The following is a 65,036-nucleotide window of genomic DNA, read 5'->3' as shown; positions in this document are numbered from 1 at the left end:
GTAGATAGCTGGGGACATAGTCCTGCAAGATGAAATTCGCTCATGCCTGATTATAGAGATGGTAGATAGGTTGTTATCTTAAATGTTGACTCCAAGTCTTGTATAAGGGGGCTCCACATTCTCATTGGCCTGAAAGGGATTTGATTTGGTGGTTGGACCACAAACCAATTGTTCATTAGAGGATCAGTGGGATTTAAGGAACAAGATGTAATTACAGGGGTTGAACGATAATTTTGATCCAACTATAACTACAAACAACCTGTGAATGATAGACTTACTAATCATGGTTATATCGAGTGAACATAAATATATCTACAGTGAGGAAAGTGTAGCTACTGGGTTATAGTGGAGTGTCTCGATAGGTAACGAATGTTGGTTAATTAGGTTAAAGAGTTTAGCCGGTTAATCTCATATCGTCAAAGCTCATGATCTGTAGGTCCATTAGGTCCCCTTACTAGCTCATATTGAACTAAACCTTAGAAAAGTGTGATGAGAAAATTTGAAACGTTTAAATTTTATCTAGGAAGCGTTAATTATATTTGATATACTTAATGACTTATCGTTTAATTATGAATTAAACAATATGGAGAATTGAAAATATTTAAATATGATTTATGTATTGTACACATGAATGGATTCATGATCGGGATTGATGTTAATTATTAATTTAATATTTGATATTAAATTAATAGTATTAATTACATTATTTTAAACTAATTTTATTTAAAATTAATTATTATACTTGATTTTATTTAAAATTGGTTGTAAAATTGATTTTATTTAAATATTTGATTTTTGTATTTCAGAAATTCAAAAATGGAGTTAGTGGATTTTTCCCACTTTTCTCCTTACAACACCTCAATCCCCACTATAATTAAGCTTGAATTTTCTGTCACTTAAGGGTTATTTTATTATGCATTATTTTTTCTTTAAATAGAGGAAGGAATTGCTGTGATTAAGGTTGAAAAATATTGGCTTTTGAAGCTGATTTTTATCTCTCAAAGCCATAGCTCCAAGTTCTCTCCAACTTCTTTTTTTCCTTGAAATTCATCATGTTTTTGGATCCCACAATCCGTTCTAAGACTGGAAAATAGCGGGGAAGATTCTAGCGGTAGTCTACGAAATGTTTGTGATAAAAAAAAACATCTAGATGATTGCTTCAATTTTGAGCTATATCAAAGTTTTATTTACAAACTTTATTTTTCGGTTTTGAACAAGTATGTTTAATCCTTAAAATTAGTGTAATTAGAGTGTTTTAGATCCAAATTACTTTCGCTTGCATATTTTTTTACTCTTACACTAATGTCTAATTTAGAATAGTTAATTACTTTTCTACCCTTCCCAACTTATTATATCTCACCAACCTTCAGTTACTTTTCTACTTCCCAACTTATTACATCCAACCACCACCAACCACCAATATAATGTTTTAACAAAACAAAAAACATACTCCCAACACCTAAAATTCTCTCCAACTCATAAAATTCTCTCTAAAACTTAAAGTTCTCTTTACAAAACTTGTGCTCTACAAAGCTTTGATTTTTCAAAAAGTATGTATTCCATTCATTTAACATGTTTTTATATCAATAATTTCTTATCATATTTGAATTCATTCGCTCGTTTTCTTTTCAGATTAGTTATGCTTGCTTGTTTAAATCCTCACTGATAATTAGCTTTTGAAATGTTTCTAGTGAATCTTTTTTCGTGAAAGATGTGCTTTGTAATAATTGCAATTAATATATATATATATATATATATATATATATATATATATATATAAGTTAGAATAATATACAATTGCCACAAAAAGTAGTTTTTAAAATACCAAAAAAAAAAAAAAAGAAATGCAAATTCTGAAGAAACCCAACCAAGCTTCATAACAAGGAACCAAGTTTGGACCAGCCCAGCGTGATTCGTGGTTGAAATTGGGCCACGTATATTGTCACACCTCCTCCCAGACTATCTTTTTAACCTGAAAAGAAAAGTGAAGACAGTAGATGCCAACACTCTTATGACACCCACTATCTAACCTACTTCTGATACCTGCCTTCTTTGGGCTTGTTGTGCCTAATAAATAGTTAATATACTAATATAACTTATGTTTTACCTATATTCATCCAGATTCACAAGCATACAAACTCTGTTAAAACACAGATGCGCACACCACTTATATACAAGCCATAATAACTTTGCATATGTTTATTGGTTTGTGGATTAATGCTACTAAATGTCGAATAAAACATATCATATTTTATTAAATAAATAAATTTGTTTATACATTACAATTACAAACTACAGGACCCACGAGATTTAGGGCATTGGTCTCAACAATCTCCCACTTGTCTTAAAGTTAGTGGGGTGTACATCATAAAAGTCACACTAATACAAAAGTACACAAAACAGTAAACTAGGGCAAAATGTGCACCCAGTACAAAATCTCCCACTTCCCCTAGATTAGATGTGGTCTGTCCTATAGACCCATACTCTGCAGGTGACCCTCAAACACCTTAACCATGAAGGCCTTTGTAAATGTATCAGCAATGTTGTGCTCAGAAGCTATTTATGTGACGATCACGTCCCTTCGATGTATAATATCTCGGATGAGATGATACTTCCGCTCTATGTGTTTCCCGCGCTTGTGACTCCTAGGCTCTCGGGAATTAATCACAACACCACTATTATCACAATAAAGGGTGATGGGGCTTTGACATGTCTGGAACCACTTCTAGATCAGCTAGAAATTTCTTGAGCCACACGGCTTTCTTAGCAGTTTCACAAGCCGCTACGTACTCAGCCTTCATAGTAGAGTCAGCAATGCACCCTTGTTTGCTACTCCTTCAGACTATTGCCCTTCCATTAAGAGTGAACATTTATCCTGATGTGGATGTCCTAGAATTCTTATCAGTTTGGAAATCAGAGTCTGTATATCTTGTAAGGATCAAATCCTTAGAACCATACACGAGCATGTAGTCCCTCGTTCTCCATAGATACTTGAGGATGTTCTTAACGACAGTCCAGTAATCAAATCCTAAATTAGATTGACATCGACTGACTTCCCCAATGCATAGTAGATGTTAGGTCTAGTACATAACATCGCATACATCAAGTTACCAACAATCGATGCATAGTGGATCCATCTCATTTCCTCAACTTCTTGAGGTGTCTTAGAACATTGTTCCTTAGACAAAATAACTCCATGCTTGAATGGGAGTAACCCTCTCTTAGAGTTCTGCATCGAAAATTTGATGAGCATATTGCAAATGTACGATGCCTGAGACAGGGCTAGCGTTTTGTTTTTTCGATCTCTAAAGATCTGAATGCCCAGAACAAATTGTGCCTCTCCCAAATCTTTTATTTGGAATTGGGTCACTAACCAATTCTTAATTTCAGTCAGCATGCCTACATCATTCTCGATGAGTATGATATTGTCTATATACAACACTAGAAAAGTTACTGAACTATTGATGATTTTCTTGTAAACACGAGGCTCATCAACAATCTGATCAAATTCATAAGATTTGATTGCATTATCAAATCTTATATTCCAAGATCGAGAAGCCTGCTTCAACCCATAAATGGATTGATTAAGCTTGCAAACCTTTTGCTCTTAGCCTTGGATTATGAACCCTTCAGGCTGCTCCATATAAATTGTCTCCTCAAGATTGCCATTCAAAAAAGTATTGGGATTGGTATCCTAATTCTCCCAGAGTCTCGTTGTTTGTACTGATACACGTTTTTTGATGAATAAAATATTTGTTATTTCATTATGGCATTTACTCATATCCAATAAACAAAAATCCTTGGTTATCTTATGTGAACTTAAGCATGTATATGTGAAATACAAGTGGATCATGCCTTAAGTGATAACCTAAATAGGTATGTAGTGTAAGGATTAAGGTGAGATACCTGATCTTGGTGACACTACGGATACGGCTCGCTTTGTAGAGGTTTGCAAGTGTTGTAAACTACTACAGATAGTAGATCCTGACCATTCATGTGGAGACGTGCAAGCGGGGGTGTCCTATACAAAGAGTTTATATAAGACCAGACCACGAGATGACTAGACTCTGTATATAACGTCGTTGATACTAGAGACTTACATCTCATCTAAACGACCATAGGTGACACGACCTCAATCTTGGGTGTTTTGGGAACTTATGCTTTTAAGGGCGGTCCTTTGATTAGTAAGGGTGAGAGTGGCTATATTGCCAACTCAACATGCCTATCTTTTTGGAGACTTGTCTGATCTGGGAGTTGGGAACTCAATCCACAAGATGAAATTCACTCTTTTCCCAAAGCAGGGATAAGTAGAGAGATTGCTCCCTTAAGGGCTGATTTCGGGGCTTGAACATAGTAGCCACAACTTCTCTTTGGGAGAGAGGACTCGGTCATAGTAAGACTATGACTTATGTTCATTAGAAGGATCAGTGGTACTTAAGAAATTAGATGTAACTACAGGGGCATAACAGTTATTGGTCGAACTGTACTTACGAGTGATCTGTGAAGTGTTGTCGTACTATTGATTGGTTAAGATGGACACACAATATATCTATAGTAAGGAGAGTTTAGTTGTCGGTCTTTAGTGGAGTGCCTGGCAGTTAATGGATGGTGGATCCCATGACTAAAGAATTTAGTCAGTTATTCACGTACCGTTGGAGCTTCGAGCTACAGGTCCATAAATTCCTCTTGGTAGCTCAATGGATTCAGTTGAGGATCAGTTCTTGGTGTTGATTTGAAATGTTCAAATTGACAAGAGGTAATTCGATTATATATGATATGATCGGTATGATGTATGAGATACATCTAGTGGAGGATTAATGTAAATGAGATTTACATCAAGTACCATGGAATAGAAAAAGAACTATGGTTTATATGTTTCATGAGATGAAATATTAAAACTATAGGTTATAAATATAGTATGATAAGTTGGTTATCATTTATGTTTATAATGATATTAACTATTGGATAATTAAATATTTTTCTCTAATAACCAATTGAGTGGGAAGTTATTAGTGGATTCATGGTAACCGTGAGATAAAAGAAAATTTGTTTTCCTAATTTTATTAAGTTTTGTAAGCTTGAGATATTGTGAATTCTCTCTCAGAAAATTAATCTCACGAAAGTTGTCAAGTAAATAGAATTTACTAAGCGACAACTTAGAGCGAGCTAAACGATCGTGTAGTGTTTGTAGGCGATAGACACGTAGCTAAGTGATGAGCTAAATGATCGCTGAGCTTTTGCTAAACGATTGGGCATCGACCTATACGATAGGTTTCAGCCATCTCCCACTTGCTCAATCGTTTACACGATTGTTGTTTCCTCCGTCTTCTACCTCAAACCAAGTCTACACAGAGCCCACCCTCTGAATTCTCACACCGAGGATACCAAGGTAGCCTTCTTGGTGGTGTCATACTCAACTCGACACCGTCGAGGTTCTATGGAGGCCGTTCGTGCTGTTGGGGTGTTCGTGATTAAGGCAATCGTTGAGTTCGAGTGCGATGTTCGTGTTGTGTAGTGGTCGTGTTGGACGAGCGTTCGAGGTTGTTGTATTCGAGCGGTCGTGTTGGACGAGCGTTCGAGGTTGTTGTGTTCGTGCGCTCGTGATCAAGGAGCTTGGCGATGAGTCTACAAATGTGTGTAGAGTTTCTTATTGATCATTTGTAGTTTCATACTATAATTTCTGTATTGATTGCATAACCATATGTTTGTGTTTATGACTGTAATTGTAAAGTTCATACATGATTGTAATTTGGAATGACCTTTCCACTGCTCATGGAAATCCTCGTGCACGATTTCCTTCAAAAAGCAGTCTTGACGTCCATTTGCAAAATCTCATAGTCGTAATATGACGCAATGGACAGGAGGATCTGAATAGAATTTAACATGGCAACAAAAGAGAAAGTCTCCTCACAGTCAATTCCTTCACTTTGGGTATAACCCTTTGCCACAAGTCTAGCCTTCCCATTAGCACCCTATTCTCTCTTGTAGATCCATTTTCAACCTATAAGTTTAACCCCATCGAGTTGATGTGCAAGATTCCAAACAGAATTGAAGTGCATACACTCCATTTTTAGATCCATAGCTTTGATCCATTCATCTTTGTCAACATCCTCCATTGCCTTCTTGTAAAACAATGGATCCTTAACATCTCCGTTAGCTACGATAGTTAGGGTTTCTGTTAAACCCATATAACGAACAGGCAGATTCGCAACCCTCCCACTATGTCGAGGCTCCCTCAACATTTAAGGTGGATGTGACCTACTAGATGAACCAACTTCAACAACTCTTGTTGAGGTATTAGGTTCTTCAACAACTCTTGTTGAAGACTCAATATTTTGATAATAAAATTCATTCAACAAATTCTTATTATGGGGCTTATGCTCCTTCATGTGACCGTCTTCTAAAAAGGTAGCGTTTTTTATACAAACACTTTATTTTATTTTGGATCGTAGAAGTAACCACCTCTTGTTCTTTTAGGATAACCTATAAATAGGCACAATTTTGAACGAGGTTCCAATTTCTTAGGATTTTTCTCAAGCACAAGTGTTGGGCAATCTCAGATTTGAAATGGTGTAAACTACCTTTACGACCATTTCATAATTTCAAAGGTACTCTAGTAACACTTTTGGATGGAACATAGTTCAAAATGTAAGTTGCAGTCTATACTGCATAACCCCAAAATGAGTAAAGTAAAGAAGCATAACTCATCATAGACCGAACCATGTCCAACAGGGTTCAATTTCTCCTTTCTGTTACACTACGTTGCTTAGGTGTACCAGGTGTTGAGAGTTGGGATACTATTCCATGTTCTACAAATAGTTTTGGAATATAAGATCCAATACTCTCCACCTCGATCAGATCGCAATGTTTTATTTGTTTTAACTGATGCATTTTCAATTTCAATCTTAAACTCTTTTAACTTTTCAAAAGCTTCAAACTTATGTTGCATTAACAAACATACCCATATCTAGAATAATCATCAATAAAAGTGATGAAATATTCAAACCCTCATTTTTCCTTAACATTCGTCGGACCACAAAGGTCGAAATGTACAAGTTCCATGGGTTTTTTGGCTCTTTGACCTTTTCTAGTAAAAGATCTTTTAGTCATTTTGCCTTCAAGGCATGACTCACACACAGGTAAAGAATTGGCACCTAAGTGTGTGAGTCATGCCTTGAAGGCAAAATGATCCATGTGTCTTAAACTTAATTCTACTAAGATCCATGTGTCTTAAACTTAGGTGCCAAATATGGGCATTTTCCTTAGGAGAAATTTAATTCTTTTATTATGAGTTATCACAGTTTTAAACAGTTCAGTGTTTATGAGGGCTTTAGTTGCTAACGGTCTTAGTACTTCGAGATCAGCACAACATGTACTCCATTCTTATAAATAAACACTTTATTTACATGAAAATTTAAAGAGTAATGTTGTTCTAGAAGACATTTTACAGAAATCAGGTTCCTTTTCAAGCCTGCAACCACATATACATTATCTAATAAAATATAATATTTCTGTAAGTAGAGTCAAAGCCCTCCCACTACCATAGTTGAGACAATATATCCAGTTCCAACATGCATCGTCATCTCCTCAGCCTCTACTTGTCGTCAGGAACTAATTCCCTAAAATGAAGAACAAACATGGTTAGTGGCGCCTGAATCTATTATCCAAGTTGAATCATTATTTTCCACTAAACAAGTCTCCAAAACAAGTAAATCACATTTACCTTGCTTGGCCTTATTCTTTTCTACCAAGTATTAGGACAATTCCTCTTCCAGTGTCCCTCATAGTTGCAATGGAAACAGATTCCCTTTGCAGCATTGGCTTTCTTGCTATTCCAGACAGCAGCTGGTGAGTTAGCTTTCCCTTTCCACCTTTCTTCTTCTTCCACTTTTTGGTGCCAGAAGAAGAAGGTACAGACTTAGTTCCAGAGGACGATCCTTTGTAGAACTTCTTAGAGGTCGATGCAACATTTGGCTCACCCTTCTGTTCCTTGGATTTCTTCAAGGATTGGAAAGTCTATAGCTCGTTGAGTAAGGTGGTTAATCCTGTTTATAACAGCATTGCTACGGAACTGCAGGAAACTTTTAGGTAAAGATTCCAGGATGACCTAACCTGAATAGCCTCATCGATGATAGACCCATTCATCTTTGCCACGTTGAAGTGGATCATCATGTTGAGAACGTGTTCTCTAACAGCTGCCCTCTCTTGCATACGGACATTGAAGATGTTTTTCAAAGCATCATGTCTGAGTTGTTCAGACGGTTGTCCGAACATCCCCGCAGGGACTCCATAATCTCACGGGCAGTGATCATAGGCTCATGCTTCTTGACCAAGACTTCAGAAAGGCTTGCCAAGATATACGCTTGAGCCTTTTCATTTGCTCGTATCCAACGCTCATATTCATCCCGAATGTTTTGAAGAGCATTTTGAGCAGGAATAGGAGGACAATCCTCCATTAGGACAAATCTCAGGTCAAGTCATCAATGATTAATATTGTGTTGATTGTGTTTATCCATGTAGCGTAATTTTTGCCGGTGAGTTTGTTGACGACAAGTAAATTTAGTGTTGCGAAAATCATAACGAAATTTGTTGAAACATACAATTTATTTATATTAGTATTCGAGCATTACCCTTTTGGAAAAACCAATCAAATTTAGCAAAATAATTTAATGCAGCCTATGTGACATCTATTTTACAATTACGTTTCAGTGAGACAGTGTAAAAGCCACCGTAGGGTGATCAGGTACCCCTTCATTGAAATGAGACCTTATCAACCAATATACAGAACAACTCCTTATTACTGTAAATATCAGTCACCATTTTTCCGTCCGAAAACTATTAACTAACTTTACATTTTCTTGTAAGTGTAAGTCCCCATTTTAGATTATAGAGTTCCACCTCAATGAGTCAATCATAGGGGAAAATTGATTGGGGCAAAAATTAAAGCAATCATATCTATTTCTGGGGTTTGAGTAAAAAGTCATGCAAATGCCATCCGTTGGGGGGACACTAGCAAAGGTGCCTCGAGGCCGAGTATAGATCTAACGGTGTGAACTTTTGAAGGAGAAACGTGAAAAGGAAAAATGAAGCATCATATACCCTATTTTCTTCCCACTTAGTGTTTACTTATGGTTATTTAACATAGAAAAATAGGGCTAATTATTTTACCAAGTGATTGTTTAAATTTGCTCAAAAGTAACACTTACTTTGGATAGTGAAACAACTTTGATTGATGTTCATTAAACACTTCAATAAACTTTAATAAATGATTGCATGCTTGTAGCAAATTTATCTAATTCACCTTTCTAGGTCAGTTACTAGATATGGTTGTTTTTTTTCGTCAACTTAAATACCCCAACCTAGACAAAACTAGCCTTAGACAAAAGGTCCCTAATAGATACATTTGCTACAAATTTAATCTTTTAATTAAAACCAATTTAATCATATTAAACTGATTAAAAAGATTAAACTTATTTCTAATCTCATTAGAAATGTGATCTTAGGTCCATGTGAATCATGTTTTTAAATTATTTTTAAAAAATAATTTTAACCTAAGGTTTGCATGTAATTTTGAATTATTGATTTTAATTTCTAATTTCATTTAATTATAACTTTTATAAAAAAATGAAATAAACTAAAACCAATTATTGCATATGAAAACGTACTTAGGTAAATTATAACAATTATAAAATAACCTAAAGTAGTGTCATTTTTCATGCAATTCTATTTCATTAGTAAACATACATAACACTTTTAAAATTGGGCTAAAATCATGATCATGTTTTCCTAACATTCCTTCATGAAAATTTCATTACAGGTAGTGTGAGTCATAAACTATCATGATAACAACAGAGCAAATGAGCTAACAAGGCAATCAAATCACCCAAGCATTGTCCAAGCACAACGCTCAAGGACCCCAAGCTAAAATTAATAAAAATAAAAAAAAAAACCTACCCAAGGGTACCCCACCCCCAACTTAAAATAATATATTGTCCCCAATGTATCTCAAATAAAGCTCAAAAAAAGAAAAAGTTAAAGGGAACAGAAAATCTCCCCTTCAAATATTGCCGCGCACGGGATGGTGGTGGTCAGGCTCGCCTTTAAAAAAGATGCTCATCTCCTCTAGGTCATACCTACAAAACAAAAACAAAAAGAAAGCTAATCTAGAAAACAAATAAAGAAAGCAGTAAACTTTTCACCTGGCTCCCCCCAGGAAGGAAAATTTTTTGACGTTGATTGCTCACGTGACCTGTCCCCTGTCAATGCACAAAGAAATTCTTGTATTTCTCTGGTCCCTTCTTGGATGAGTCGATATAGTCTGATAAGGCTATAAGGCTCTTCCTCTTTTGAAGAGAACCAGACAGGTCGAATTTGGTATTTTTAATTTTGTTTAAAAAAAGGAAAAAGAAAAATAAAAAGACTCAAGGATTGACTCAACTAAAAATAAAGACTCTGACTCAATTGACTCTCAAGAATAAGAAGAACAAAACTAAAAAATATACGATATACCGGACGACAGAACAGGGCAAAGTTTTTCAACCTCTAACTTTATCACCTAGAAATCGATGGGTTTAGGATTAGATTCTCCATAGTCCTCACAAACTGGTTCTAAACATGACATGAAATCCTCCAACTTATCCTCAATATCGACATAGATTACCTCATCGGCACACACCTCGGTGATTCATAAGATGTGTGTAACAGGGGTTCTCATCTTCTCTTAACTGAATCAGAAGATCGAGTGTCTGAGTCTCTTAAACTCTGAAGATCAGCTCCAACCTCAGTTTGAAACCTAAAGCTCTCTTGGAGGTCGCAGATCTCCTACTTAAAAACAATATTGTTAATAGCAAGTTATCTAATCACATCTTCTAATGACATACCTGAGTCGACGGGTAGAGCATGCATCGTCATGTCGGATGAGGCAGGGTGTGAATCATAGTGGAACTGGTCCCATCCTAGGTTTTCATAGCCATAAGACTCCTCTCATTTTGGCCGATGAAAATCATCACTTATATAACTAAGATACCCTCCCATGGAGTAGTCTCGTGGCGTAGGACTCCACTGCAAACTTGGGCATGCTTGCTCAGGGTGATCAGTCTTATACGCTTGCACCTGCTACGAGTTACTTGCAACCAACTAACTAACCAAAGAAGTTAACTTAGCAAGTTGACCTCAAAGGTCACAAACCTCATCACTAAGTCGAGATGCTCCACTCGATTGTCCCCATCTTTGTTGACGATATCTGTCCATGCTTAAAATACTGACACAAAAAGGAAAACAAATAAAAAACAAAAGAATACTCTAACTAGAAATTTAACTATCGAAACGTCAATGGCTTCCCCGGCAACGACGCCATTTTCTACAGAGCCTAAAAATTACGTCGTTAATAAGCTTCAAACTTGATCAAAAGAAAATTTGTAAATACCGAACTACTCCTATCACTACAAAGACGTAGCAACAGTGGTAAGTCTGAGTCGATCCGCATGGAAGCACGATTTGTTTCGTTAAATTAATTTTCTAACTAGAGCGATAAATGAGGGGTTTTGTGTGGAAGAGATATATGCGTGAAATTAAAATAAAGAGGTAACATAATCTATAATAGGAGTCTATCTAATTTCTAGAGCAAAAGAGAGTTTCCTATGCAATTTCTTTCATTAGTCATCAATTAATTACACTGAATCTGTCAACCTCTCAACTTATTAGAAAGTCTAATAGCCCAATTAGCCAAATTCGACATTAAACCAAATTAGTCCTAATTCAATTTACAACTCTTCCTTCTTAGTAACATACAAGTTAAAATTGAATTGCATTATGAAAGGGTTCAATTGTTGAGACATACTACAAGCCAGAAAAGCCATATCTTATACCATGATTTATTTGGAAAAGATTATATTAGGGCATACATACATTTGGTCAGAAAAAGTCTAGACCCTAAACATGTGATCCTAATACATGCAACTAAATCAATCAATATTGCATAGGCTATGACGATATTGCAAACAAGAATTTTGATAAATTAATTTGTCAGATCAATTTATAAAATTTCCATTAAAATTCAATCAAATCATCCCAAAGAGTTCACAACAATTCAGTTAAATTAATTAGAAAACATTCAAGAAAATAAACATAGGATTCCTGCTCAAAACAAATTAGATAGGAGTTACCTCTTAATTCATAGACAAATCCGAGATACACATCCAATCCATCAATTACAACCCAAAATAAAAAGAAAAACCAACCTAAAGATACTAAAATCTGAAGGGAAAGAAAGAAGATTGAAGTTATACTTCGGCCTCCATCAGTTCATCCTCCAAAAGTTAGCCTGTTTTGACCTAAAACTGAAGAGGAATATTTATAGAAAATTAGGATAGCATCGTAACGCTAGAACTAACGTTGTAATGCTGAAACGGCTGAAAGGGAGCGTCGAGGCAGAAGTCCAATGCTAGGGGTAACGCTATCTCGTGCGCACGCTCCGAACTCCGTTCGTCAAAGTTTGTAGCGTTGCAACACTGAGCATTCTGTCGCATAGCATTGGGTTGGAGCATTACATGGCATTGTAATGGTGGCGATGTTCTAACTTCAGAGTGTTGCGACACTCGGGGCAGCGTTGCAACACTCCCCTACATCACGATCTACTACCTCCAAGCATTGCACGAGCATTAGACCTAGGCAAATTATGAGCGTTGTGACGCTCTGATAGGGGTATTTTGGTGTTTTCAACTCCTTTGAAGCCTGAGTGCTCAAATCAACTCCAAATTGTTTCAAATTAACCCCGTTCTTCACCAAATGATTAATTCTACCTCTTGATTGCTCAGTACTTACAAAATAGGAAAATAAACACATAAAATATGATAATGAGCCCAAATTAAGCTAGAAATAATAACTCTTATTTAGAGCTATCAGAATCGCACGCAAAATGGAAAAAAAATCCGTCTCGGAGTGTTGCAACGCTACAAAAAAAATTTCCATTCGTCGCTCACAGCGTTGTAACGCTAGGGCACAACGTTGCAACACTACTCTACAATAGCCACTATACACTTACGAATTCATCGAACCTTCTTCAATTTGGGCCTCATTTTCTTCAGAAACTCATCGGAATGACCACGAACGACTCAAAACTTTCAAATTACAGACTCTATTGCAATTAAATGGCCAAAACATCGGGCCCTTACAAACTAATTTGTAAAGAAAAAGCAATAAATCTAAAATCCAATCCCGCAGACATCCAAAAAATTGCAAACCATAATATTTTCCATAAAATTCATCAATATGAACAATATTACAGAATGCAACCCACCAAATCTGTAAGAGCATTATGGAAAATTAAAAATTGGGACAAAAGATCCTAGCTTTGATTCCAACTGAAGGAACCGTGAAGTTCGATTATGGAAGCGGGGATCATTCCCAATTCTCGATGTTACACATAATTGAAATTCACAGAACAAAAAAAATGCAAATAACCATAATTTTATAGCATACTTTGAAGAATTAAAGGAAGAATAAGGGTTAGAGAAGACTTACCCTTGAAGAATCGATGCCTTCGCGAATTTCCTCCTCTCGTCAACCAAACTTCCAAAAACTTATAGTAATCTAAGAAGGGCACCACCACAAGTGAGACCTTCGTATTCTCGGTAGGGGCTGAGAATCACGGGAGATGTGGGCTCTATGATCTTTCAGGAAGAGGTAGAAAGATTTAGAAAGGAGATTTTTGTTTTGTAGGGAGTTTTGTAAAATTATAAAAAAAAAAAAAAAAAAAAAAAAAAAAAAAAAAAAAAAAAAAAACTCAACACCCAGACCTTCTCTGTGAAGAAGAAGAAGAAGAATAGCTCATCTCCCGTAACCACTAACCACACGTCTGAAAAATAGAGAGAAAAAGGGGAGAGAAGTTATTTTTAATAATTTAAATTAAAATAAAAACAAAATTTAATTTAAATAAGAATATAATAACTAACTTATTATATAACTATATGTTATATCAAAATATAATACATAAGTTATAGTTTTTATATTGTATCAAATAAAATATTACGGATCAAGTTAAAAAATATTGTGGATTTTCAAACTATTGACAAAAATGGGGTACATGGGAAAGTATTTTTAAAAATTGGTGGGAATGGAAAGTATTGACAAAAATAGGGTAGTTTTGGTATGAAGGGAAATCGTGTACGGGGTACACGATTAGCATTTAATCCAGTCAGCACCACATCGGCTCAGTTGGTTAACCGGTTGAAGAGAGACTCGTGGATCAGGTCCACGACTTTTTTTTAAAAAAAATCGATTGTCTAACTTTTTTTTAAATCGGAGATGTACAACAATATTAAGACTCGTGGACCAGGTCCACAAATTTCTTCATTATTAAACTTAATTATATATTTAATCTACAATGAAAACATAATTATTATGCACTCATATTTTAAAAAAAAAAATCATGATTCTAAAGAAGATTTACAATTAGTTTTTTAATTTGAAAATAGAAGTTTACATGAAATTTAAAGACGACCCCCCTGACCCTTACCCCACATGGGGGTTGTCTTCATGTGCATCTAAATTAGCTTTACCATGTTGTCGTTTTCGTCTACGAGGAATATGTCTTCGATCAATGTTAGCAATATTAATACTTTCTATGTTGACCAATGTTTTGGTGACACATTGAATCCAATTTTGGTAAATTGTGTTGTACTGAATATTGTTGTACATTTTCGATAAAATTATTCTGTACGATGAAAAAATAAATATTAAACAATATTCATATCATATATTTGGAAAATTTCTGATTTTAAATCTCTTACCATGCAGTAATAGTAAGCGTCGTCAGGTGTGATAAATTGCCTCATGATTGAATCATACCAGGAAACGTAGTCATCTGATACAGCTGGCTCATTTATTATTTCTCCCTATGCACAACGTTCATGTCGTCCATGCCAGTAGGATATATATTCCACATGAATTCAACGCCGGACTTGGTTGTGCTTACCTCTCAAATCAATCTGGTGTAGTGTTGGGAGTGTATAGCACAACAAAGGTATCGTTTATCGCAGACCGAACTATCTCAACACACGATCTGGATGATGCCACTCTACTATATGGAATCATATAAGAGGGCTAACGGTCAACCAAATGTCTTCACCATCATAACAGTAATCAGGTAGTGATAACCCGAAAAAGTTGGAACCACATTTAAAAGTTTGCCTCTTTGTAGGCTACCCCAAGGAAACGAGGGGTGGATACTTTTATGATCCGAGTGAGAACAAAGTGTTTGTTTCTATAAATGCTATCTTCTTGGAAGAAGACCACATCCGGGATCATAAGCCACGAAGTAAGCTCGTTTTACATGACATTTCTAGTGAGACTGAGACTACTAAGGGTTCAACAAGAGTTATTGAACAGACTGACAGATCAATAAGAGTTATTGAGTTCGGTACATCTAGTCAACCAGCTCAAGAGTTGAGACTGCCTCGATGCAGTAGAAGGGTTTTGAACCCTCCAGATCACTACATGGGTTTGACTGAAGTCCATAACGTCATTTCTAATGATGGGGTCGAGGATCCATTGTCTTTTAAGAAAGCAATGAAGTATGTTGACAAGGATTAATGGATTAAAGCCATGAACTAGGAAATGAAGTCTATGTACTTCAATAACGTCTAAAAGCTTGTGGATCCATCTAATGGGGTAAGATCTATAGGGTGTAAGTGGATCTATAAGCGAAGGAGAGGTGTAGATGGAAAGGTGCAAACCTTTAAGGCTAAACTCGTGGCAAACGATTATACGTAGGTTGAGGAAGTGGACTATGAGGAAACTTTCTCACATGTTGTCATGCTCAAGTCTATCAGGATACTCCTGTCCACAGCCACATTTTATGATTATGAGATATGACAAATGGACGTCAAGATTGCCTTTCTTAATAGAATCTTGAGGAGACCATCTACATGGCTCAACCAGAAGGGTTCATATTTCCAGATCAAGAGCAAAGAGTTTGCAAGCTTAATAGGTCCATTTATGGGCTGAAACAAATGTCTAGATCATGGAACATTAGATTTGACAGTGTGGTCAAATCATTTGGCTTTTATTAGAACATTGATGAGCCTTGTGTTTACAAGAAGATCATCAACAGCTCAGTAGCTTTCCTGGTACTTTATATGGATGATATCCTACTCATTGGGAATGATGTAGGGTTTCTGACTAACATTAAGAAATGGCTAGCTGCCCAGTTCCAAATGAAAGATCTGGGTGAGGCACAATACGCTCTCTAAATTATTCGGGATCGTAAGAACAAGAGGGTAGCCCTGTCTCAGGCATCATACATCGATCAAATGTTGATCAGGTACAGGATGCATGATTCCAATAGGGGTTTATTACCCTTCAAGCATGGAATCGTATTGTATAAGGATCAATGTCCTAAGACACCTCAAGAGGTTGAGGAGATGAGACGGATTCCCTATGCTTCAACTATTGGAAGCTTAATATGTGCAATGTTGTGTACCAGACCCGACATTTGCTATGCAGTAGGGATTGTCAGTTATTATCAGTCCAATCCAAGATTTGATCACTGGACGGCAGTCAAGACGATCCTCAAGTATCTTCGGAGAATGAGGAACTACATGCTCGTGTATGAAGATAAGGATTTGATCATTACAAGATACACAAACTTTGACTTTCAAACCGATGGAGATTCTCGTAAATCGACATTGGGGTCAATGTTCACTCTGAATGGAGGGGTTGTAGTGTGGCGAAGCATCAAGCAAGGATGTGTCGCAGACTCCACTATGGAAGTCGAATATGTAGCCACTTGTGAAGCAGCTAAGGAGGTTGTTTGGCTGAGGAAATTTCTTACGGATTTGGAAGTTGTTCCAAATATGAATTTGTTTATCATTCTTTATTGTGATAATAATGGGGCTTTAACAAATTTGAAGGAACCTCAAAGTCATTGTTGAGGCAAGCATATAGAGCGGAAATACCACTTGATCAGGGATATTGTGCATCGCGGTGATGTGATAATCAAAAAGATCGCGTCAGAGCACAACGTTGCTGATCCATTTACAAAGGCTCTCACGGCTAAAGTGTTCAAGGGGTCACCTAGATAGTCTGGGTCTACGGGACATGCGACATCTTGTCTAGGGCAAGTGGGAGATGATATTGAGGTATGCTCTAGTTTATTGTATATTGTACATGTATTTATCTTGTATTGTACATTAGTCTCCCGAGGCATTAGGACAAATGGGAGATTGTTGGGATTGGTGTCCTAATTCTCCCAGAGTCTCATAGTTTGTAATATGTATACATTGTTATGAATAAAATAAGAGTTATTTTATCTGACATTTACTCATATCTAATAAACAAAGCTCCATGGTTATTGTATATAGACTTAAGCATGTATATGAGATATACAAGTGGATCATGCCTTAAGTGATAACCTAAATAGGTCTGTAGTATAAGGATTAAGGAAGGATACCTGATCCTAGTGACACTACAGGTACGGCTCACTTTGTAGAGGTTTGCAAGTATTGTGAACTACTACAGATGGTAGATCCTAACCATTCATGTGGAGACATGCGAGCGTGGGTGTCCTATACAAAGAGTTTGTACAAGACCAGACCATGAGATGATTCGTCTCTGTATATAACGTCGTTGATACTGGAGACTTACATCTCACCTAAACGACCATAGCTGACATGACCTCAGTTCTGAGTGTTTTGGGAACTCCTGCCTTTGAGGGTGGTTCTTTGATTAGTATGGGTGAGAGTGGCCAGATTGCCAACTCAACATATCTACCTTTTTGAGGATTTATCTGATTTGAGAGCTGGAAACTCAGTTACACAAGATGGAATTCAATCGTTCCCCGAAGCAGGGGTAAATAGATAGATTGCTCCCTTAAGGGTTGATTTTGAGCCTTGAACATAGTGGCCACAACTTCTCTTCAGAAGAGAGGACTCAGTCATAGTAGGACTATGACTTATGTTCAGAGGAATCAGTGGTACTTAAGGAGTTAGATGTAACTACAGGGGCATAACGGTTATTGGCCCAACTATACTTACGAGTGATCCGTGAAGGGTTATCGCACTATTGATTGGTTGATATGGACACATAATATATCTGTAATAAGGAGAGTTCAACTGTCGGTCTTTAGTGGAGTGCTTGGTAGTTAACGAATTGTGGATCCTGTGACTAAAGAGTTTAGTCAGTTATTCACGTACGGTTGGAGCTTCGAGCTACAGGTTCATAAGGTCCCCTTGGGAGCTCAATGGATTCAAGTTGAGAATCAGTTCTTGGTGTTGATTTGAAATGTTCAAATTGACAAGAGGAGAATTCGATTATATGATCGGTGTGATGTATGAGATACATCAAGTGGAGGATTAATGTAAATGAGATTTACATTAAGGACCATGAAATAGAAAAAAAAAACTATGGTTTTTATATTTTATGAGATAAAATATTAAAACTATAGGTTATAAATATAGTATGGTAAGTTGGTTATCATATATATTTATAATAATATTAATTATTGGATAATTATCTCTTTTCTCTAATAACAAATTGAGTGGGAGGTTATTGGTGGTTTCATGGTAACCGTGAGGTAAAAGAATTCCCCCCCCCCCCAAATTTAGAAGATTTGCTAAAGTTGTTGAATTGAGATTTTCCATTCTTGGAATTACTCACAGTTGGCTGTCAAATGGATTAGATTCACTAAACGATAGCTGAAGAGATATTGTACTATCATAGAGTGACACTACACGATAGTTCACTTGTTGGCCTTAGTAAACGATCGCGGAACTTTTGCTAAACGATCTCATAACATTTGTAAAACGATTAGGCATGGTCTATACGATAGACCTTTGTCATCTCCCACTTGCTCAATCGTTTACATGATTGTTATTCCTCCAGTCTCTTCCTCTAACCAAGTCCACAAAGAGCCCACACTTCTGGATTCTCACACTGAGAATACCAAGGTAGCCATTGTGGTGGTGTCGCACTCAACTCGACATAGTTCGAGGTATTTGGAGGTCGTTTACTGTGTTAGTGATCTTGGAGATCGCTATGATCGTGCTGTGTTGCGGTCATGGTGGACGAGCATTCGTGTGTTACAGTCTTAGAGATTGATCGAGCATTCGTGATCGAAGGAGTTTGAATATGAGTCTTCAAAGGTATGTACAATTCTATCCCTTGATTTTATGTAAAGCATGCTGTAATTTCGTTTTGTGCATAACCAATATGTTTCTGTTTCTTGATTGTAATTGTGTATGTTCAAATACGAATGGAATTTGGAACGATCATTCCGCTGCTCATGAAAATTCTCATGTCTGATTTCCTTTAGTATCCACAAGAAAATCATCAACGATAAAGTAGCCTTCTTAGTACTTTATGTGGACAATATCCTACTCATTAGATGACCTAGGCAACTTAGTCTTAATCCTGAGTGTATTATGAACTCTTGTTCACAAGGATTTGTCCTTTTATTTGTAAGAGTGAGAGCGGCTAGTTGTCCGACTTGATAAGCCTACCATTTTGGGGACAATACCGAGTGAGGAGTTGGGAACATAATAATACAAGATGGAATTCACTCATTCCCGACTTCAAGGTAAGTAAATGAGTGTTCCCTTAAGTGGTGTCTCCGAGAGTTGAACAAATGGACTCTCTCATTTGTCCAAGAGGGGTTTATATTTATTGGTTGGACCATAAACATGTTGTTCATTAGAGAAGCACTAGTACTTAAGGAGTCAAAGGTAACCCAAAGGATAAAACGGTAATTTGATCCAGTTGGCATTATGAACACCTGTGAAGGACTAACTTGCTGTTATTGGTCTATATCCGTGGACATAGAAATATGTCTACAGTGAGAAGAGTGCAGTCGTGGGTCTTTAGTGGAGTGTACCCACACTAATGAATATTGATTAATTTGGTTAATGAGTTTAGCCAATTAATCTCATATCGTTGGAGCTTCTGATCTGCAGGTCCACCAGGTTCCTTTGTGAGCTCACTAAAAGATATTAAAGAATAATGATTTGAATTATTCAAATCAATTTGAGGAAATCGTATATTAGTATGATTAGTATGTAAATGATTATGGATGTGATCCATAATTTATATTAAGTTGGAAATAAACATTTAAATGAGATTCAAATATTTAATTTAAGTGAATTAGACTCACAAAGAATTAATTGATTAGTAGAGAGGTGTTGCTCATACATATATGATGTTTATATTAATTAAATGTATACGTTAAATTGGATTTAATGTATAAATGGTTATTTAATTAATATTCTAATTAATTAAATAAGTCTAATTTAATGTATAAATGGTTATTTAATTAATATTCTAATTAATTAAATAAGTGATATTTAATTACTTGTGCACAATGATAGATTGGGGAAAGACTTGGAGAATGGGCTAATCCTTCTCTATATAAAATATTCCTTATAGCCCTTTTAGGCCAATATTTGATTTTGCAATTTTTACCCTTGCCACTAAAGAAATCATCTATATTATTTCTAAGGAATTATCCCTTCTTCACCCTCTTCCAATAGTTGGATATCACCTATCCTTCTATCGAAATCCTAAAGAATAACACGTTTATTCTCGTGGTCGTGTTCAATATCATTCGAGGAGACGTTCGTGTTCGTTGGAAAAGTGAGAGGATCGTTCTAGGAGCTCGGGAATATTCAAAGGTAAGAATGGTTCTTCCTTCTTATTTCCCTCCATCTAAAACATGACTATAATGTGTTTATCCTTCTACATTCTGTTTTAGAACACTGTTTTTGTTTCTTAAAAATCGGTTAACGATATGCAATGCTTTCACACGCTTCCACTCGAGATTTCATCCCAATAGTCAATAATATTGATTAAATTGGAATGAATTGGTATCAACAATTTTAATGGATGATTTTCAAAAATAGAAAAATAAGGGAAACTATTGACACAAAATAACAAAATTTAATCTTCCCTCTTCTTCGTGTTCTTCTTCTTCTCATTATTCGATCTGATCTCGGTCTCTCCCTATAACCTACACACTTTTCTTCTTCTTTTTCTTCTACTTTTTCTTCTTCTTCTTTGGTCTAATCTCGGTCTCTCTCTCTAACCCATGTACTTTGACATCTACCAATCACCGCACTCATGTCTAACTGTCGATCCACTGCAGTTTGAGTCTTGATAACTTGTAGAAATATAAGTTATTTATATCATCTTGCTTAGAATATGCGGCAATAGGAAGGAAAAGTTGCGTCAAATATATTAAAATTGGCTTAGAAACGCAAAAATTGTAAATATATCATAAACACACCCGCTGACCGCATTGCGATGGCAAAAAGGATGTCAAAATCTTTGTTTTGCAGGTAACAGGTATCACCGCATGCGATGATTGCTCGTGGACAAAAAGAGCAATGCATTCTCAGGGATTTCTGAAATTGTACAGCTTTTCTGATGTATGACCTGATAAACAGAATGTGGAGCAAAGCAGACATTCCCACCAAGCCTCGACAGGAAAAAGTAACTTTTTAGAGCGGGACCACTGACGTAGGAGGTGCTAAGGTCTATAAATAGCAACATCAATACTCAGCAAGAAAAAGGAGGAGAAGACATAGAGAAGAAAATCACACGGAAAAATACACTCTTCCCTCAAGAACTCTCCTGAGAAGGAAGTTCTCCACCTCATTCCTCCATCACACCGGCAAGCAAAATAGCTCCGATCGGGATTCATGCCAAGACATTGACACACTGCTCTCATTTATTCTTACTTTCTGTTCATCGATTGTTGTTCATTTCTTGTCTTTCATTCATATCTCTGTAACAAATGCTTTATCTTTACCAGTTAATATCATTATCATGTTCATCTTCAACTCTCTATTCACCATAACACATTCATCTTCCATTTCTCTCACCATGAGTAACTAAACCTCCAAGGTGCGGGAAAATGATTGAGCGAGTAAGTCAATCCATGTTGAAGAAGTCAACTAAGTTTAGTTAACGCATGCTCAATGGCATCTTCACCTGTTAGAGCAGAAGTGAAGATGTTATTCCACCTCAGGTTGATAGAATGCGTTAATTAAAGCAAGAAGTATTTCCAGAGATGGAAACAACCTTGCATTTGTTCATCCCTGATCATTATAGAGATATGGTGATGCAAGCAATCACTGAGACGTGTAAGCCGAGGGAAGGCGGAACCTTAGTTGCGTCCTTAACAAGATCGACAAACTTGCAATGTTCTTTCCCCAAACCCGTTCTCACTCTGATTCGATTCACAAGACTTGCCATCGCATTCCTTCACACACACTTTGCACAACTTCAAATTCATTTACCTGCTTATTCATTTATCATCGCATTTTATTCTTTACCTGTTTATTCATTTATCATCGCATCTTACTCTTTACCTATTTATTCGTTTATCATCGTAATTTACTTTTCAGCACGTCACAACATTAATTTGATTATGGTCGCATATATCATATCATCGTCGCATTAATATAGCAATCCCCGTGTTCGACCTTGAAGTACTCTGAGAAACTTACGGTGGAATTATACTTGGTTTCAACGCAAGAAAACTTGTGACATACATAAACTACATGAACGCATTCTACAGTGAATTTTGTAGTATCGCATATATTATTTGGAATCGTGATTAAGATAACGCATCGCATAACATATAACACATATCATCATTATCATCAATCTTTGCGGTGGCATTACATCTGTCGCAAAGCAACAAGTTTTTTGCGCTGTTGCTGGGGATTGACAACTTTAGTGCTGATTATTTTGTGATATTTTGTAGGATAGATTTCTGGAGTACAGTGTGCTTAAGCGAAGAGCAACTGAAGGTGCATGAGTACTGGAACGGATCCAGAATTCAACGCCGACCCAGAAATCGAAAGAACTTTTCGTAGGAGAGCACGCCAAAATCGTAATAGGCGACGCAGGGATATGGCGAACAACAACAATGAAAGGCCTGAAGTAAATCAATGAATGAATTGGGCGCCGCAAAACCCAGTCTTCTTGGCTACTGATCGCAATATTCCTATGAGGAATTATGCGGCACCCAATTTATATGATTTTTCACCGGGTATCGCCAAACCTACGGTGGAAGAAAAGGCTAGGTTCGAAATTAAACCTGTTATGCTCCAGATGATACAAAACGCAGGTCAATTTGGAGGTTTGCAATGAGAAGACTCACATGCACATCTCACCAGTTTTGTCGAGATGTGCAACACATTCTCCATTCCTGGCGTGACATCAGAAGGCATCAGACTCTACCTATTTATTTACACATTCAGAGATGAAGCCAAGAAGTGGGCCCATTCTTTAGAGCCAAACGAGATTAACTCCTGGGATCAGTTGGTAGAAAGATTCATGAAGAAGTTCTTCACTCTCGCCGTTAACGCGAGAATACGACGGGAAGCACTAAATTTCGAACAAGCAGAAAATGAAACTCTGAGCACCGCATGGGTGCGCTTTCAACGTTTAGTGAAGAACTATTCGCATATTGAGATTCCAGATTGCGTCCTTGTGGAAACTTTCTATAATGGCCTGGATAGAGCAACGCAAGCAATTGCAGATGCTTCAGCGACAGGAGGGTTTATGGATAAAACTTATACTGAAGCAAAAGGTATCCTAGATTACATATCGCAAAATACAAATGACTGGATTGATGACGGATACGGAGGCAGAGGTACGGAACGAAGAAAAACAAACAGAGCCATTGTACTAGTGGATACAATGACCACGCTGGCCACAGTCACCTCACTCGTACAAACCATGGCCATAAATCAAGGAGCTCTTTCTCAGAATGTAGCGCAAGCCAGTGCATTGACGCAAGTGGCAGCAGTAAGCTGTATTCAATGTGGAGAGGCTCATTCAGTGGAAGCCTGCCCGTCCAACAAACAGTCCATATACTCGATCCAAAATAACCCCTTCAGCAACACATACAACCCCGGTTGGAGGAATCATCCCAACCTCAGTTAGGGAGGAAACACTGACCAGGGAGGCCAGAGGAATATGCAGACCAATCATTCAGGGAATAGAGGAAATCTCCCAGGTTTTCATAACCAAGGTCAAGGTCAAAATAATTATCAGAACAGATAACCTCACAACCAACCTTCTTCATCCAACACTACACCAAATTCATCGTACTTAGAATCACTACTTAAGGAATACATACAGAAGAATGATATGCTCATGCAATCGCAAGCATCTTCCATTAGGAATTTGGAGGTATAAGTGGGCCAGCTTGCGACCGAATTGAAAAATAGAACACCTGGTACACTGTCCAACAACTCAGAAGCACCTAGACCTAGTGGAAAAGAACAATGTCAAGCGATGACATTGGGCAGACAAGTCTGATCGCCTGCGGGGATGCGCTTGCGGTAACATTGAAAATCTCTTTCTAAGCAGCATCCATATAAACTATCTTTACTGCTCTGTTAAATTAGTTTCCCTTTCAGTCTCTAGTTGCATTGATTATATTAAGTTGAATGAATGATTTGTGTAAACATCGCAATAACTTATCATTATGGTTTTGGGATAAGCATTGAGATGCCGGTTATACAATGCGATGACGGGTATGCATTACGTTGGCGGGTAGACTGTAATGACCCGACCCCCTAGGACTTAAGTTAGGCCGTTACTAAATATATGCATGCATGGAACTCAAAACGACGCTTGGTTAGGGCGAAATAAATGCTAATTAAATAAGGTAACTTCAAAGGACTTTCATTAAATTCAAATACTAAATCAATAGTAGGAAACCCATAAATCATAAAGGATAATAAATAAATTTGAAAAACGATTCTTAAAAGTAATTTTTAAACATCAAAACTAAAAAATAAGAGAAACATGAAAAGAACTTTAAATCTCATGAGCGGAAGCGTAAAAACTAGTCCTAGTGGCTCGATCACGAATTCTACTGTGTCATCGCCGGTGCATCTCTACCCTTACCTGAAACAACAACATGAAAAAGAATAAGTATAAAATACTCAGTAAGTAACCCCACTACTTGGGTCAGGCTAGGCATCTATGTCCTCTAGATACCCACCTCTGGTGAAACATATACATTGCTCTAGTCCTCATGGGACACATATACACATGAAATAAAAAGGGGACTAAGTCCTATCCTACTGTAGTTAAGTATTCCCACTACCTCTGGTGAATCCCAAAGGAGACACAAACTAGTGAATCTCGAAGGAAACACAAACTGGTGGCTTCCGAAGGAAACACAAACTAGTGAGTCCCAAAGGAAACACAAACTGGTGAATTCTGAAGGAAACACAAACTGGTGAATCCCGAAGGAAACACAAAATTTAATGGGCATCTAACTAATCAGTAAGGACATTTGCACAGTCTCAACATCATAATCATCACTGTACGAATCTATGACATACATATAAACCTTAACATCATAGCTCTACAATATACATATATACCTCAACATCATGGTTCTACAACATACATGTATACCTCAACATCATCAGATCAAATACAACCATGGAAGCACATACCATCTCATACTAGCATTCAAGTGTCTATATGCATAAATAAATAATTCGGATCTCGTAACAGAACATACTTTAATTATGTTATACTATCAATCTTTCATGTTGTCATTCTGCCATAACCTTCATTTAACATGCTAGCATACATCTAATGCTTGGCCCGTGTGCAGTTCCAGTAGTAAGATTACTTACCTTGATATTAAGTCGAAACAAAAAGCAATTGAATCTTTGTGAAATTCTTGAATCCTTAATCAAGCCTAAACATAAACCAAGCTTTAAAATTAATAGTTAAGGCCAAATTCCAAACACTCAAATATTACAAAATATTTCCAGATAACCTTACCTAAGGTGTGATCCAATTCGATTCACCTTCCAAACCTCCAATTTTAAGCCCAAATAATTAGCAAACCAAACTCTTCTTCATCTTGAATGAAATTTTTGAATCAACCCCATAATCATAATTTGAAATTAGGCTTACATGATTAAAGCTTGAATCAAATACATACTTCACTACCAATGTCTCAAATAAATTATCCATATGTAGCTTCGTCAAAAAAATCACTTCCAAATGACTTTACCAAAATTTCTCAACCACCAAAATTAATCCACAAGAGGGTCATCAAAGCATAAAACTTACCAAAACTCGCTAAAACAAACTCCAACTTCACTGGACAACACCTCAATACCTTCACAAACTTAAATCCAAAGTTGAAACACAATGGGTATCAACCAATTTGTGTCAAAAGTAAATAAGTATTCAAGAATCAACCGAAAACAAACCCAAACGGCAGAAATCTTACCCAAATCGATAGATCTGCCATTAATTTTCAAATTGAATGATTTTAAGCCAACAATTAAATTCCCGCACTTATACTTGAAGTCCAAAATTCCAAAAATGCCCTCCAACTAATAATAATTACTAAAATTCCAAATAATAAAGTTATTGAAATTACATTATTACTAAAAAATGTGTGGGGTGTTACATAGGCGTTGCGATGATGGGTACACATTGCGCCCATCTTCCATTTAATAAAATAATAATAATAATAATAATGAAATTTGTGGAGAAGATAAACGTATAAGCGTTTAAACTTCTGAGGTCCATTATTGCATAGTAGACGAAATGACATCTTTGTCTGTTAGGTCATAATGGAAAGGGACTCGACAGGCTTTTTGGATTACCAAGGCCTGCCGAGCGCACTATCGATATACATTGGGCCTTTCCAAGTCCAACCTATAAAATCCCCCCTTCAGCCTCATCAACGAGAGTTCTTCTGCATTTTTCACGCAAACCTCCCCAAAACCCTCTGCATACTCAAACCCTGCTGTTCGTTCTTCCTTACCCAAAAAAAAGCACCACTCTCTCTTTCTCCCTTCACCTAAACCCATGACCGAACAATCATCACATTCTTCTTCCCAACCATCATCCCCATCTAAAGCCCTAGTCTCCATGCGGAAGGCGGCCTTTCTCGTCGTCTAACCCAAACCAGTCCCCAAAATCACCGGAAAACCCAGGCGAAAACCTTCAGCGTCAGTATCTCCGTCTACCCTCTGAGAGGGGCCGAGCACGGAGAGTGCCCCTGCCACTAGTCCTGAGGTGGCACTTCCACTACCTCCAACAGAAAGTGAACAATGGAAAACAGACGATAAGAAGGTATAGGGAAGCATCTTAAGTTATTAGAGAAGGATGGGGGGTTGCCGGAAGCAAGAGTGGTGAACCAGCCCCTACCGTCAGAGGAGAAGATGGTTTCGACATCGCGGATGATGGCCCTCACAATCTTGGATCCCAAGGAGAATGCCCCAGCAGACTCCAATGAGGAACCCATTAGGACTGTTTTGGAGGTCATGGAGGCGCGGAGGCAGGCAGAGCAGCCCGAGAAGGAGGCAGAGAAGGGAGGCAATGATCAATGGGTAGAGAAAGATGAAGTTGCCCGGGAGGAAAAAGAAAGGAATGAGAAGAGGAGAAGCGAGAGAAGGCGGGAACAGAAGCGCCTGAGAAAAGAAGAACGGAGGCAAAGGGCAGAAAGCCCGGATTTCGAAGGAGAATCCACCACCGTAAGGGTGGAAGGGGGGATGTCGGTGCAACTTGAACCATCATCGCAGCAACAAACCTCATGGCCGCATCCAAGATTAGTTGCGACAGAGGCTCAACTCCGCGGTTCGAATGACAAAGAAGATCCTCACATCTCCCCACTTATACGGCGTCGCAAGGGGAATGCGCTGCAAGGGTCCATAGAAGACCCAACAATAAATGAGCGCATAGAGAATGAGAGAGAGGAACGAAGGAGGAAATTAAAGGAGAAGGAAGAAAAGATGGCAAGGGCACGCCAAATCATCGCATCAACCGATTTGGCTAGACGGCTTCATGACGAGGAGGTTCCCCTTGCCAACGCAAGGTCGGAAGAGGAAGAGAAGAGAAGGCTTGAGGATGAGCAGCGCATTGCGCTTGCCTCTAAACAGTTTGAAAAAGAAATGCAAGAAGAGGAGGAAGCAAGGAGGAAGGAGAAGGAGAAAAAAGGAGTTACGTCGCAAAGCCAAAGTTCAACGCAACATTGAGCTAAAAAGAAAAGAGAAAGAAGAATGGGAAAATGAAGAACAAGAGCAGGGCAAGGAACGGGAACGCATTCAACGACAAAAATCCCATCTTGCGTCCGCTCAAGAAAAAAGAAAAGAGAAGGTGGAAGGCATCGAGTCTTCGCCAGCTAGGAGGCGTCCAAAGGTCCAGAAAGAAATTGATGATTTATTGATGGAAATGGGTTTCTTCCCTGCGCCTGCCCCACTATCAGACCTTGTCATTGGTATCATAGTGGAGCATGGATGGGAAACTTTCTACCAATGCCCATCCATAGTCATCCCCACGGCAGTGCAGGCCTTTTACCACGGTCGGCTCCATGATACCGAAGATGTAGTGGTCGTTAACAGGAGGGTAGTGCCTTTTAGCGCCGAGGACATTAATTAGCTCTATTAGTTGAAGAATTTCTTAGAAACACCGGGCAACAAAATGATTGATGATTCTGCTAAGGAACACATGGAAGACGTATTGAGAATATTGGCACAACCGGGTACCAATTGGACAGTGTCCTTGACTGGCATTATGACTCTCGCTTCCAACCGTCTGCTACCAGAAGCACGACTTTGGGTCTATTTGGTGAAGAGATGGCTCATCCCAACCTCTCATGATCAGACAATTTCAAGGGATAGAGTCATAGTCGCATATTGCATTGCGCGCAGTATTCCGATCGACGTAGGCAGACTTCTTGCAGGCAAATTAGAGTTATGTAGGTTGCATCAGGGGCCAATACTTCTTTCCATGGACTGTCTCCAGCCTATGCCTATCTGTAGGTGCTGGTATTGAAGAAGAGTCGATGACAAAAGTCCATGGCCTCATCAGCATAAAAATCCTGAGAGTCCTTCTCAAGGATTCGCCGCATTGCCCTGAGCCTCCACCAAAGCGGCCTCTTATCGATCTGAATGCGCCGCAACCGCCCAGACCCAAAAGACGGCGACACAATGACAAAGAAAAGGAAATAATCTAAGGCAGTGCATCGCATCAGCCAACCAATTTACCCTTGGAGGATCCCTTACCCTTAGTCATCCGACCACCAAGCCCCACCACGGCGATGCAATTTACCCTTGGTGAAACATCGACGACACCACCCCCCACCGCATCCATAGTTGCTGCCCTTAAGGATCTGCGGGGCTTCTTATCCCACGAACTCTCCTCATTACGCCAAACTCTGATGGAGTTGTGAGAAAGCAATGCAGAGCTGCACCAGACGATGATCAACATTCAACGCAATATCTTTACTCTTTGCCTGAATCAGAGGCAGTTAGCAGAATGCAACCACGAGTACTTCAACTTCTCGATCGCATACTTACATGGTCTCGTGGTTCCTCAACATCTGCAATACCTTTTTCTTTCAAGAAGCGCCGACTGGAGCTCCTTCGCAATGTCATCCCCATAATGAGCCCCTGCCGCAAGTTTAAATTTGGGGGTGTACCACCTTCTTCCCTACCTTTGTATTTTCTTTCTTCAATTATTTTTAATATTTTTATGTTTGTAGTCATTACAATTTTTTGTGTACTTAGTCAATTTGTATATATTGAATGACTTATCTTTCCTTATTTTTTGGCCTTTTTATTTATGTCATCCTTTGTCAATTCGATGCGATATTTCCTTTTTTTTCTTTTGCATCGTTTATTTGCGCTGCTATGATGAGTATTATGCGTAGCCTTAACGCAATTTCTTTATATATCACATTATCTGCCTTAGACTTAGACAATTCATCACAATAGTTTCAACTTTACCTTCTCTAGCACAAGACTCTGCTCAAACCTTCTTTTTAAACTTTTGACTAAGTGTTTTGTTTTTTCTGTCCAAAACGACACAATGAGGACCTTGCAACCCTCTAGGTTTAAGGGTGGAAAGGGTCTGAGCAGATGCGATCATCTTCAAACAAATGCATTCATACAAAAAAAAAACTCCATTGTCGGCGCAAGGGAAAAATCCCAACCTGGTAAGAGTTAAGTCGTGAAAGGAACCTGCTCGTAGTTGGATGTTCACATGACACCCATGGGAGCAAGCCAAAACGAAGGTAGGTTACCAGGATCGATGCAATACAAAAGAAAAAAAAAAGAAAGAAAGAAATAGACAACTCCACTGACCAGCTAAAGTAAAAAACTTGGTTAACGGACAAGAGTTGAAGTTGAGCTTGGTACACAACCAAAGTTGGATGTTTGCATGACACCTGTGGGAGCAAACCAAAATAAAGAGTGTAACCATGATCAACGATCTCTATGGTAAAACGTAAACCAGGCTATAACATGAAAGGTGCATTTCGTTTTTTTTTAGAAAAAGAAAAAATATCTTTTCAAAACAAGAAGGGAACTTTGAGCAGAAGTTTGTCTAAGGTAAGACTAAAGTAGAGCATGCTGAAGAAATGTTCAAAGGATAGAAGGAACTAGTGATTTTGATAAATTATGTAGAGGAATAGCATTTTGAGTAGCCAATCGGTGCAAAGCAAGGACAGGACTTGAGCTGAATTGCCTTAGTAAAAGATATGCTTGAGAACAAGCATATATCTAAAATTAGGGGTGTGATAACTTGTAGAAATACTAGTTATTTATATCATCTTACTTAGAATATGCGGCAATAGGAAGGAAAAGTTGCATAAAACATATTAAAATTGGCTTAGAAACGCAAAAATTGTAAATGTATCGGAAACACACCCGCTGACCGCATTGCGATGGCAAAAAGGATGTCCAAATCTTTGTTTTGCAGGTAACAGGTATCACCGCATGTGATGATTGCTTGTGGACAAAAAGAGCAACGCGTCTCGGGGATTTTGTAACACTGCATGCGACAATTGCTCGTGGACAAGAAGAGCAACGCATTCTCAGGGATTTCTGAGATTGTATGGCTTTTCTGATGTACGACTTAACAAACGGAACGTGGAGCAGAGCGGACATTCTCATCAAACCTCAACAAGAAAAAGTAACTTTTGAGAGCGGGACCACTGATGTATGAGGTGCTAAGGTCTATAAATAGCAACATCAATACTCAGCAAGAAAAAGGAGGAGAATACATAGAGAAGAAAATCACACGGAAAAAGAGACACTCTTCCCTCGAGAACTCTCCTGAGAAGGAATTATCCACCTCATCCCTCCATCACGCCGACAAGCAAAATAGCTCTGATCAGGATCCATGCCAAAACATTGACACCCTACTCTCATTTATTCTTACTTTCCGTTCATTGATTGTTGTTCATTTTTTGTATTTCATTCATATCTCTGTAACAAACGCTTTATCTTTACCAGTTAATATCATTATCATGTTCATCTTCATCTCTCTGTTCACTATAACACATTCATCTTCCATTTCTATCACCATGAGTAACTAAACCTCCAGGGTGCGGGGAAAAGATTGAACGAGTAAGTCAATCCATGTTGAAGAAATCAGTTAAGTTTAGTTAACAGATGTTCAATGGCATCTTCACCTGTGAGAACAGAAGTGAATATGCTAATCCACCTCTCGAAAGAAGGTTGATAGGATGCATTAACTAAAGCAAGAAGTATTTCCAGAGATGGAAACAACCTTGCATTCACAAATGTTCATCCATGATCATCATAGAGATATGGTGATGCAGGCGATCACCGAGAGGTGTAAGCCGAGGGAAGGCGGAACCTTAGTTGCGTCCTCAACAAGATTGACAAACTTGCGATGTTCTTTCTCCAAACCCGTTCTCACTCTGATTCAATTCACAAGACTTGCCATCACATTCCCTCACACACACTTTGCACAAACTTCATATTTATTTACCTGCTTATTCATTTACCATCGCATTTTACTCTTTACCCGTTTATTCATTTATCATCGCATCTTACTCTTTACCTATTTATTCATTTATCATCACAATTTACTTTTCAGCACCTCACAACATTAATTTGATTACAGTCGCATATATCACATCATCGTTGCATTAACATCGCAATCCCCATGTTCGACCTCGGATTACTCTGAGAAATTTGCCCTCGGATTACTCTGAGAAATTTGCGGTGGAATTATACTTGGTTTCAACGCAAGAAAACTTATGACACGCATAAATTACGTGCACGCATTCCACAGTGAATTTTGTAGTATCGTATATATTATCTGGAAGCGTGATTAAGATAATACATCACATAACGCATATCATCATTATCATCAATCTTTACAGTGGCATTACATCCGCCGCAAAGCAACAAGTTTTTGATAGACAACAGGTCTACATCGCAGATCTGATTGTACGTCGTCGTCAGTAAGCCAAGTTTTCTCTCTCCACCCGATTCATTCTCTCTCTTTCTCTAACTCTTAGATCCATGCAGCCTAATCCTCGTTGTCGTTGTCTTGTTGCTTCCAACACGAGTTCGCCAAATTTTTTTGCCATTAGGGGTAAGATTTTTGGTATTTTGGGTTAATTCTGTTTGGCTCTTGAACAACCATTAAGTTTTGGTGTTAAAATTGATTTACCCATGAAGTTGGATGCTAGATTTGAGTTTCATTGCTTTTAAATGTCTATCACAGATAAATGCTAATAGAAGTCTATCAGTGGTAGAGACTGATATAAGTCTATCACTAATAGACTTTAATAGAAGTCTATCAGTGTCTATCGGTGATAAAAACTGATAAATTTCTATCAGTCTATATCAATGATAGACTTGTACTTTTGAAATCATTGATGAAAGTCTATCATTGATAGAGACTGATAGAAATTTATGAATGTCTATTAGTAATGAAACTAATAGAAGTCTATCAATATATATATATATATATATATTTTTATTATTTCTATAAATAGTTTGACATTGTTTCTAGGGGTCTTTTTAAAATAAAAAAATATTTACATTTTATACCAAGAAATTCTAAAAGTACATCGACATGAATTTTCTCTTTAGAAGTAAAAGGTTTGATCCCTTTATCCCATAGTTTTTATACCAAAAAAGATGAAATAAGTGTTGCATAAAAAATTTTAAAACGTGCTAAACTATTTTTTTTCTCAAGGTCGTGTTAAACTAATTAACCACGGTCTGGTTGACATTATAATCTATATTTTGACTAACAAATAAATAATATATAGGGAAATTGCATTATATGATAAATACATTTTAAGATGTGACTTCAACTTTTTTGTAATTGCAGTTGTGGCAATCACATAACAATCATATAACAATCACATATGAATAATATAGTAATCACATAAAAATCAGATAGTAATCAGATTTTCAGACGAAAGTCATTTTCCATTTTTGTAAAAAGTAAAACCTAGAGACACGCGTCAAATTTTCAAACGAAAATCATTTGCCATGTTTGTAAAAAAGTAAAACCTGGAGACACGCGTCAAATTTTCAATTTATTTATTTTTATTAAAGTTACACTTGCCCCTGATATATACATATACATATATATATATATATATATATATATATATATATGTTTCCTCTCAACTATTCCAAGGTCCAACAGTCAAATCCTATATTCGACTGTATTTTTATCTCATTACTTTTTAACCTAAAAACTTCGAGGATGTTTGTCATTCAGCCACAACAAAAAGAAGGTGGGAAAAAATTGTACGGATGACCCAATTTTAGGGTCCAAAATGTCAAATGACCCATTTTTAAAAAATAATGTCAATTGACCCTCTACTTATGTCATCACGGGATGAGATTACAAAAATTTCCCCTGATAACCCTCTCGCTCTCACTGTCTGTTGATCTTCCATCGTGATGTGATTGTTTGTCACTGTACGATTGATTTGATAATTTTCACGAAATTTGTCTACAACTTAAAATCATTAACACACAGCAAATGGTGTATTCTTTAAAATCTAAACTTCATTTGAACTGTCATTTTGTTGAACGGAGATTTATTGAATGAGGTTTTCTAGAGCAGAGTTTTTCGAAACCAAATAGAGTTTTCAGAATGGAACAAACTTTTCTTGAACTTGGTCTCATTGGCGTTTGTAGAAACGTAGTCTCAAAACAGATATGTATAGACAAAGGGACAAAGAGAAAGGTGGAGAGAGTGACATTGAGTGACAGCGAGAGAGTGAGCTTGAGCGACAGTGAGAGAGATCCATGTGTATTTCTATCTATTTAATAAAAAATGTTCTCTTGCTTTGTAGGATGACACGAAAATGTGTACTAATTGGATACAGAGGTCATTGGGATGAGAACCAAAATTTGTATGTTGGAGGCGAGCTAATAGGAATCGTTGTGCCTATTACCTTGAAGTATGAAGAGCTTAAAGCTCACATTTACAGGATTGAAAATATAAGTTGCTTAGAGTTTGATGTTGTTATGAGAGTTAAATATAAGCTTGACTTTGAAGCCCCTCCACACTACATATGAAATGATGGTGATGTTGACTTCCTTCTTTGTCGGGACGATCTTTCTATAGTTCAGCTATATGTAACACTAAAATCATACCACGACAAAAATGTGAATATAAATGATGATGGTATAGGTGTAGTCAGACAATACGAGGCATCATATGAGTTTAATTGAGAAGAGAATGATATTCCATTGTCTATGAACACTCAACCATCAACATTATCAATAGATAATGACAACATTCGTGCAGTGGACTGGGAAAGAGAAACTCAATGTAATAGACCTGTGCCTGGTAATGAGAGATCAACAGGCTTGAATTTTATGGATTGTAGTCCTTCAGAAGAGCGTGATCCTTTCATGGTCGATAATGAGAGATCAGTAGGATTAAATTCTATGGACTGTGGTCCTTCAGAGGTATATAGACCTACAATGGCTGTTAGTGAGAGATCAGGAAGATTGAATTCCATGTCTTCATGTCGTAAAGGGGAATTGATTATGTCTGGCACCTCTTCATCCGAGACAGATGTTGAAGTTGGTCAAATTTTTTTGAGTAAGATTGATTTAAAAATGAGATTATCTATTTTGTACATAATCAATAATTTTGAATATAAGGTAAGGAAGTCAACTAAGTCTTTGTTCACTGTTAAATGTATAGAGGATAATTGTAAGTGGATTCTTCATGCGGTTAAAATTCCAGAGTGTGACATATTTAAGATCACGAAGCATATACGGTCGCACACATGTTCTATTGGAATTTTAAATCATGACCATAGACAAGCAACGGCTGCGGTAGTTGGTGAACTAATCAAAGACAAGTTTACAGGCATAGGATGTGTTTATAAACCTTGTCACATCGTCAAGGATATGAGGAAAGAGTACGGCGTAAACATAAGTTACGATAAAGCGTGGCGTGCAAGGGAAACCGCTTATGCTCTCGCCAGGGGTACTCCAGAAGAGTCGTACGTTGTTCTACATGCATATGGTGAAGCGTTAAAGATGGAGAATCCAGGTACAAGGTTTGAAATCGAACTTGAAAATGATGTCCATTTAAAGTACATGTTTATGGCATTAGGACCTTGTATTAGAGGTTTTTCAAGTTGTCGGCCGGTGATAATTGTTGATGGATCGCATCTGAAAGGAAAATACAAAAGAACTATGTTGGTCGGCGTCTCCATGGATGGCAACAACCAAGTTTACCCACTAGCATATGCCATAGTGGACAATGAAATTGATCGAGCTTGGAAGTGGTTTATATCAAACTTGAAGTGTGCCATTAGAGAACCCTCTAACTTGGTGTTTGTGTCCGATGGAACGGTATCTATTGGCAATGCCATTCGTGCAGTTTTTCCCACAGCATTTCATGGATTGTGCACCTACCACCTAGAAAATAATGTTCTTCCCAACTTTAAGGACAACACGATTGTTGGGATGTTCAAGGATGCAGCCAGGGCATTTCGCATGTCAGAGTTCCAAGCACACTGGGACCAACTACGTACTTTTTGAAATGGTGCAATATCGAAATTTTTGGAGGACATTGGTCTTGAAAGGTGGGCGCATGTTTACCAAACAGAATGAAGATACGATAACATAACGTCCAATAGTGCAGAGTGTTTCAATTCATTGACCAAAGAATATCGACAGCTACCCATAATGTGCTTGTTGGAACACGTTCGAGGCCTCATCCAATCATGGTTTTATGAACGGAGAAATTATTGGGCATCTCGAACGATGTCACACTCGGACTACTATGAAAACTGATTAGCAACTAAGTGTGACAAAGGCAGACGATATCGAGTTGAGCCGATTGATTGTTATAGGATACATGTGCGGGATAATCGATTGGACAGTATTGTGAACCTCCATACGAAGGAATGCACATGCAAGGAATTTAACTCACTCGATATCCCATGTTCACATGCGATCGTGGCTGCGTGAAAACGAAACATCCTCATCCATGGTTTGTGCAGTCCATTCTATAGCGTTGACTCCCTCATGGCTGCTTATGCAGAGCCTGTAAATCCACTCGGTCACATATCTAAATGGAAGAGACCTCCGGGATATGTGGAAAAGCATATTGCACCTCCTGGAAAAGTGGTACAGGTCAGACGGTGAAGAGTACAAAGAATACCATTAAGAGGAGAACAACACAGACAAATAAAATGTGGTAGGTGTGGGAACTACGAGCATAATCGACAAAACTGCAGTGAACCGCTGATGACTAGGCGACCTATTGATTCTAATACAAATGATTCAAATGTCGGTCGATTGTAGTTGTCTATGTGCCACTTGTCTTTGTAATTGTTTATGTGCCACTTGTCTATGTAATTCTCTATGTGCCACTTGTCTATTCACGAATCCTCAAAACTGTAATTTTTTATGTGCCACTTGTAAGTGTAATTAAATTGTTGGCTATTCGTGAACGATTCTGGAAACGTCTCACTCTCGCATATCTCTCTCTCGCAAATCTCGCTCTCGCCCATCTCGTTCACGCTAATCTCGCTCTCGCTATCAATTGTAATCCCTTTTAAAACGTCTTGCTTATAAGTTTGATTACTAGAGTTTGTCTATTCATGGATCTCTTCAGATATCTCGCTCTCCCTTTTGTAAGTGTAATTAAATTGTTGTCTATTCATGAACCATTATGGAGATGTCTCGCTCTCGTGAATCTCGCTCTCGCTAATATCACTCTTGCCAATCTCGTTCTCGCATATTTCGCTCTCCCTTTTATAAGTGTAATTAATGATTATCGTTTACTTCTTCTAAGCGATCATGTAGCGGAGTTTAATTTAACTTGTTGGCTTAATGAATCCCTTTTATAAGTGTAATTAATGAATCCCTTCAGATGTCTCGCTTATCTAAGTTTAACTTAACTTGTTGGCTATTTATGAATGAATCTTCTATATTCATGGTAGTTCTACACTAACAATTTAAATAACATGTTAGTAAAATTACATCAATAATATATATAATACACATGTACGTCAATAATATGGAGTGTTCGTCCACAATTGACGTGCCACTTGCATCCTATAGTCAGTCATCTTATCCTGAGTTATTACAGATGGGGCACTACCAGTCACTGAATGTTCTAAGAATTTTACAACAAATATTCCACAATCTAACGGCTCGTGTTGTGTATTCGTAGAGGTAGGTCAGGCTATCTTCCAATGAGACGTTTCGATGTATGACTTCGAACGTTTCAGGTCACAGTAGTGAAGAAGCGATGGTAGGGTGTAAGTCAATGGTTCAGGGAAAAACTCCAACTTCTTCTTCGATGTCATGGAAGGTAGTGAATCAAATACGAACAACCGACCTCTATTTAGATCGAATGCTATCAACATCCAATGCTGATCAATGTTTATTGTCGTCTATACGAAGTCCACATCTGACCACTTGACATCAAATTTACCCATGACATAATCCGGTAACGTCTCATCCGCCCATGCTACGGCAACATCCAAGGTCGACTTGTTCTTAATATGTTTGTAGATCCTATCTTGAAATTTAGATGACTCTACACAACAAAACGAACATTAAAACACATAATAGTCAACCAACATATTCCTATTCAAAAGTGCAGTAAATGGTTACCGTTATTCCAATTGGCAAGATGGTGAAGCGAGCCATACACATGTCTGGTCGCCTATAGAATTTATCTTTTGTGAACTCAAAAAGGATATTTAGGGTTTGCATCTAGAACAAGATATACGTTAGGAGAGGGTTTATAACTTTATGTACTTGGTAAAAAGGACAATGATCGTAAACTTATGTCACACTCAACCCATGAACTTGGTTCAGTCAACTCATGGAAAAAGGTTTTGGATAATGGCCGAACTGCATTTTCTCAAACCTCATTGTCCGTATTCTTATTAGTAATCCAGTTCACCATTTCCTTCAATATAGCCGCTGGAATCTCATGCTCAAAGGAGTATTGGATTGTCACTTTAAACTGTATCGTAGGTACCCCAGGGAAAGGGTACTTAATATTTGGACGATCCAAAGGAAGTTGAACCTTAACTTCCTTTTCTTTTGTTATTTTCTTTTCGGTTCAACGGGAGGTATGTACTTATCAACGACTTTCCTCTTACGTATTGTTTTTCTACTATTGACCATAACCTACAGAAATATAACAAAATGCTGAACATATTGAATAATAAATATGAAGAAAGAAATTTTCGAATCACATAATGATCATACCTGTGAATCGAGATGTAGGGTGTTAGAGGAGGTCGTGATATCAAGCTGTACAGATGAAGGTGGAGGTGGGATCGGTGACTAGATGGAGGTGGGGTAGGTGACTTAAGTGGAGGTGGTGTAGATGGCCTAGGTGGAGATGGGGTAGGTGACCTACGTACAGGCGGGGTAGGTGACTTAGGTGGATGTGGGGTAGGTGACCTACATACAGGTGGGGTAGGTGACCTACGTACAGTCAGGATGGGGGACATAGTGGCATCATGGCCTGTCTGTGGAGTGGGAGACCTCGTTGCCTCAAACACCATGGAACCTTTCATAGACTGTAATAAAGACAAAATAGTTGACAATTGTGCTTTCATGTCTCTCACGTCCATCTCTAGGTTCGATACATGGGCATCCAAGCTCGATATTGAGCTGTCAATGTCCGCAGGTACGCATATACACCAGGACCAACATTGCCTCCCTCCCTATGGCCCGAATCCTCCGGGACAGAACATTCATCCTCAAACTCAAGACGTACGTCACCAACCACCAGTACATTATGAAACATATCCTCACTGGGAGTGTAAGTAGACTGGTGGATGTTTTGGTCCCCATCGGATTCGTCATCCCTTGCTCCACCTTTTGAATTACCCTGCTGTTCACCTTCTCCACCTTCTGAACTATTTTTATCTGAACTATTGTCACTATTTGAACTATTAGAGCTCCCTGAACTCTCGGTGTCGGAATGTGCTTGTCTTACGGCCCATTTATCAATTGGGGTGTCCTGAAACTCCTTCTCAGTATCGGACATGACAAGACCCTCTTTGACTTTTGTCTGCATTAAGGAACCCAGTAAGATGGTTAGTGTACATTTAGCTACCGAATAAACATACTGTGGCTACATAGATTACACTTATATTTTCAGACTAAAAAATGTCTCTCTCGAGTGTTTTGAATGACACCGAGTGGGAGCATGACCACCGTAATATACGAGGAATGGCTACCTTGCTCTTTCGAGTGGCAATGTTTCTTGCTATTGACAAAAGGATCTCGTACGTCCACATCTAAATCCAAACAACTCAAATTTATAATTATGTTAATGTTAAACCAAAGATAAAGTTAAGTTAAGGAACATCTACCTGGAATGCTTGGGGAAATCCATGGAGGAGTACTTCACAACATAATTTTTATTTCTCCTCACCTTCTCCTTGTATAAACCAACCTTGTCTTTAAGTGCGGTCTTTAGGGAGTCAAGTGTCCTTTGCCAAATAATTGTACCCCAATCAAGATTGTTGTAGTAGTCTATGTCCTCAACATCGTCAAATAGAATACGATCTACAACATTCTTTTGCTTGTTTTTACCCATCATTGCAACCTCTGTGTAATATACTGGGGTAATTTTCATAGCATCATCATTTTTCAAATACCAATTCTTTGTATTCTTCTTCAAGCAAATGCAAGTGGAATGCGTATGAGGTCAACCGACTACCTAAGTACCTAGTAAAAAGTTCTTGTGAGGACTCCTCACTCTGTCCAACTTGCGTAGGAGACCACTACAAACCAGTGATCAATAAAAAGTCGTCCTTCGAAAATGTGACGACCTTTCCTCTGACAAATAAACTAATTGAGCCCATTCCTGAGTTCTTCATTTCCCTCGATAACATATGGTGGATTAAAGGGCTGTTGAATACAAGTTCAATGTCTAGAAAGAGACCAAAATTGTTTTCTTGAATATCTTTAACTGCCTTTCGGTAAGCTTATGCTTTACAATCTTGTTGGCATTGGCAACATGGGCCAGGCAAGTTACTTGCCCGGGAAACCTATCAACTTCACGAATTTTCAAAGATTTTGACATCTTAAATTACTCCTGCATTGTATGAACATTCAAGTTATTAGTTAATAGGTCCGTACTAAAAAATCACTAACAAAATATACTATAAAAGTCTCGTTAATCTCGCCCTCGCTATCTCTCGCTGACCTCACTCTCGCTATCTCTCACTATATTTCGCTAGTCTCGCTCTTGCCCATCTTGCTTTCGCTCATCTCGCTCTAGCACATCTCGCTTTCGGTTGTCTCGCTCTAGCCCATCTCGCTTTAGCTCGAATTGCTCTATCCCATCTCGCTCTCGCAAAACTCATCCACTAACTTGTCATCTAACTATATCTTCTTCGTCCTCAACCAATGCAGAACACATCGAAAACCCAAAATAAAAGATAAACGCGAAACCAGTTATGAACGTGACAACCGATCAAACGAGACCAACCTAAACAGACGCAACACAACATGGAAGACAAAAATTAAATTCACTAACCCAGTAGAGAACTTCAATTACGGCAGTAGAGAACTTTGATTACGGCAGTAGATGGACGATGGTTTTGTAGAGCGAGATGAACGACACTTCCACGTACAATTTTCCCTAATTTTGAGCGGAGTGTGACGATCGTTGAGTTTGAGCGCACTCATATAGACTAGAGGAGCATTTTTGTAATCTCATCCCGTGATGACGTAAACAGATGTTCAATTGACATTATTTTTTAAAAATGAGTCATTTGACATTTTGGACCATAAAATTGAGCCATCCGTACAATTTTGCCAAGAAGGCGGACACGTAGTTTCATTCAATAAAGAAATTATAGCATTAACTGGAAAATTCTTGCTTGGCGCGGTAGCACAAACACAACCTAATTACGGCTAACGCACTGAACTCTCGCTTCGCGGTAGACCTAGCAGAAGCTTTCTCTTCTCTCTAGCTTCTTCAATCCTCCATTTCCATAGCTCAGAGCTCGAGCGGATTCAAGGATGGTCACAAGTCGCCTCACTTTCTCCTCAGACGATATAGTGGTGAAGTCACCGAATGATAGAAGGCTTTACAGGTTTATTCAGCTGGAGAATGGCTTATCTGCTTTGCTCGTTCATGATCCTGAGATTTATCCGGATGGATGCCCCAAGCCTTCCGAAGATGAGGATGAAGAATGCGAGGAGGAGGAGGAGGAGGAGGAGGAGGAGGAGGAGGATGAGGAGGAAGAGGAAGAGGAAGGAGAAGAAAGCGAGGATAGCGAAGGAGAAGAGGAAGATGACGGCCAAGAAGATGAAGAGGAAGGAGGAGAGGAGGTGGAGGAGGAGGAGCAAGGTCATGGTACTGATGAAGAAGGGAAAGGGAAGGGGAGTAAAGCTGCTGTTCAGACTAAGAAGGTTAGTGATAGTTTTACGTAAGACGATTTTGGATTTCATCTCTATTGTTTCAAATAAGTAATGTGTGGATAAGCTTTGATGAACATGATATCGACGAGTAAGTTGATCGAATTATTTCGGTCTAGTGAGCTTTTTGACGTACGAATCGATTGAAATTAAGGAATCTTTCAATATTGTAAGGAAATTCTAGAACTGGCATGTTTAATTCGTACATTAACTTTTTTTTCTTTGGCTATTTGCGATTACAGGCTGCAGCTGCAATGTGCGTAGAAATAGGCAGCTTCTCTGATCCTTTTGAAGCGCAGGGACTTGCTCATTTTCTAGGTTAGTTCATTTGTCTTGCATGAACACTTCATTGGAATTTTTCCAATTAAATCTACAGGCAGAGACGGAAATTTATTTAGCCTTTAAAATTTGAGCTGTATAAATGTTGAGGTTCCCTCAGATACCGCTAGTTGTGGATGTTGTTCTTCGGGAACATTTTTGTTGTTTACCTGCAGCAGGCTCTCAGTGATTTGTTACTTTACTAATTATGTGAAGTTTGTAAATCACACTAGTAGATTCCATAAATATAGAATGCATTCAAGATTAACCATTTCATATTTTGAATGCATTTACGGTTAACCATTTCAAGTTAATCCTTTAACGCTTTTATCTGGTGGTTGCATTAGTTTACCAGAAAATGTTAATACTACATTATTTCATAATTACTGATGTGGTTTATTGATACTGAACTATGGCATTTGCCCACAAACTTAATATCTGGAAATTTGGAAATAACATGCTTACATGTTCTGCAGAACACATGCTTTTCATGGGAAGTACTGATTTTCCAGATGAAAACGAGGTTTGTTTGTATAAATTGTTACAGTACAAGCAGTAATCACCTATAGATGCTTTGGGCTCTCCCCTTATTTCATTCATTCAATGAAGTGTTTCTTATCTAAAAAGAAATTGTTACAGTACAAGCATTTTTATTTATTTATTTTCCATTTGAAAGAATAATGGCGTTGAAGGATAAAGAACTGAATGCATGAATAGGTTTGAATGTCTAAAAACTCAATAGAAGATTGGCTATTGATATGATATATTTTGCAAGACAAATTTTATGCTTGAAAAGCCATTGTGCATAATATCAGATTTTGCATGAAATAGGTTTGAATGAAAGTTTACTACTTTGATGTCTGAGTTTCTCTCTTTGCTTTCCTAGTATGATAGTTATTTATCCAAGCACGGAGGTTCCTCAAATGCATACACAGAAGCAGAGCATACCTGTTACCATTTTGAGGTGAAGCGAGAGTTTCTTAAAGGTGCTTTGAAAAGGTTAATATTGTTTTCATCGGCATTTTCATGAAAGAAATAACATGTCTGTATATCCTGGTACTGTATTTTGTTTTCCTCCATCCTCCCTCGGATTGGAATATCCTTTACCGTATAGGCCAGAAAAGAACTGAAGGGTTGCAAAAATATTATAAGTTGTAGAGAGCTGGTTTTCTTTTAGTTAAATACAGACGGTTCCTCTGAAGCAAATTCCTCTGTTCTTCACATTTTGGCTGATTTCCTTTCTAGTGTCCTTTGCGACTTGAAGCAGGAATGAGCACCTAAATATCCATTACCTATTTGTACGTCTTTTCTAATTCTCCCCAATACATGTATTTCTCATATCAAAAAGAGAGAAGAAATATTGGAGAAATCCTATATAATAAACTCCCACTAAGTAGCCCACAGAGTGTATCCTGCTGCATACATTCACTGCAAAATTGAAAAGTTTATCTAGAAAACCCTCATCATCATTTTTTTTTTCTTTCTTTAAAAACCATGGTTGCTTTTATAGATGGTCTCTGTGTGTGTGTGTGTGTGTGTGTGGAACCATAACACCTTTCTTTAATTGAGAATTGTAAGAACAATATAGCTAATGTATTATGTATAAAAACATCTCCTTTTCCCTTTGCCCTTGACTGTCTTTTATACGGTTCCTTTTTTGAATATATGTCTCTGTTTCTGATGAGAGGAAAAAAAAAAAACACAAAATCTCTCATTGATTTTCCCGAATATATCTTGGATAACAAAATTTACCCCTAAACTCTAATTGTAGCAACCAGGTTTAGCATCCAGGTTCATCACTATGTTTTAATCTATTCCTAAATCTTAATATAATGTATTTATTATTTAAAATATTAAGGAAATGGTTGATTGCAAGGAAAATCGTGTCCATTTCTGATGATTATCTGAGATTTGATATTTAGTTGTAGTGCATTCCTTTTTCTAGCTGATTGGTTGAATATCAAAATCGATCTGTTTTCTTATCAGGTTTTCACAGTTTTTCATTTCACCTCTAGTGAAAACTGAAGCCATGGAAAGAGAGGTACTTGCGGTTGATTCAGGTAGGTTCCTGCTCGTTAGAAATATTATGGACTATTTGAAAGCTGTTTTTCAAAATGGTTTTCTATTATGAGAATAAAAATTCATTGGATGCATGTTTGTTTAACTTTTTCTTAAAATTTGTTTTCTTTCGTTTCCCTTTGGTTGTTTTTTTTTTTTTTTTTTTTTTGGATAGACCATCTTTCAGGAAAACCAAAGTTAATTTTCCCTAAAACAAAATACAAGCTTGTACGCACTGATTTCAAGTGGATAATATATTAACTTTTGTAAACCACTTGATTACAGTTCTTTTATCAGTTTTAGAAGTATAAAATTGAAAATTGTTTCCAGATCAATCTTCTGATCAAGCTCTTTGTTTCTTACACTTTATCATGCTCCTAACAAGTTTTTACTGCCTAACTGTATGTTTAACATATGAAAAATAGAATTCAACCAGGTTTTGCAAAATGACGCATGCCGACTTCAACAACTTCAATGTTATTCATCCGTACCTGGTCATCCTTTTAACAGATTCTTCTGGGGTTAGCCTACTTATCGCCTTATTTTCTTTTTCTGATCGATCAGTCTTGTCATGTGATAAGATCATTTTTATCTCTCATTTTCTTGTAATGGAAGGTAATAAGAAGAGCTTGGTTGATGCAATGGAAAAGGGTATAAATCTGCGAGAACAAATATTGAAACTGTTCAGAGATTATTACCATGGTGGATTAATGAAGCTGACTGTCATTGGTGGAGGTGAGGCCACCCCCCCCCCCCCACACACACACACACACCAGTTTTCTTGAGATACTATGTGTTATGTCACAAAATATAGAATGCAGGAAAATGGAATTTCAAATTCATTGTTTGGAGGCCTTTGCTAGCTAAGTACAAATGACATCTTTCAGTATTTCAGCTGTATGATTTTCATATATATATATATACACACCAAACTTTCTAGTTACATGTTTTTATTATTCTACAGCATCAATGATGGAAGTTACTATCAATACTTTCTTTTGGTGAAGAAGAATTCTCAACTCAACCTTCACTTGTGAAAAACATCTATTTTGAGTCCTGCGAATTCCAATTTCATACATTTCACTTTTACTTCAATTATCAGTTCAGTATATTCTTGCCGGGTTTGGGCTGCATGTTTGTCATTTCTAGGCCCATTGACCATCTTCTTGTTTTGGGCATGGGGGCGCTTGAATTCAGGTGTTCCACCCCCACCCTACCCCACCCCACCCCCACACACAAAAAAAGAAAAAAGAAAGGAGAAAAAAAAAGGAAGAAAGAGAAAGAGTTGCTTAAGCTTTGTTTTTGTCTTGTTTCTATTTATTTTCATAAGAAACCACACTTTCATTAAAAAAAATGAAAGGATATACAGGGGCATATAAAAAAGCAACCCATATGAAAGGAACCTCAACCTATAAAAAGGGCTTCCATTCCAAAGGCCGTAGAGGTAGAGGCCACTACCCTAAGAAAAAATTAAAATCTACATCTCAAGATTGATCAAGTCCTCTACTGCCATTTCTTTCAAGCCAAACACCCCACAAAATTGCAAGATTTGCTAAGTCAGAATTCGACATACTTGAAATTTCTTCTATGGTGATGCAATCAATCTTCCTGAGGTTTATCATTGCAATCCAACCCTTATGTCATGCTTTTTCTGTGCTCCTTATCCTAGATTTGGCCATATGATTATTTATTGAGAAAATGAAAAAAACAAATGTTAAAATGCTAGAGGAGCGAGAACCAGCTTTGTTATAAGCGTAAATGTTATTTGGACAAATAATAAGATTTCCAATCTTATATGCACCTTCTTTTACTTGGGTAGTTTTCTAACATGGTTATGAACTATTGCATTTCAGAACCTCTGGATATACTTGAGAATTGGGTTCTCGAATTGTTTGGTAAGGTTAAAAAAGGTGTTCAAGCGAAGCCAAGGTTCACAGTAAAAGATCCAATCTGGCAATCTGGGAAGCTTTACAAGCTAGAGGCTGTTGAAGATGTTCACATCCTTGACTTAGCATGGACGTTGCCGTGCCTTAAACACGATTATCTGAAGAAGCCTGAAGATTATATTGCCCATCTCCTTGGGCATGGTGAGATTGTCATGACTTCTTCAATATTAAGTCCAAAGTTTGCTATGTTTATATGTAACTAAAAAAATGCTACATTTCCCAGTATTGATGTTTTTATTTTCCAAAAAAACTTTCCAACTCTTGATTCTTAAGTTCATTGGCCGCACCAAACATCATTTCTTGTTTTATATTTCAACTTGAACCTCATAACCTTTAATTTCCAGAGGGCAAGGGAAGCTTGCATTTCTTCCTGAAGGCTAAAGGATGGGCAACATCTTTATCTGCTGGTGTTGGGGATGAAGGAATGTATCGGTCTTCTATGGCTTATGTATTTGGAATGTCAATATATCTGACTGACTCTGGTAAAGAGAAGGTGATGTTGTAACTTTTACTTTGAGGTGGATATTTTCATTGCAGATTTGCTTGTGGTAGTATATTATATGATTCTCTTAATCTTGGAAACCAACTAAAGTTTTGAGCTTGCTCTTCTCAGAAAGTTAGGAAAATGAAATCAACCATGGATCCGTTATGGGTGAAAAGTACACCTGGCTTTTTGTTGCCATAAATCTGGGTGCTCCACTCATAGAAATGGAAAAATCCGGCTGGACAACTTTAAAAAATACATATAGTATGTTAGGTTATTTGAGTTGACTTAGCATTTATTGTCTGTACACCTTTAGAAAGATTTTAGAATCTTCAATTTTAGTGTACAGACAACGAACGCTAAGTCAACTCTAATATCCCCACATACTATATGTATTTTTTTAAGTTGTTCACCTGGATTTCGCCATTTCTATGAGTGGGGCCTGAAAATTTACAGTAACAAAAAGCTTGGGTGTACTTTTTTGGATATCTTGCCCCCTTGCTTTTGTAGCTACTTTTTTCTGGAAATGAAATATGTCTGATATATAAAAGAATAAAAATGTATGGGTTTTAACCATACAAGTTTTTGCTTGTCATGGCTTGCTAATCCTGGATGAACATTCTTCAGATCTTTGAGATTATTGGCTATGTCTATCAATACCTTAAGTTGCTAAGGCAAGTTTCTCCTCAAGAGTGGATCTTTAAAGAACTCCAGGACATTGGAAACATGGAATTTAGGTTTGCCGAGGAGCAGCCTCAGGATGACTATGCTGCAGAACTTGCAGGTTATTCATGTTGTCAACTCTAAATTTGGTGTCCTTATATTTTGGATAATCATGTTAATTATATTTTTTTATTACAAATTTGAGAATCTTATTCTATTCACTTGTTAAGTGTTAATTTGAAACAATAAATTACTTGCTGTCTGGTTAGCTTACCCATCAGGATTCAGGACAAGAAAATGTCAAGCAAGAGCAGAAGGATGGTTGGTTAACATTCACGCAAAATTATTGTTATTAGCATGCATGTGAAATATTCGTGTAACATTAATTTAATAGTCTGTCGTTTGACGGTGATTTAGTACCACAGCTTTCATATCGAGTTATCTACATGATGATGGATCACTGATGGAACTAATTTTATTTGCTACAAACACCAGTAATGTATTAACTTGTCTAAATTCTTTTATGCAGAGAATTTATCTTTTTATCCAGCAGAACATGTCATTTATGGGGACTACGTACACAAGATATGGGAAGAGGATTTGGTCAAGCATATTATTGGTTTCTTTACACCCGAAAACATGAGGGTTGATATAGTATCAAAATCTTTCAGTAAGTTGGAAGGTATGTCAGGTTTGTTTTCTACAAGGTAATTTTGGCTTCAGAAGAAACTAAATAAGAAGCAAAAACTATGATGTTGTCCACCTATCAAAGATATATGCCTGTCCCACCTGCACCTTGTTATATTTTGTGATATCATATTTCTGAAAAAGAATTTAATCACACAAATATGAAGCTGATTATGAAATTTCCATTTGAAACTCAAGTTGGGATAAAAGGCTTTTTGAATCCCCCCCCCCCAAAAAAAAACAAAAAAAAAAAACTTTGTACTTCTTTGACACTAAATACAGATTATGCATCTGGTTTGGGATATTAGAAATGGTTATCTTAGAGAAGAATTATTGCAATATTGACAAGGGCTGGAGGTAGAGTGAGTGTTAAATGTTTCCATTGGTTTTCAAGACTGAGGGGTTAAATCATCCATGCAATATTTTTGCTGGAATTAATTTTTATTTCTTCTAAAAAACGACAATTTCAGCCTATTTATTAAGATTATAAGTGATATATTCAATGCCCAGTTGCTAAATTTCTCTCTCTTTCAGACTTCAAAATTGAACCCTGGTTTGGATCGCATTATTCTGTGGACGATATTCCTCCCTCTTTGATGGATCTGTGGAGGGACCCTCCTGAAATTGATGCTTCACTTCATCTGCCTGCACAGAATGAATTCATTCCGTGTGATTTTTCCATTCGTGCTTCTAAAGTTTGTAATGATCTTCTGCTTGAATCTTCTCCAAGATGCATACTTGATGAACCATTGATGAAGTTCTGGTACAAGCTGGATAATTCCTTTAAACTTCCTCGGGCGAATACATATTTTCGTATTAATTTGAGTGGGGGGTACAGTAGTGTGAAAAATTGTCTCTTGACCGAGTTATTTGTTCACCTCCTTAAGGACAAGCTGAATGAGATTATATATCAGGTTAACCACTTATGTCCGTATATTACTTGGCGATTTTATATTACTACATTTCTGGCTATTTCGTATGAGGGGTTTAGGGATTCTTATTCATTTATGGGTCTGAACTGTTTTCTTAAAGAGTCTGTGGCTTGTTTTCTATATTAAGACAGTAATCACCGTAGTGGTTAATGTCAGAAATTATCACAGTAATACTCTGACTACATAGAAAGACTACAGTTTCAACATTTTTGTATCCCATTTAATGTATGAGACAACGAGCTCATGTTTGTCTTTTTCAGGCTAGCATTGCCAAGCTGGAAACTTCGGTGGCTATTTTTGGCGACAAGTTGGAGCTGAAGGTGTTTGGTTTCAATGATAAGCTTCCTAATCTTTTGTCCAAACTTTTGGGAACTGCCAAGACATTTATGCCTTCTGAAGATCGTTTTAAGGTGTATGGCATAATTTAATTCTTGGATTTTTGGGAGATAGGTCTTAATGATTGCTTCCTGGTATTTGGTTTTACAATGAAAAACTGACACAGACTTTGTAAAGGTAATTAAAGAAAATATGGAGAGGAATTTAAGAAACACCAATATGAAGCCTCGAAGCCACTCTTCATACTTGAGATTACAAGTTCTGTGTGAGAGATTCTATGATGCAGACGAGAAAAGTGATGTCCTAAATGACCTGTCTTTTGTCGATTTGAAGGCACATATCCCTGAGCTTCTATCCCAGGTATCATTACGTGGTCTTCCAGACATCTTAAATACTGCTGCATATTCTTGACAATGAGTATCACCAACAATTATTTTTTCATTTCTTCTATTATCCTTAGTTTCATAATTTGTGGTTGCCATGACATTTAGTAATGGAATGAATTGTTGATTTCTAAGAAGCACAATAGTTTGGTTAGTGTTTGGCTAGTGTGTCTGTGTTTGACACATGCTAGACACTCCGACACGTATTAGACACCTATTAGAGCAATAGATGTGTTAGACACTAGTTGTACATAGTCACAGCAAGTCGAACATATATTAAACATGCATCAAACACTTGTTAAGTATATTGTATGCCAAAAAGACACATATATGACAAACATAATAAATTTTGAGAGCGATATACATCAAAATAAATTTTTAAGCTTATTAATGTACAAACTCATTGCCTTTAAATCTCCTGATATGAAAATGATACTTGTTTTAGAAAAAATGTATATTTCAATAAATGTGTCCTTGTCATGTCCGTTTCTGTGTGCTTGGTTTGTCTGTTTGGCATAGTAACTGTCTTGTATTCGTATCCACACTTAGGTTAATTCATTATCATTTTATTTCTCTAAAATTTTCTATATGGGGACATTCCTATTTTCTGAGGATGACAGTTTTATTTCTCCATTTTGGGCAGCTTTACATTGAGGGACTTTGCCATGGAAATTTCTTAGAAGAGGAAGCAATAAGCCTGTCTAACATATTTAAAGACAACTTCTCTGTACAACCACTTCCTCTTGGAATGAGGCATTATGAGCGTGTAATATGCTTACCTCCTGGGGCTAATCTTGTTAAAGACGTCAGTGTAAAAAATAAATTGGAGAGAAATTCTGTGCTGGAGGTAATGACGAACGAAATCTATTCCCTTGTCCTCTGGAGTCTAACTCCGATTTACCATTGCCGATCATATCTGATGGCACAGGTCAACATGTTTCTCGACGCACTTTTACTTTTTGTTTCATGGTGCAGCTGTACTTTCAAATTGAGCCGGAGGTTGGAATGGAGTCAATCAGACAAAAGGCTCTGATTGATTTATTTGATGAAATTATTGATGAGCCACTTTTCAATCAGCTAAGGTGATTTTTTTAAGGGAGATCCATTCACATAGAAAAGTATATTTTGTTTTATTATTTTGTAAGTTCTGATGAGATGTGATGTTATTTGTTTTTCTTCTCTTGGAGCTCTCTGCATTCTTCTTTTTTGTGATTGGAAATACTTTTTGTTACCAAATCAGCTTTTGAGGAAACCCCTTCGTTTATTTCATTGTTCAACCTAGTGTTTCAGTTTCCTCTTCTTATCCCCATTGCATCTGGTGAATCTGGGGGAAAGCATGTGACAAATGTTTTTGTGTCCTTTTGGGAGAGTTCTTTTTTCATTTTCAGATTTAGGAATGGACTGGGGGATCAAAAATGTGATTTTTTTAACTGGGAGAGGCGCAGCTCCTAGTCTTGAGTCACCTGCTTATTGTCTGTTTCCTTTTTGTAAAGAAACTGAACTCTGATCATTAGAGTGAGCCTAGGCATACAAGTACTTCCTGGCCTGGAGGAAGCTAGGCAGGGAGCAGCGAATTGTGTCCGAACAGATCTTCTGGACCAATGTGCTTGTTAAAGAATGCACTTTGCTCCATGAAGTTATTTAATTCAATCTGATCATTGTGAAGTGAGTGCATGTATATCACTTTTTTCACTTGTTTGAAAGAGTTTATTCTATTACTTCAATACAAGCGAAGCGAGTGAAGCGAATAGACCATACCGGTCATCTTTTCAGACTCCTGAAATTTTGTTAGTGTATGAAATAAAAAATGTCGACTAAAATTTTTTATAATAGGGATTTGCACATGTATCGTTAATGTTCTACTTATGAATGGTACAGGACAAAGGAGCAACTTGGTTATGTTGTCCAATGCAGTCCGCGGATAACATACCGGATATATGGTTTTTGTTTCTCTGTTCAATCATCCGAGTACAGTCCAATCTTTTTGCAAGAGAGATTTGAAAACTTCATAACTGGCTTGAAAGAACTACTGGTCAGTGCAAGCCCCTTCCTCATACTGTTACTAATAGTTGATAAATTTATCATATGAACATTACTTGAGATTCTGTCTCGTCATTTTAGTGGAGTTAGAGTAGTAGCTGTCTCCTCATTTTCTCACAGTTTATATAGCAGTTTTGTGCAATGGATATATATGGTTTCATATGTTTTAAAACTTAATCGATCTCATCGGTTTGATTTTTAATCTTGTGAGAAAGATAGGCTTTTGTGGTAAGTCGGAATTTTTACCATCTCATGAGGTCTTTGAGATGAGAGGAATGATAGATCATAGAACTTTCGAGGGATGAAGAGGTCTTTGAGTGATGTTTACCCTCTTTAAGATTTCTTGTTTCTCTTGACAATGTTTTAAAAATTATTCTCTTATTTTTTGAGGCTTTATTTTGTAAGCCCTTGTATCTTTTTAAATTTTCTTTTTCGTTTCAAATGAAAGTTCGATTTATAATAAAAAGTTAGTTGTCCTATTTTGATGTTCTGGCACAAAAAGTATAGGAATTTCTCTGCCATAATCCTATTTTATCATATACATATCTTGAAAATTTGTTTGTTTGTTTTTTGGCAGCTTGGTCTTGATGAAGCTTCTTTTGAGAATTATAAAAATGGACTAATCGGTAAGCTGTTGGAGAAGGATCCATCACTCTCTTACGAGACCAATAGATTATGGAATCAAATTGTCGATAAGAGGTATTGTTCTTTTTCTTTCTTGGTCCAATACATGCATCAAACTTCTGAATGACAGATATTTACCGTTACTGAGATGGAATATCGGTTCAGGTACATGTTTGATTTCTCACAGAAGGAAGCTGAGGAATTGAAGAACATTCAAAAGAACGACATTATAGAATGGTACAAAACATACATGCAAGAATCATCACCCAAATGTCGTAGACTTGCAATTCGAGTATGGGGTTGTGAGGCAAACATGATCGAAGCCGAGATGCCACTGAAATCGGTAGTAGCCATTAAAGACATCGAAGCTTTTAAGATGTCGTCAATGTTCTACCCAAGCCTTTGTTGAGGGAGGTAAATGAGAATCGTAGTAGTAAATCACAACCGTTGGTTTAATTTATTCATTTTTGAGAAGGGATTTATTAATGCATTTAGATTTCTTGGAAGAGGGTGACAATATATGAATGAAAGAGGAAATAATAAGAATTTGGGACATGTATACAATAGCTAGAGGTGATATCATTGTTTAGTTGGAAGTTTTTAGAAATATTGAGTTTTTTTTTTTTTTTTTACTAATTAAAAATAAGCCTCAAATCCTCAACATAAAGTTATATTCTCTATTTTCTTGTATGTATTAGTTTTAAATAGGGTCTGCTTGAGCTGCTTTATAGGTAAAGACCTAACTTTCTAATATACTTCAAGGACGCCACTACATGCATGCCTAAGCTTGTAAACATATTTCTAGAAAAAAATCCAATAAAAGAAATAATTTTTTTTCATTAAATAAAGCTCTAAAATAATAAAATAAAATAAAATAAAAATACTGGGTATCCCTAATCCACTTCAAAATAAATTAAATAAATATCTGACTAAAACAATCGAATAATTTAAATATTTGACTAAAACAAAACATAACACTTTGAGAAATCATGTGCGGAAGCAATGTCAAGTTCCAATGACCCTGTCACGGATTCCTCGTCATACGTCGGTATATCTTTATGTAAGTCTTACTATTGGGCCCACTAAGTGTATAGGTTAGTCTTCCTAATAAGACAAATGGTGTGCATCTCGGTATATGCATAAGCATAGGCATAAGGAGCGAATCCGAAGGCACAAAAAAATCATAAATATAGGTGGAGATCCCATAAGGATGTCAAAACATACACAGGGGATGTACACAGCTTGTTAGGGGAATGCTAACAATCACCATCAATCTAACATAGTCATAAGCATGTAATCATAATCTTAGAACATACTTACTCGAGAGTTTCTAGAACAGTCTCAACGGTCCATCCATCATTCAAACTTAGCAAATTTCCAGAACACCCTCAATAGTTCAACCATAGCAAGTCATAGCAATTCAACCATCAAAACAGAATTAACATCAACTTAGGTTCGAGTGCGAACAAGTAGTAAATCACTTACCTTAGACTAAATCCAAACGATTTTGTCTCTTTGTTTATCAAACTTCTTAATCCAAAGCCTAAAACATAAATCATAACCAGTTTCATCCCATAAAGCATAAATTTCCAACACACTTGGCCTCAACTATCCTTAAACCACTGGTCCAAATGGAGGTCCAAACAAGACCGATCTAAGATTTCACTCAAAGACGTCCACCAAGTAGTTCAGCCTATGCACATATCACCAGTAAGATAATGACTAAATTCCCAACAATTAAACTTAAGATAACCTACAAAAACCCAGTGGTTTCTAATAGTGCCTTAAAGTCCTTCAAAGCTCCAATCTAACACAAACATTGTGAGTAACAAACTTAAACCAGCATAAAGCTTAATGGGTAATCTACCATTAAACAAGAACCCAACAAAACTCACCGATTGTAGACCCAACCTTGTTGGAAATTTCTTTAAACTTCTTCGAATTCTTCCAGAACATTAAATCTATGATCAAGGCAGCGTGAGAAAGCTGAAATTAGACCAACCTACCATGGCCACACTTGAAACTCAATTAAACTAACCACATACTAGTAGATCGGAAACAACCCAACGAAATCTCATCAACTCACCAGAACCCATCGAACTCTAAAAATCTGGTAATGTAAAGCGATGACTTAGTGGTAGTGACCAACGATCGACGATGAATGAGTGCTGCAGACCAAACAGCGGACGTTGAAACGAACAGACGACCCGACAAAAACCCACACGAATGACACGCTAAGCACCAGCTATGGACGACTATGGATAGTGGTATGGCTTCAGATCTGGCAGCTAGACTCCAGCGACGGTGCTAGCAGGCGGCTGGAGATCGTGGTTGGAGATCAGGTGGGCTGCGCCTGGATTACGACGCGATCTGAAACTCTGGTGGAACGAGCGGCGCTGGGTCACAGCTAAGAGAACTCGCGACTAATGTGGTCAAAGCGGTGCGGGATGACAGATTTGGAGCTTCTCGTGTGGGTTGCGAATGGAAGAGAAGAAAAAGTTGTGGATTGGGTGGGGGGCTCACAACTGCTGGCGTGGAGAAGAGGGAAAAACTAAATTTCTTTTATTTTTTCTTTTTAACCTTACTTATATATATATATATATATATATTAAGATTAAGTCAAACCCTAATTTGACCAGTCAACACCCAATATACATATATTTTTTTCTTTTCCTTTCTTCCTTTATCCTCTCAATCTCTCACAAAAATAATCCACAAATCCAAATCACTAAATATAAACTTAATTATCTTATCACATTTAATTCAATGTCAAACTCCAAAAATCGAAAATATAATTCCAAATAATTGAAGATAATTAATTTCAAACCAATTTGGGATATCACATCTATTGTCTGATTGTTATGCTCTTGATCGGTCAAGATAGCCATGAGCTTGAAAATCAATCAATTCTATTTAACTGAGTTTTGTAATGTAGATTATAAGGAATACAATAGTTGAAATTTAATTCTTTAATACAAGAGTTGCAATACAAGAGTTCCAATATAATCTATTTTTTTATATTTCTTATTCCTATAAAAAAAAAAAAAGGAAGAGGAAAGAAAGAAAGAAAGAAAGAAAGAAAGAAGGAAAGAAGATTATAAGGAATAAAAGAGTTGCAATTTAACTATTTTGTAGTGATTGGAGAGAGAATACAGCATTGTATTTCTCCTTGTATTAAATATAAATATCCAAAATTTAAAATTAAACTCTCTACACGCAATTTTTTAGAATATTAGTACAATTCTTATTTGATCGTTTTTGCTAAAAAAAAAAAAGTGTATGTCGAGGGAACTTTATTACTTCTTTGATTTGGAGTTATTTAAAAAGTAAAAAAAAAGGAAAAAAGGAAAAAAGGAAAAAAGAACAGATATATGTGTTCTGGCCTCTTGTTCTTAAGGGCATCCGCTCAAAGTATTAGTCAACTAATACAATGTAAAAGAATTTGTAGATATAGTAAAATTAAGATCCAGCTCTGGAAGTTTATAGTCTATTATTGATAGATTTTATTATATTTATACTTCTTTAAAAATGTTGCTATATACTTAGGCCATGTTTATCAAACCATAATAAAAATCGATGTAATCGTAATGAAATTTCATTGATGAATCAATTGTAATGAATTTGAATCACAAACATAATTGGATTGATTTTGATCGTCTTTACTTAAAATTATGAATTTTGTCAAATCTATTATTATCGTTACCCTTACCTCTACCTCTGAGGGTCAAGCGGTAACGATAATAATAAATATGTCAAAATTGATAATTTTTCAGCTGTAACAGTAACAATAGTAGTAGCCGTAATGGTAACGATAACGATATGATATAATTCTCAAGTTCAATTGGATTGAGTACTTTTTCATCAATTAGATTGCGTTATTTCGTTATAGACATGCATGTGGAGCTCATGTGTGAACACAACTAAATAATATCAAAAGTAATCAAATGGAGTCCACTTTTTTTATTCCCACTGATCTATTACGTTTTTAGTGGGATAAACGTGGCCTTAATTATTGGCCCTAAACGTGCTGCAATTACACAAATTTAAATAGTTATCAACGGGGCTTAAATGGAAATGAAAGATCTAATGAGTTTAAACTTGTTTGATAACTATTTGATGTCTGTTTGATAACCATTTTATTTTTAGAAATTAAATTTATATACACTATTTTCACTCATAAATAGTTTTTAAAAAACTTGTTTTTGTTTTTAAAATTTAAAAATAAGTGTTTAAATGAACATCATAATAGAAAAATTAGAAGATGCAAAAAAAAAAAAAAAAAAAAAAAAAAAAAAAAAAACTAAAAGCAACATCACTAAGTATTACTCAATTCTACGAAGAAAGAATACTTAGGTGCATCCCGAACAATCTCATCAAATTGTCCAATCATAATTTTCCATGTGACAAATTCTTCTTATTATTTTTTTTTTATGTGAGTGATGCATAAAAATAGATGCACCCAAGTATTTTCTTCATACGAACAACAATGACAATAAAAACAAAAAGTATAACTGAATGCAATTTTAGGTCGTTTATGGCAATAACAAAAAAAAAGGGGAGGGCTTTTGCAATATAAATCGACACTAGTACCTCCTACTCGTCTACCAATTTGGTAGTAAATCTAAAAACGTAAATTTGGGAACAAGAGATTAATGAAAACATGGTTGTATTTCATGTTTTTAAATACATGTTTAGTAGCAAATTCAGAAATTATATTCTAATTTAAACAATGATTTAAATGTGTTTGATACTATATTTATACATCATAAAACTAGTTGTAGTTACCCATCATATATTATTAGTTGACAACAAACTAATATTAATTTATTTATGAACATGTTTTATGTTTAAAAATTTGTGTAATTATTATTTTTAAATATTATATAATTTATAGTACATTATATAAAACATATTTTAATTTAAAAAAATGTATTGAGTTAACATGATATATTGTATTTTTAATTTTTTTTCTTTGTTTAATATAATTATGCATTTTACAATCTAAAATTCAAAATCGAAATATAATGAAAATATAAAAATGTTATTTTCAGAAATTGTCCTATTTAGATGATAGAATTCGAAAATAGATTTAAGTAATAGAATCTTGTGTTGCCTTTCATTAATAGTGAATCTCAGGTATATCTCGAGTATCACTTATTTTTTTTTATTATTTCACGCTCATCATATATATAGTAAAAATAATTAAAATATATATATTTTAAAACATATAATTTATCGTATGATAAACCGTGATCGAATAATTTGGTAAGATGGAGGAAGAGAGTGGTTCCAATGCTAAGTATTTTTCAATCCAAATTGAATTACAGGCGTAGGCTATTAAGTTGAAAGGCGCGCGTAAACGCTGCAAATACAAATATAGGAAACAAGCAAGGAAAGAGAGAAATGGGAGAAATTTTTGAGAAATGGCTCTGATGCGGAGCAGGAAAACTTTGATACTGAGTGAAAATGACGGATTAGGCTTCACTCTGGCTGGGCTGGATGATTGCCTATCCTGTCCTTCCTTATGACTATGGAGCTCTGTTGGAGAGATCATGCGTCTTATCTTTCGAATTTCAACAAGGCTCTTGACCAGCTCGATCCTGCCATGGCTGAGGGACGCTCTTCTAATGCTGTTCAACTGCAGAGAGCAATCAGATTCAATGGCGGAGGTACTGCATTTTATTTGGAGATCAATCATATTATTCTTTTCACTGATACGAGTACTTACTGTTGAAGATGTTACGCAAGAACAGTAGTTTTCTGAGTAGCGTTGCCGCTGTTATTCGTTTAGATGTTCTGGTATTGTGATAGTGATAACTGAATAGTTTGTGTATGACGTTCTGACGATAATTTATTATATATCCTTCCATGTCACCTTTGATCAGTTTCGATAAGAGATGAAGTCATTTTGTGGTTTATGCCCATTCTCTCGTTTTCCTCTGTCATTTTTAGTTGAATTCTTGTGCTAGTATCGGAGCCTCAGTCTAGGCTAACAGCGAGCTATTAAATCTTTGATGATTGTACGGTGACGAATTCGGATCTTATAGCGCCAAGTTTATCGTCTCAATTGATCATACCAGAAGAAGAAATTGCTAAAGTTAAATTGAATAGTAGCAACTACTTGATCTGGAAGCTTCAGGTACTAACGGCATTAGAAGGTTAGGGACTAGAAAACCACATTGAAGAAAATGCAGAACTTCCACTACGATTTGTTGAAATTTCGGATGATTCTACATCGTCTTTAGCTCGAGTGGCAAATCCTGAGTTTCATACTTGGAAACGTCAAGATAAACTGATCATCTCGTGGCTTTTTGGTTTAATTTTCGAAGATATCCTGGGAGAGGTGATCGATTGTTCAATCACCAAGGAGGTTTAGAAAATTCAACCAAGAAATTTAGCTAGGGTTATGCAATTAAAACTCAAGCTTCAAAATATGAAGAATGGAAATTTAAGCTCGAAAGACTACCTTCCTAAGATAAAAAATTTAGTTGATTCTCTGACTACTGCTGGTTACAATATTTCAAGAGATCATATAATAGGTAATATATATCCTTGCCGGATTGGGGGCAAAATTTGAATCCACTATATCTGTAATTTCTGCTCAAACAGAACCTCCAACACTTCAGAAGGTTTACTCTCTTCTTCTGTTACAAGAAGCCCGTAATGAGTGAAATATGATTACACCAGATAGTTCTTTACCTTCAATCAATCTTACTGCTCAACATCAAGCTCAGAAAGACACAAGTAATTTCTCTTCTGAATCACAGTGTTCATATCATCCAGGTTATCGAGGTAGAGGTAATAGGAACAATCACGGTGGCAGACGCTTCTTTCATCAAAACCGGAATAATTACAGCAGGCCGCAATGTAAGATATGTGGACATCTTGGTCACACAACTATTTGGTGTTACTTTCGTTATGAAGGAGGCTATCAGAAAGGAAATAACTCTACTTCTGGAAATCGTAATTTTCCATTTTCTCATAGTCAGAATAATGCTCCTGTTCAAACTAATGGATCAATGTCTGATATACTGCTCAATCAAGATTTTCTGGACATCGATACCAGCTGATATCCAAATACGGGCTCTATCAACCATGTCACAAATGATTTCAACAATCTCTCTGTTCGGTCTTGTTACAATGGAGGCAATGACATCAAAGTTGATAACGGTGCAGGTCTGCAAGCTTAAGCTTTACACACTGCTTCTTCTTTATTTAGTGCTAAACCTCCCTGTCCTATTTTTCATCTAAAATATATCCATGTTCCTCAAATAATAAAAAATTTAATTCGTGTTTGAAAATTTGCTGCTGATAATCATGTCTACTTTGAGTTTCATCCTGATGTTTATTTTGTCAGGACATATCGAAGTTCATTCTGCTGCTGTTAATATGTATTTTCCCAATATTTGGTCTTCTAATTCCCTGCTTTTATTTCTGATATTTGGCATTGGCGCCTAGGCCTTTCAGCACCAAATATTGTTTGTCAGATTCTTAAAGCTTGTAATGTTTCTCAAGTTCCTTATAAAAGTCTTGTTTGCCATGCCTGTGCTGTTTGTAAGACACCATTTCTTTCATTTGTAAGTCGTCAAATCATCATAATCTCAAAATTTTGAGGCTGGAGTGAATCTCTTACATTATATTAACATCGTGAGACTAGTGATTTCTGCAGGGAAATTTAAAGAAATATGGTAATTTTAAAAACTATTTAGAAAAATACTGTACTTTTGAAACTATTTAGAAAAATATTGTTGTTTTTTTTTTTAATAGGTCGAGGGTTCAAAATTCGACTTAGGATCTTTAGAATTTTTTTTCTTTTTAATGATTTAGACATTCGACCTTTTTCTTATTTTTTTCCCATTTTATAAAAACAATTTCTAAAAATATTTTATTATTTTATTTAAACTCTAAAAAGAATAAATTTAAAAAAATAATATCTCATAAAAATAAAAAAGTGTAAATGAAAATATCTCATTTATATAAAAATAATTACAAAAATCAATGTGTCCCACAAGGTAGACGTCGTCGATTTCGAGCTGGTTGTCGTCGTTGACTTCGAATTTGAGGTTGCTCTGGTTCTTCTTGATGTTACTCTGGTACCTCTGCAGACGCTTTATGATATAAATATTCATTATGCTCTCCACGACCCCGACCATGTCCATGCACGTATGAAGACGAAGGACCAGCCTCTGAGTCATAATGTCCTGAACCAAATGCTGGCATCATCATCATCGGACTAACATAATCAGTTTGACTCTGTGTCTGCATCACAGGGGCAACTCTTCCACATTATGGGCAACCTCATCAAACTCATCTTCTTCCCCTACAGGCCCTCTACGTCTAGGAGCTGGTGGAGGAATAATTGGTATATCGTACATATAATGTATCTCCTCCATATAGCTTTGGTTGTCACTACATATAGCAAAAACCTGGTTCAGATCATTCGCAACATCACGAGTCTACTATTGTTCGATCTCTGTGAATTATAAAACAATTAGATAATATTTAAAATAAATTTAAATTAAAAATAATTAGATAATATTCATTCATTTACCAAATGACCCACAACAGCTCTCGGACGAGTGACGTAACGCCTTGTGATATTATTATACCAATGAATATAGTCTTGAGTGACATCACTGTCAAACTGTTCAATAGAAACCCCCACTGCAATAAACCTTGCACGAATGTGCAACTTTTCGGACCAATCTCTAGTCTTTAAGTCAATATCATGCAATAGGGGTTCAGTATTACAAGGCGATGGGACATTTTGCTGAAAACTGAATTATCTCATCACCCTGGAAGATGCCACTCACCAATGTGAAAACATATGAGAGGACTCATCGTCCGCCATATGTTTTGATAATTTTGTACAGCTCCCAATAACCTGAAACACAAAATATTATATTGGAGAACATTAAAGACAAATACAATAAAAATGTGTATAAAATAATCAATTAGGTTCAGTGTAATGTACCTTATCAGGTTGAAGCAGATCAAACATGTATCTGTACTAGCTGACTATATATGTGGTTGTCCTAGTTACACAAAATTTGTCTCTTCACCTAAATTTTTAAATTGATAATTTAGAATCTAAATTAACTAGATCAGTGATATAAAAATTAAATTGAATTAAAACAACATACCGAGAACCGTAGGCTCGTCCAGCTAAGTGAGCGTTATTAACATGTTATAGCTGTGGAGCCATTGTTGGAAATCGCTCCTAAGCCCATAGTTGCAAAAGTATGAGAGACCCAACTATCTCTCGAACCTCAGGTCTTGTTGCTTTGCATAGTTGTATATACAATCATGCTAAACATGCTCCACTTATGAATACTGCCCCGCATCATAGAGGTTAGCTAATAGTGGCAGGAACATCAAGTAAACAAAATGACTTGATTTGTCGGAAAAAGACTTCCACCCATCATTTGTAGTATATATGCTCGCGTATATCTTATGACGGTTTCCTCGTCTGCATCATCTGTGAGCTCACAGAATTGTGTTCCTAACCATATCAAACTTAATCTCGATCCTTTAATTTTATCGGCATGTGGGGTCACACCGAGGTACCGTTGACAAACTTGTGACCAGTCATCGTACGTCACTCCGGTGATTGGCTCACCGTCAACAGGTAACCCCAATAACACTTCTATGTCTTGTAGAGTGATAGTGCACTCTCCAACAGACATATGAAATGTATGCGTCTCAGGCCTCCATCTCTCGACCAAGGTTGTGATTAGATGTAAGTTCAACTGAATAAATCACAATTTGGCAACCCCATAAATTCAGATGTGCGCAGTAGCGGTAGTATTCGAGGGTGAAGTGGGATAGTGCGTTGGAGAACTTCCTCTCGACACATTCTCCAGTAGTACGATCTCGCCATACAACAGATGATCGATGAATGGACTGGTCGTACAAAACATCGAGATCAACAGGTCCTGGGTTTAAAGTCATGATCTAAAAGAAAAAAAATATTTATTTCTTAATTAAAAAAATATTTATTTCTCAATTAAAAAATATTTATTTCTCAATTAGAAGAATAATGTACAACTTAATTAACTTAATTAAATAATGTACAACTTAATTAAAAGAATAATGTACAACTTTATAAATTATAATAAAAAAAATTGAATATACAATAAAAGTATCTACACTTAATTAAATATACATGATAAAAGAAGTATTTATTTCTCAATTAAAAGAATAATGTATAACTTTATAGATTACAATAAAAAAATTGAATATACAATAAATTATTATAAACAAATTGAATATACAATAAATTATAATAAAAAAATTGAATATACAATAAAATGAATATATAATAAAAAATATTTATTTTTCAATCCCTAACTATCTGGGACCCATCTTAGTAACGAAGGACACTTCCTTCGATTATGGCCTAACTGATTACAAAATCCAATCCATCTCGTTGTGATAATGTAAACTTTTCGGTTTACCAGATTTTCTCAACAATGATGGATCAGGATATAAGACGGGCATATTATGGTGCGTGATCCAGTAATCTTCATGCGGTACAGGTTGAAATTGGAGAGAGTAACATTCAGCATACGTTGACAATTTATAGTAGTCCTCAATAAAGTTTCGTAGTTCATGTTAAAATGTAAGCAAACGACCATAAAATGCGAGCATGAAATGCTGAATGCTTGCCACTTATTGCATGAATAGTACTGCTCGAACCTGTTTAGCCTCAATATTTGAACGTTTCCTCCTTTGACATTGTGACTATGACGTCCGGCCTTCACATGAAACACACCTTCATACCGATCGTATGATTGTACTTTATGTTTATTAGATCTTGCAGCCCATTTATTTATTTTCTTGTGTGCGTACCTGGATTTTTACTCCACTTAGTATTATAAAATATACTTGAAATAAATTGTTAATAACATATATATATATATAAATATTACCGGGTGTATTTATCTTGATGCTCCAATGCATCCCTTATTTCTTCTCTTCTTTTCTTGAAATAATTCACGCATTTGAAGAATGTTATCTGAGCAAGAGCATTTATAGGCAACATTCGAGTTCCTTTGAGGACTCCATTTATGCACTGATAGATTTGTCGTCATCCACCCATATCTGAATCCTCCATCATGTGCTTGAGTCTATTGCTTTAAATTAATGTTGTCAAAAAAACTCAGACAGCTCCGATTTATTCCTTTGATATCTTCAATTGCTTTATTGAACTTCCAAATTTGAAACTGACACCTGACACGATAAACATAATTTTTCAATGAATTAAATTTGTACTTTTTATTAAAGTTGCTGACGATATGTCGTAAGCAGAAACGATGGTGACATTTTGTTCCCGTCCAACTATTTACTGGATTGTTCACTGCTGCGATTATACCAACACATCGATATGAAATTAAACACACCTTTTCGTGTGTTACAATTTCTCTTTAAGTGTTTAAGGAACTATCCCCATGAGTCTGCAGACTCTTTATCAGCAACGACAAATGCAAGTGGAAGAAGACGACTGTTCGAGTCAACTAATGTAGCAATCAACAATTTTCCTCTATATTTTTCGTACAAGTGTGTACCATCCATCTGAATTATCGGCCCACATTTATTAAAAGCTTCTATACAAGGACCAAATGTCCAAAATACAGAAGTTAGGATAACATGGCCTTCAGTAAGTGTTTCTTTCACTCTCCACTCTACATGTGTTCCTGGATAACCATATACAACCACCTAGGTAACAATTTGTAAGATTCATCTCAATCACCGAACACTTTAGCCAACGGTTTTCTTTTGTCCTACCATACCTTATGGTAAGGAACATGATATCCAAACTTTGATTTGATGTCGGATTGCAATTGTGCCATAATGATAGATGATTTTTCTCTTATAGCATCACATAATTCTAGTGCAATCATTGATGAATCAAATTGTACATGACTTTGACTTAGTTTTGAATAAAAACATATATGTTGCTCATTGTACTTAGTGATCTTGAATAAGCCATGCGATTTTTTCTTTATTACACGAAGTCTCCACTTGCAACTTTCCTCCCACTTCTTACACCGAATTGTCCAAATCGTCGGTGTCGATTCAACAACCTCATATGGTGCGTGACATTTTATTGCAAAACATTTGACCGCATGTTGTAGCATTTTTTTGTCTTGACAAATCATCCCTTTATGCAATTGAGTATTGTCAACGTCCACAGGGCTACAATTGGGTTATGTTCTCGAATGCTATCCAGTACATTCATATCCAAATCGTTGAATGTATCTGAAAGTAATTCATGTTCACAACCATCGAAATCAAACTCTTCAAATTCATCATCAGTTTCAGTTCTGAAGTCTCTATACAGATTGTTAGCTGCCATATCTTCATTATCACATGGCGATGCAACTAACTCCAGATCAGGATCAATACATTCAGTTGGATCTTCAAACTAGCTAAATGATGTATTCAAGTTTATATCCACCTCTATCCTATTTACATTTACATACAAATGCACTAAATTCGGCAGTGGCATTGCGATTGAGAACATCAAGTTCATAGCTTGTGTATTCGAAATAGGGAATGACATAAACCTTATTGATCCTGATGGTTTTAGGTTAGGATGTCTATATATTATTTTTATCTGATTTGTTCCCATATCTACACTAAGTGATATCCCTAACCATTTCAATGAATTGTTCAAATACAATTCCATTGTTCTAAAACTTCCACTTGGTGGTTGGTCATAGTCAACTCCATCAATACCATAAATCATATTACCATTTGTAAACAATAAAAATCCCAAGCATTTGCCCGTCATTTTCTAAAAAAAAAAAAAAAACCTCAACTTTTTGTATTATACTTTTTATAAGAAGTAT

The 65,036-nt window shown here is 36.6% G+C and overlaps 3 protein-coding genes across 3 annotated transcripts; all 3 read left to right on the top strand.

The window, feature by feature from the left end:
* The first annotated feature begins 23,181 nt into the window (after positions 1–23,181).
* LOC120088956 (uncharacterized) lies at positions 23,182–23,943 on the top strand. Its single transcript, XM_039046392.2, has one exon. It carries the CDS (start codon positions 23,182–23,184, stop codon positions 23,941–23,943), a length of 762 nt encoding a protein of 253 aa, XP_038902320.1.
* A 10,592-nt stretch (positions 23,944–34,535) lies between these two features.
* On the top strand, positions 34,536–35,840 carry LOC120088954 (protein FAR-RED ELONGATED HYPOCOTYL 3-like). The gene has a single exon (XM_039046390.1). It carries the CDS (start codon positions 34,536–34,538, stop codon positions 35,838–35,840), a length of 1,305 nt encoding a protein of 434 aa, XP_038902318.1.
* Positions 35,841–41,087: 5,247 nt separating this feature from the next.
* LOC120088179 (Insulinase (Peptidase family M16) family protein) lies at positions 41,088–52,849 on the top strand. Its single transcript, XM_039045293.2, has 19 exons — positions 41,088–41,705; positions 41,954–42,029; positions 42,506–42,552; positions 42,916–43,028; positions 44,016–44,089; positions 44,513–44,608; positions 44,703–44,822; positions 45,941–46,174; positions 46,378–46,526; positions 47,145–47,301; positions 47,710–47,862; positions 48,402–48,781; positions 49,060–49,209; positions 49,313–49,495; positions 50,162–50,365; positions 50,494–50,600; positions 51,397–51,550; positions 52,136–52,257; positions 52,348–52,849. Exons 1-19 carry the CDS (start codon positions 41,313–41,315, stop codon positions 52,589–52,591), a joined length of 3,156 nt encoding a protein of 1,051 aa, XP_038901221.1. The 5' UTR covers positions 41,088–41,312; the 3' UTR covers positions 52,592–52,849.
* The last annotated feature ends 12,187 nt before the right edge of the window (positions 52,850–65,036 follow it).

This window comes from Benincasa hispida, chromosome 10 (assembly GCF_027475165.1).
Source record: "Benincasa hispida cultivar pf3 chromosome 10, pf3_genome.v1.1, whole genome shotgun sequence".
NCBI lineage: Eukaryota > Viridiplantae > Streptophyta > Magnoliopsida > Cucurbitales > Cucurbitaceae > Benincasa > Benincasa hispida.
This window is presented reverse-complemented; position numbering and strand designations above follow the sequence as displayed.

Coding starts and splice junctions, on each gene's coding strand:
- LOC120088956 (XM_039046392.2), top strand. CDS start 23,182: ATGTGCAACACATTCTCCATTCCTGGCGTGACATCAGAAGGCATCAGA.
- LOC120088954 (XM_039046390.1), top strand. CDS start 34,536: ATGAACACTCAACCATCAACATTATCAATAGATAATGACAACATTCGT.
- LOC120088179 (XM_039045293.2), top strand. CDS start 41,313: ATGGTCACAAGTCGCCTCACTTTCTCCTCAGACGATATAGTGGTGAAG. Junction 42,030..42,505: donor GGGACTTGCTCATTTTCTAG/GTTAGTTCATTT, acceptor CATGTTCTGCAG/AACACATGCTTTTCATGGGA. Junction 47,302..47,709: donor CTATGCTGCAGAACTTGCAG/GTTATTCATGTT, acceptor TCTTTTATGCAG/AGAATTTATCTTTTTATCCA.